General features: G+C 42.6%; 1 protein-coding gene across 1 annotated transcript; it reads left to right on the top strand.

Moving 5' to 3' along the window:
• Nucleotides 1-24,127: 24,127 nt before the first annotated feature.
• TNFSF8 (TNF superfamily member 8) lies at nt 24,128-48,282 on the top strand (the record flags this gene model as incomplete). Its single annotated transcript, XM_084239050.1, has 4 exons — nt 24,128-24,322; nt 34,083-34,125; nt 46,155-46,226; nt 47,888-48,282. 4 exons carry the CDS (start codon nt 24,128-24,130, stop codon nt 48,280-48,282), a joined length of 705 nt encoding a protein of 234 aa, XP_084095176.1.
• Between the last annotated feature and the right edge of the window lie 23,807 nt (nt 48,283-72,089).

The raw sequence follows: 72,089 nt of genomic DNA, 5'->3' as shown, positions 1-72,089 counted from the left end.
AGGAGATGGCATTCAAATTCAAGATTCACGCATTCTCACTAGATGACACATTTTATCACATGAAATCAAAGAGGCCATATGGGTAGGAGAGAAGGCGCGGAGATGCCCTTAGCTGAAAACAAAAACCTAGGATTAAGGGTCCCTTTTGAAGGAGAGGACCAGGCCACTCCACCCTGGCTTTGTAACCTGGGTTCAGCACTTACATGCTGACACTTCCTATGATTCAGCTCTGCCGTCTTACTCGGCTCTTCACGAAATTAAACCACATTTTAGAAAAGGAAACAATATCAGACTGATAATAATTTCTGTTTAAAATCTGATAATTTAAAACAAAGGTGGAAACCAATGGAATGACATAGATTTCTATCTCGCCTTCTAGTCACAGAAATGTTGACTGTGAAAAACTTTGAATTCCAAATTCCAGAAACAAAACTTTCTTTTCTGGTTCTGGAGGTTTTTCATATTGTTTCACAACCTACACACCCCACACCCCCACTCTCAAGGCGTCTGCTTCCTCTTCCTCCCTCAGCCCATGCCATGAACCCAAAGGCATGCAAGAGAGAGGGGGCGCTACAGAGAAGACCTCAGGGGTCCTTCCCCACCTGTGGTACTTCTGAAAATCTCTAAATGCCATCTCACCATGCTTGTCTCGGGCTGCTCTGGGCCGAGTTCGAGGGAGGAGCAAACAGGCAGGATGTCAGCTCAATTCTGAGAATCGCAACTTGGCCAGTCTTCTCTGACTGTGAACCATCGCTGCAGGCAGAGTAGAAAGTGCAAAAAAAGAAAGTACAGCTGATGTTCTTGGGGAAGTCAGAGTGAAAGCAGGTGGGGTCTGTGGGAGACCTCAGCTCTGGCCAAGGCCAAGTTGGCCTGTTGAAGCGGCCAGGCCCCATGAGAGCATCCAGGTCTTGGCTGTGCCCAGACACTGAGGGGTTGTATAGGCAGCATTCTTCTCTCACCTCATTACTTTCTTTCTTAAAAAATTAATTGGTTTATTTTCTTATATCATTTTTTGTTTTTGGACAGTATTTGAGTTCTCCCTCAGGTGTGGTCACCACAGCCCTCCCGTACCATAGCCCCTGTGCTTTCCCCTCCCCTGTCCTGACCCCTTCCCCTCCCCCTCCCTGCTGTATGCCTCAGGTCTATGGTCAGCTGGCAGGTTGTGTCTTTTTCTTGACCTTTTGTTTGGTTTTTCTATACTCTACCTATTAGTGAAACTACCCCACATTTACATTTTTTCACCTCATTCCTTTCTATTGCATTTTGCATCTGCAGTCTCAAGAAGTCACAGTTCTTAACTCTCTCCCCAAAGCCAATCCTAAGCCTCGGCTCTTGTGGGCTGCATCTCAACAGTGTTTTACAGCTAGTACACACTTGCAGCTGAACGCAGCCTACGACTCGAGACAGATCTGACTTTAAATTGACACCTATGAAACTTTGAGCAAGTAACAATCTTTCTTCATGTCATTTTCTCTTTTGACTTCTGTGAGAACAACTCCTTAATCTGTGTCTTCGTCCCCTACCTCTCATACAGCCAACTGCTTGCTAAATATTTCTGCTCAAATGTTCCTTTATTGCCTAAAATATGGCAAACAAAAATCCATTATCTAGTCTTCTGGTTCTCCCCAAATTTTCTGTACTGTTCTTGCATTCTGCTAAGGGAACCACCAGTCATTGAGATTCACTCTTAATTCCACATATTGAATAAGAACATAAATTCTATGGCTTATTTCTCCACAAGCTCTCTGCAGTCCACCTCCTCTTTCTCACAGCTTCTTGTCACTTTATGACTTTATGGAAAAGTCAGAAAAAGTCCTACTGAAATAACCTTGACCAAAACACTCTTCTACCACCACCCTCCACTGGCACGGAAAAGCCATCAATTCTTTAAGTACTCCCTTTGCCCTAGGCCTGGAGGCACATCATAACCTGGGCTCAGCTGCTCGCAGAGCCCTCTTCCAAAGCTCCCACCCAAGACCTCTGCTCCCATCAAACCATTCACTCAACACATATTCATTCCATTCACTAAATATTTGTGAAATACTCACCTTGAGTCATAAATAAGGGACACAGTGGTTGAATAAACAGTCTCCCCTGAGAGGAGCAGACAGGCTTTAGACAAGTAACGTATGTATAACGACAGATTGTGAGGTCCTGGTTAAATGTGCCTGATTGGCTATAGTGTTCATATCCTTTTCTCTCTCAAAGAAATGAAAATTTCCAAGGTTTAATTGGGCAAAAATTATTGTGAAGTTTCGCAAGATGGGTATATAGGTAGACAAAGAAATATACTCAGTAGAGTGGAGAAAGCTTCAATTTAAAGGGCAGAACATGATCAATATGATACCCTGAGGAACACCTGCAGGCAAGACTGTGGGAGACCAAGGATCCCACAGAAGCAAGGGGAAGGCATGACACTGCACAGCTGGACCCAGGAAGACTTCAACCCCTAGCTTCACCTTGGCCCCACAGAGTCACCCTGAGGAGACTTGGCATCTGGAGAAATTGGGGGTAACTCCAAATTCATGTACAAACAGGTACTGAGCAAGAGAGAGATGAAACATGGAACTGACAATGGACATACCAGGACACATCACCACGACATGCCAGAACTTTAGGGATAAAGAGAATATCCCCAGACCTCTTAGATGTTGGGGATGGAAGGGTGTGGAGGAAGAAGATGATATACAAACAACAGGAATCAGAATCGCAAACAGTCCTCTTCTAGAAATGCCAAAATTTAGAACGTAACTGGAGAAAGCTTTCAAAGTTTTGAGGAAATTATTCATGTTATTTTTTTATTTAGCTACATGCTTAGCATGTACATGTTACTATTATTATTATTATTATTATTATTTAGCTACATGCTTAGCAAACACAGAGGAACATATAGACATTCTCAGACATATGGAGACTCAGGAAATTTACTTCCCATGCACACACCCTTTCTTAGGAGGTTACTTGAGAATGTCCTCTAGTTAAACAAAGGAGTAAAACCAGAAAAAGGAAGATAAAGAGACCAAAAATACAAAGGATCCAAAACAGGAAAGCCATCAAGGGAAATTCCAGGATGCCAGCTAGGCAGGACTCAAAGGGGACAAGCAGTGCAGGCAGCTGCAGGGCACAGGGCTCAAGAACAAGGACTCACAGGAAAACAAAAAGTAATGCCCATTAATATCATTTAGAACAGGGGTTGGCTAACTTGTGTCCATAAACCAAATCCTGCCTGCCACTTGTTTTGTTAATAAAGTTTTATTAGAACACAGGCACACCCATTATTTACATATTGTCTGTCTCTCATCCCTTATGTGGCTCATGTCTGCCCTCCCCCTCCAACAGCCAAGCTGAGTGTGACAGACTGTCACAACTGAAAAGTGTAAATGTTTATTATATGATCCTTTGTAGAAAGTTTGTCAACCTTTGATTTAAAAGGGAGAAAAATTACTGATCTAATGAAATGGATGAAAAAAGATCAGAATAAGCAAGGGTTTGAGAAAGCACTCCAACTCACAGTAAAGAGACAACTGCTAAATCAGGAAATACAATGTGGTACAAGAAATGAGCATAGGATATTCCTTGGACTCCTCAGTGAGCAATATGTACATGATCATAAAAACATAAAAGCTAAATCTACTTAATAAAAATGTGTGATATAAATATTAAGGGAGGAGGAGAGAAGAAATGTAACGTATAGAAGGTCTACTTTTCATCTCCTAAAACAAAAAGTCAGAAGCCTACTATTGATAAATCAATAGATAATGATATAAGCATATTTGCTCAATATGTAGAGGCACATGCCGTTAAAAAAAAAAAAAAACAGCTAAAAAGAGTTTTAAAGTAATTTGCCTAGTAGCAGGACCAAATGATGTAGAGATGGGATGCAACTGCTTTCATTATAAACCTTTCGGTGATGTTTTTAAAACTGTTTATACACATTATTTGATCATGGCAATTAATTTAGAAAAATACACAATCTCAAAAATGATCAAATAGATATTATAAAGCCCCAAAACAAGATGCCTTCAGAAAGAAGAATGGAGGTGGATAAACTAAATCTTTGTCTTCAGAAGAAGAGGGCTCTAAAGAGTTGACTTCTTTTTTTTAAGATATATTTATTTATTATTGAGTAGCAGAACTGAGGTGCAGGCCAGAGATGTGGGGGGGTGAGAGGATTCACCAGAGACAGAGTGGGAGCAGAACAGGAGGATCCACTGAAATACACTGCTGAGGAGAGCAGCAGGAGAGATAGGACAGGTCTGCTGTACCATGTGGGTTAGCTCCCTGGCCAGGAATCGAACTCAGGCCATAGTGGTGATAGCACTGAGACTTAACCCCTAGGCCTCCAGGGAGGCCTCTAGAGAGTTGTCATATAAATGCAGAACCTGAAATCTTGTCAGCCAGCCAGTTGAGGGAAGGGGCCTCTGGACAAAAGGGTTAGCAAGTACAAAGGTGTGGATTGAGATCAAGTATGAGGACTAGAAAGACTTGAAGTGATGGGACTGGCTGAAGGGAAGTGTCTGATACAAAAGGGGTTTAGAAGCAAAGAAAGAAAGGAGCCAGATGCCACTATGAAATATTCCTACCCTCCCCCAAAGGCACTGCTGAATCACTGGATGATATCATGAATGGATTCACAAGAACGTGTTGCAAGCTGTGACTAACACTTGGAGCATGTTACTCCTTTTGTGATTTTGGCATAAAAACAGATCTAACTAAAGAAGTTACTAAATCTAACTAAAGAAATTACTGTATTTAGGAAGATGAGCCAGATCTGCTTCCTTCAAGATACTGTGCCAAACTCATCCATGTTGGCAAGGACACTTTCCAACATCCCTGGCAGTTGCTGAAGCTTTCTCAAACTCTTGCTCCCACGTGTCTCTGTTCCACCCACTTAATCCCTCTTGGAATTTCGCATTCAGGATTCCCTCCCTTCTGTTCCTGAGCTTGCACTTGCCTCTCTTTAACCACATCTGTTCTTGATCTCTGTCATCACTTGAATGATTTCCTAGCTATTCCATTATTTATTCTCTTATTGTTCTCTCCCTACCCCGTGAAGCAAATGGACACTGGAGAAAGAAGTAGCTTCTTCCTCCAACTTCAGGCAGCAGGTTGATGGCAGAAACAGGGTCATAATTGTATCACCTTTGGTTTGTAAAGCACTCTTCAAAACTCAGAGAAGAAAAAAATTACTACACATCTGTGTGCAGGAACCTGAGATTATGAAATTTCAAGAGGTGGGTTTTCTCCTTATTGTTTCACTCTACTAATAGAATATTTTTCCTCTATTAAAGAAACTGTGATTAATATTTTAGAAAACGTGTTCTTGTTATATTTCATAATTCATGCCCTTGGGTTAAGCCTACTCAGATGTAATTATTTTGGCGAAACAGTACATAAGTCTCTGCATACTAACTCCTGTTTTCTTTGGAAGTAGTAGGAAACCACCACATTACTGCTGCTGGCATTTTCTTGGAGGAATTACCAAGGATTAATTATAAATTATTTTCATTTTACTGAGACTGGGCAGCATTGAATTGATAATGTGACCTAAACATTAAAAACAATGGTTCTCAGTCATTTGAACATCAAAGACCTAAAGACAAAAGAAAACAAAACTTGTGCTTATATGGTTTTTCAATAAATATTATTAAAATTAAAACTGAAAACCTTTACAGTCTTTACTAATTAATTCACCTATTTCATGTTAACATTTTTATTATGACATTTTTTGGAATACTGAGTGGCACTGGTTTTGCATTTTTGTAGGTGTCCTGTATGCTGGACTTAACAAGAGCTGGTTTTTTACATCTGCTTCTTTATCCAGTCTGGCAAATGCATATCATGCTGCTTTCTGGAAAACTCCACTAACACTCATAAAACAATGAGACTAACAAAGTCCAAGAACAATTTGTATTATCTAGAAAATAGCTTTGACCTTGCGTATCTGAAAAGGGTTCCTAGGATCCTCATGGGCCCTTGAGCCATATTTTGACCACTGTGGGCTTAATATAAAATAAGAAAGCAAAATTCATTGATTTGTTGAAACATTAGTGTTTTCGTGAGCAGTTTAATTTAATCTTCCCAACCAATCAGGGAGGAGATATGTTTACATCCAATTGCAGGTAAGAACGTGTTCATGAGGACACTGGAGAATTTGTCTTTGAACAGTAGGATGCAAAAGCCATGACTCAGGGCCTGTGGACCTCTGGGTGGACACCCATGATCAAAGTGAAGTCACTCAAAGGTGGTGAACTTAAAAGTAGTTTGCTCTGTCCCTGAATATTCATTGTGGGTGATTCATTTGGGTTCTACCTTCAATAGCTTATCTCAGCTATCTCATCTATCTAGATTGCCATTTCAGGAAGCATGGTATCTAATTTTGGGTGCCTCCTGTTTTCTAATTTGTACCACTTTCGGGTTAGAGGAGGGAAGGCAGTGCCCTAAACCTGTCCTCTGCGGAGCAAAACAGTAACAGTAATCAGTCGAGCAAATACCGATGTGTACTTTGCCAGAGTTGAGGAAGAAGAAGAGGGCTGTGGTAAGAAGCAGTGTGCAAGGTATAAGAACTGAGGTAATGCAGTGAGATGGAAAAGTTTCTAAATCCTTTCTGCCACTTACTAACTGTATGTCATGGGTACATTCCATAGGTTAGCCTTAAGGCCGTCCTATGGGATTCTGTGAACCTCAGTGTATTCATTGGTAAAACAGAGGTAGCAATGCCAGTAAGCCAGGGTTGCTGGAAGTTCCTATAGAAAAATGTAAGGCAAGTGCCTTCCTCTGAAGCTGGTATATGGTGAGCGCTCCATAAATGGTGCTGTGATGGTGTGGACCATGGTGACGATGATGCAGCCACATCCCGGGTACTGGCAAGGCCAATGCACTCAAGCACCCACAGAGGAGTTTGATCCAGAACCTTGAGTCTCCCTTCCCCTCTCTGGCAGTATTACATCACTTAGTGGCGGGGATACACTCTGAGAATTGTGTAGCTGGGCCATTTTGTCATTGTGTGGGCATCACAGAGCACACAGATTTTTTTCATTCTGGTCACGATTATCTGAGGTGGTGCTGAGAGGAACATACTTCTGTGTTTGGTTTTCAATCCAGGGCGTTAGAAGTTGCCCCTTAGCTGATAGAGGCCCTGCTTGAATGTTTGTTGCTTTCACTGAAGCAGATCCTTTAAGAGCTTCCATCACTTTACTTTGTTCTTAAGTTCGCAGCTATGGTGGCATGGGATGCACCTGCCTATGAAGCAGCCTATGAAGCTGTCCGCAGCCACTGCAGCACAAGTTCAATCCCCAGCCAGCGAGCTACCCATATGGCACAGTAGTGGTGATCGCTGATCTTCCACTTCTGTCGTCCTTAATCACTTTCAAGTTCCTTTCCAGGTCCATAAAACATGGCTTCTTCCTGCAATAATATTAGCCATGGATTTTGTACACTCCAGGGCCATGATGAATAGAACACGACAAGATTAAAGCAAGAACAAGGGAGAATGATGCTATCAAGGGTCTTGGTAAGGGAACCATCATTACAGACACTGCTAACCAAAATGTCCTTACACAGCTCATGACTGCACTCCAGCCACAAGAGTCATCTTTCAGATCCCCCATTATGTCAGGTTCCTCCCAACTTCAGGGCTTTCCTAAGTGCTGCTCTCCACCTGGAAACACACTGAATTCCTCCATACTCAGTCTCCTAGCTATTTATCCTTCTGAGCTCACAAAAAGTCACCACCTCTGGGGCCTCCCTGGTGGTGCAAGGGGTTAAGAAGCAGCCTATGAAGCTGTCCACAGCTACTGCAGCACGAGTTTGATCCCCGGCCAGGGAGCTCCCCATGTGGCACAGCAGGCCTCTTCTGACTCATCTGCTGCTCCCCTCAGCAGTGTATTCCAGTCGGTCTGCCTGTTCTGTTCCCCACTCTGTTTCTGGTGAATCCTCTCACCCCCAACACCTCTGGCCTGTACCCCAGTTACTGTATGCATAAATAGATCCCTTATTAAAGATTTATTTATTTATACAAGAACTTGGGTACAGTCAGAGGGCGCAGGAGGGTGAGAGAATTCACCAGAGACAGAGCAGAAGCAGAACAGGCAGACAGGCCGAAGACACTGCTGAGGGGAGCAGTGGGCAAGGCAGGAGAGGTCTGCCATGCCATGAGGGTTTCCTCCTGGCTGGCTGGGAATCGAACCAGCTGCAGCCTCTACAGTATGGGGCTCAACCCACTGTGCCACCGGGGAGGCCCATAAATAAACAAATCTTTAAAAAAAAAAAAAAAAGCTACCACCTCTGGGAAGCCTTCCTAGACCACTAAGACTAGTCACACCCCCTCACTCTCAACAGGTTTAGAGAAGCCAGCATATCATAATATTATCAATTCATGAAGCAATTGTATAATCATTTGTTTAATGTCTGCTCATTTCTCTCTACCTTCTCTCAAGCTACAAAGGAAAAACATGTGGTCATAGCACCTGAGGCTGTTCCCTCTACTTCCTGCCACATAGAATAACTTTCTCTTTTGGATTTGCTGAACCCATAGGTGTAAAAATCTCCAGGTGTAAAGTTTTAAAAGAACTGGTAGCCAGGTATCTTTCAGGGATACTAATGATGATGATGGCTTCTGTGTATTGAGATGTACCTCTGTGTCAAGCACCACATACACATGATGTTTAGTTTTCCCTGGAACCCTAATTTGCAGGTGGTGTAACAGTTTCAGAGGTGAAGAAACTCCCCTAAAGTCAAAGTCAGCAAAGAATAGAGCCAAAATTCAAATTCAGGTCAAGTGGACTCCAAAATCTGTTTTCCTTCCATTCTGTCAAGAATCACTACCCAGATACTTCCTATTTCTGACCTTCTATAATATCATTTCATTATTTATCCTGTTTATTATGTTAGGGGCCGTGTGTGGATTCCCTCATTTAATCCCAACAAAAATGTTGTAAGTTGGTTAGTGTTTAAAACTCCGTTTTATAGATGGGGAAACTGACTCTTTGGAGGTTAAAGAAAAAAATTCAAAGCACACACAGCTAGCAATTACTTTAATGTCTGTTTTTATATAAGACAGTCTTTGGCTTATACTTTTAATCCATAAGGAAGACTCGGAGATGAAACACTACTCCACTTCCTCTGGCATGGTCATTGCCAAAGGCAAAGTTCTTTCCCCTCACTGTTCATATCTCATTTCAATCCCCCCTTTCTTCACAGTCCCTGCTGGGATGTGGACAGTGCCATGCCTCTGTGTCTGTCTACACCCAGTTCTGAGCCCTGGATTGCTCTTTTCTCACCTTCATCTGGTCTTTACAACTTCGACCTCTTAGACTTCCTGCTCTGTTATCAAGTGTTTCCAGTCCCAAGAATCCAGAGAAAAGGTTTCGCTGCAAGCACTACCAGCCTCAAGCAGCTTCTTAGAGGCATATCTGACTCAACAGTCCTTTGCACATTTTTATTCTCATTCTTCCACGCGGCCACTGTGCATTCATCTGATTCCTGACCCTGTAGCACAATCAGACCTGAGCTCCTGCCTCACCTGGTACATGCAGAGCTGAGAACAGAGCCTGGCAAAGACAGCCAACCCTAATGAAATGGAGTCACACAACCCAGATGGCAACCACTCCTTATAGGTGGCACTGAGCACTGAAAACAACTAGTCCAAACTAAGATGTGCTGGTAGAACAGTACACACAGCAGATTTCAAAGACTGAGTACAAATAAGGAGAATGAAAAATATCTCAATCATTGTGTATCTTATGTTCATGCTAAAATAATATTTTGATATACTACTTAAACACTATGGACTACTATTAAGTATTTACATTTGTTTCTTTTTGCTTTTATAACCTCCCAAAAAAATTTGAAATTACATAATAGGTCACATTGGTGGCTCATGTCATAAATCTGTTGGACAGTCTTGGCTTTGATTAGGTTTTGGCTCCCGAGTAGGGTGGTCAAGCATGCTGATTTGCCAGGATTCTGGAAGGGCTATACCTCTATATCTGCCTCCCTCTCCCCCCATACTCTATAAAGGACATGGCACACAGTATCCATTCATGACCCCAAACAAACACACAGGTGAATCAATCAAATCTCACCACGAGACTCTCCTGCTTAAAACTCCTTCAGTGGCTTCCACTGCACTGAAATTCAACTCTGACTCCCTGTTGGCCAGGTGTGATTGCCCCTGTTCATCTCCCTAGCCTCCTGTGGCACCACCTGTCCTTTGACCTTTGACTCTACAGCTATGTCTCCCCCCATACACATGTCACTCCCCTATGTGTATGTCTCTCCCCACTATATGTTTATGTCTCCCCTCTATGTGCATTTATGTCACTTGAATACAAAAAATTATTTCTGGCCTTGGGGTCTTTACACATGCTCTTCTTTCTCAAACCTACTTCCTCCCATTAATTTCCGAGTCCACAATTTCTGACACTTCAGAACTTAAAAACCATATCCTAAAAAAGACCCTCTTGGATATATATCATTCAAGGTTCTGGCAGGAAACAGGTGTTGCATGCCAAGTGGGGTAAAATGCTCACACAGGGCCTATGACAGTTCTAGTGCCCCACGGCCAGCTATAACAGGCTAGAAAAGCAAGAAACAGTGGACCATGTACCAGAACCTAGAGACAACAGGTATGAGAAAAAAAAGACTACTTTAAAAGAAAACATCCTGTTTTGGAGAGTTACAACTAAACAGGGAGGTCTGATAGGGTAGGAACTAGGGAAATACAGAGCCAGGGTCCTTCTCCTCCCACTTTTCCAATGGACAATCTCCAACTAGCACCAGTGGGGCCCGGAAAGGCAGTTCCTGAGGCCAGCCCCCAGGAGGGGTGAAGCAAAGTAGGAAGAAGGATGAATGACAGGGCCAACAGAAGCCATCCAGCACACCGTCCACTCTTAAGCAGACCCTCTGGTTCCCTGCCTCATGGCAGCCTGCATATTCTCTTCTTGGTATTCAACACAGTTTTAACTTTTGGATCTTTTAGCTGAATGCCTCTAAGCATCTTTAAGTTATAGATTCTGTAGCCACGAAGATACAAGTCCTGTTTGATGTGCACACACTGGGGAATATGTGAGCACATGGATCAGAGACATCATAGCAGATATAAGTACACACATGTGCACACCTCAGTTTCAAAGGGAGACACCTCCTCTACAAAATTAAGAAATGCCAGGAAATTTCACATCAAAGAAATGCAATGAAAACAAACCGCTGCCTAGCATAGAAATCAAACTCTAACTTCAAGAAGAGATGATCATTTTCTAAGAAGAGAAAGAAAAAAAAAAAAGACTTTCCTCTTAACCTACTGTGCAAACACGCTGAACTTGGCTAGATAAGCAAGCTCTACATCACACAAAGTGGTCACCTTCCCCAACCCACAGTGCAGACTTCAGTATGGTCAAGTGGAAGTATTCCTCCTTGAAATCTTCATTCCCTACAAAACCTCAGAAGTTCCTCTCCCTGTATTTATTGCTTCAAAATAACGAAAGTGCCAGCCCACCTTAAATCTCTGCCTCCTGGTCTTGAGATTTTTTGTATCTTCTTAGAGAGTATATCTCTCTGAGCTCTTGTGTTAACATGAGGAATTCAGACATAAAACTTGTTATTTAGTTCTCCAAAAGTTCATATAACAAGATATGTGCATTCTATAGACAGCTGTATTTGACAACCAACCACAAACTCCCATATCTGTTTCTCTCTCCTGTCCCCCAGCACACACACTTTGACATGCACTTCTAGCATTTTACACGGTATGATTCCCAATATTTCATCTTTTTTCAGTCCTCAAATACATCATATGCATTTGTCTCTAACCATAGGGATTTTGCACCTGCTGCTCACTTTTGCTGTAAGTAGCACCCTCTAAGCTCCACCTAGTTCTGTGGAAATGAACTAGTGTGAAAAACTTCAATCATAGAGTGGTTCTGAGGAAGAATCGAGAGAATGTCATTGAGGTTGTACATATAAGGCACATAAAACAGCGCCTGGCACATAAGAACTTTCAGTGTTACCTCACTGATGATTATTTTACTTCCAAAGTATCCTTTAGGTCTCTAATCAAATATTATACTTGCTCCACCAGATTTTGTTTCCCAGGTTAGACTGGAGGCCCCAGTCAGAGCTTTTCATATGACTGGATGCTTTTCTTCACAACATGAATTACAATCCATACTTAGGTATATTTCAAATCATCATAAAAATAATATACATGCTCTTGACTCAACAAAAAAAAAATCCTTGAGGATTGGTGGAGCAAGTAAATTTGTAATTGGCCATCACCATAGCTGTAGTTTCTAGGAAAATATTTTATACTTAGAGCTAATACACATAGATGAAAAGATGAACAGAGAGCCCCCCTCACCTCCACTGGGGTACAATATTCACACATTTCCATACATTTGCTTCATGTTTGCTATTTCAAGGGTTCGAAAAGTACATATTTGAGGAAATTGAGGAAAAAGAAGTCTTGTGCACTATTTGCAGGAATACAAAGTGGCATAGTCATCATAGAAAAAGTATAAAGTCCTCAAAAAATTAAAAATAAAATTTTTGTATGATCCAGAAATCCCACTTCTGGTATCTATCTGAAGTAGATTCTGCCCACTGAGATCAGTATTCTTAGAAGAAGAGATCAGAGAACTTGCTCTCTTTTCTCTCCAACATGGAAATCACAGCAAGAAGGCAGCCATCTGCAGCCCAGGAGGAGAGCTCTCACCATCACCCAATCAAGGTGGCACCAAACCCCAGAGCTTAAGAAATAAATGTCTGCTATTGAGGCCTCCTAAGTTATGTTTTTTGTAGAGGCTCAAGGATACTAACAGTGTCCTATGAAGAAAGGAGTGGAGAAAGCGATACTCTACTGTACTCATGAGGCCTTCCATCTTATTTACATGGTTACCTAGACAACTGGAAATGCCAACTGATAAAGTGTAATTCTGAGAGAGCATATGAAGAAAATGCTCTATGTTCTCCTTACTACTTCTTCTTTTTGGACACACAAAAAAGACTACATTTCCCAGCTCCCCCTGTATTACAGTTGAGTCATGTGACTGAGTTTTGGCTAACAGAATACAGGCAGCAGCAATAGGTGCCACTCTCAGGCTTGAGCACAATATTCCACACTGTCTACCTTTCTCCATGGTAACCTTAAGGCCACCAGAGCTACCCATTACCCATTAGACTTCAAACAAGATGGGAAATACAATTTAATGTATTAAGTCCCTGATATAAAGGGGTAGCTTGTTACTACTGCATAACCTAGTGGTATTCTGACTAATAAAAAAAAGGCAAAGTCAAACATCAAAAAAAGAAATCAAGAGACCAAGAATGTGGATTCAACTCTGTCATCAACTTGTGATGTGATGTCAGAAAGTCATTTCTCTGTCTCTGAATTTTCTCATCCATGTTAGTCAAATATGAATAGATCATCATGATGGTTTCTTATTTTTTTGCCCCATTCAATACCTGGAAACTGTACTCTGCTTCATTATATCCTTCCTCCACACACATACACAGCTCTTAAAGTAATAATAAACCACATTGCTTTCATTTACGAATTTGTTGGCTGGTAACAAAATGAATTACATCTAGAGCAAAGAAAAGTTTTATGGTTTGTCTAAGACAGTCCCCTTCTATACCGATTGTCCCAAGTGATTCAGTATAATTATTAATATCAAAGTTCCCTTTGCCTCCTGGGTGCCCTGGCTTAAATAATACATTACAGGACAAGCTAGTAAGTCACACGCAACATGGAAAAACTCTTACCAGACATCTCTGTCCATATGTTGTTCTTTCTCCACCTTGAGGCTCTACCAGCCCCCATGGGTCTTCCATGGAGTCCTTTACTGGATCCCCCACACCCAGGCTGTGGAACTCAGAGAAATATGCCAAGTCACAGGGCCTCATCTTCGCATTGCTTCCAGCGAGCCAAGAGGCTCCCCCCTAACAGCAAGGGAGAGAGATTACTGTTACCTTCCTGGTGGTCTTGAGCACCCAGAAACAAGCAAACGGCGGAGTATGAGAACAGATTTAACTAAATGCCTTCCCTTCCTATAGGACTATAGGGTTAATGTGAACAACCTGACCCCCAGAAACTATTCCCTGATAAAGGTGGCATAACAGTGATAATGGGAAAATAACCACTAACTGCTGCAGGCAGCGCTACCCATGCTGTCACTTGACAAGGTCCGGGCATTGGGGGAGACTTCCAAGAAGAGGGGAGTTCCTGCACTTCCCAGAAGATCTGAACTAGGGAGTCTCCATGGCAATGCCTGCTATTGCTCTCCTGTTTGTTCTCGGTTAATACATAAGTAAGTTAGTTATAAATTGGCTTGTGAAAACCTAATTCGGACCCAGGTGACAATTGGCTTATTGTTCTTACACATGAACTATCACAAAAGAAGTAAAAATTGTTAAAGACATAGTCAGGATAGAAATGTCCTGGCCCTGAGAACTAGGGAGAACAAGCTGCCTGAACCAACTGTGCTTGGAAACCATAGCCTAACCTGGGCGGGTACGTGTTTGTGGCAATAGTACATCTCCTGGTATGTGCGAAAGGTCAACAGTTTGCAGGTTGTGTGGAGGTTAGGTATTTCTAGTTAAAAGTTAGACTTCTGTAGAATTAAAACAGTATTGATGAGTTACTTTAGACCACTTTGAAGTAATGGATAAATAGGCTAGATGAATTGAGTGCTAGGGAATGGGTTGATTTTAGTAATAAAGCATAACAGTGGACTTTCATGTCCACTCGAAATTAGGAAAGCTTGACAGGATGATTGATTGTTACTGAACATTGTACTGTCTTAGACAATTGATTATGCTAGAAAATGAGTTGCACTAAGGAGAGTAATTGTCCCTGTTGTTATTCTTAATTAGATTAAAGAAGTGCCCTTATGTAGTATGAAATCTAGAGGGTCTCTGTATGTTCATGAGAAAATATGTAAGCTTTGATGCTTATGTTGATGTAATAAGCTTTGATGCTTATGTTGATGTAATCTCACTGCTCGCCTTAAGGTATAAAGACCCCCTGAAACCCTCAGGAGGAGATACTTGCACCAGAGAGAGTGTCAGTGTCTCCTCACTACCTCATCTACTTCAATCCATTTCCCCTCAGTCCCCCAAGTTTTGCTGACACCATCCTGTACTTTCGGGGACTCCTGACACGATAATCAGCTGGAGCGGGTTTCCAGCAACTAACTGCTAAAACTGCTTCAAGACTGGACAACTGAGAATGAAATAGGAGGACATGGTAGAAAGTCACAGATTGGGGCTTCTCCCTGTGTGGGGCCTGTGAGCTGTGAAAACAGATAATGTTTCCTAGAGACCTCAGGGCTTTCAAATCAGTGTCCCCTTTACCCGACTGTGTAGTATCATTAAGGACAATAACTGAGTTCTTCTGGGGAAGGGGACAAAGCTGAACTGCCCCAAAAGATGAACATTTTAAAAAGATCCTTAGGCAATTCCTATGCACAGGTAGAGTTTGAGGCAGTGGCATAGGCAAACTCAGGACCAGAACCTGTGTTTACAGAGAAGGTGCAGCAGTGGACACTAGCCAATTCCTGTCACTCTTAACAAACTCTCTCTCATTCCACAGCAAATCAGGTATCTTTTCCTCCTATTGCTTCCAGCTCTTACCTGTAACTCATTAATCCCAACATGACTGACACTCTCCAGAGGACTCTGTAAGAAAGACTAGGTCCTTTCATTTTAACCTACAATTAATTAATCAAGTAGCCTTCCATCCCAAAGCATTATGAGCAATAACTTCCACAAAGCCTTATATGTATTTACTTTTAGGCTTTCTTTTCTCAAAGGCAAGGTCATGAGCCTCAGGGATGGGGGTTCCCTGGCCCCATGAATTTCAGGAGAGCTGGCACAGTTTTGTTCAGTATGGACTCTTCCAGAAGGCTTCCCTGGGAAATGAAAAGGACTTTCTGGGCACGACTGGGCACCAAGAGAGCCTTGCCAAGCTGTGGGTTCCAGTCCTCCAAGGACAGAGGAATCATCTTCCAAGGCTTTGCAAACTGACAAACAATCTCCTTGAACTGATACCTTTTTCCTCTCTCCATTGCCATGGTGAGTTTTCAGCCTGCTCAAACCATCACTGACAATAACATTTTGTAGCACTAAGGACAAAGTGGGATACCCCAGAAATCAAAGTTTCACAGCAAGAAGAAAAGGGCACACAGGGCTGGGTCAACCACTCTGTGGGCTGGGCAGAAACTGAATTTTATTTCTTGCATATTCCACATTCTTTGGAAAGAGGTAGTGAAAGGTATACGTCGTTTTCAGGCAAAGAAATAATAGATTTTCCTATGATCTATAGGAAACTACATGTTGCTGAAGAAAACATGGCTTGTTCTTATGAAACATATATTGCTATAATGCAATGTTAATTCAAAGAAAAACTCAAAGAAAAAACAGTACAACCTATATTCAGCATGATTCCTAGATATAACTAGATATAATTACAGGTTGATTCCAGTATCTTCTTTATAAAAAGCAATACATGATCATCACAAAAAAAATTGGAAAAATAAAAAATGCATATAACACAAAAATAAAAGAGATAAATACAGTTGGTAAAATTTTAGCTCAAAGTCAGCAGAAAGGACTAGAAGGGCAAAGGAAGGAAAAAAGACAAAGAGAAAGGGAAAGAGCTTGAAAAGAGGAGAAAACAGGGAAAAAGGAAAAGAATGGACATCCTTAGTGATCTGACCACAGACAGTGGACCCAGTTGTTTATTTAAGTAGGTTCATGTCTAACACTCCTAGTCAACAAAGAAAGATGGGTTCTGTCAACAAGTGTCCCCCCACATGCCCACTCTGGACCAGGAGGTGCTCTTAGGGGTTAAAAGCACAATTATGAACTCTGTAGCCACCCTAAAAGTGAAAACAGTTGTCAAGTTACTAGTGAAAACAACGGAGACTTGAGGCGACTAAGTGAACCCTTTCCCCAAGGTTATGAGCAGCAACCTTACTGCAAGTGATGAACACATATTTGTTCTGACTAAAAAGAGGGACTTGAAGTCATGTCTCTACATCCAGGACATTTCTCTAAATGCTTCTCCAAACACCCACACTCTTCTAAGTTTCACTGAGGATGAATTTCCAGAGGGCTGCTCCTCTGAAAGTTTTCCATTAACACTTTTCGTGTTCGCCCTCATCAGTCACCCCTCTGCAGGCACACACTTTTCAGCATTCTCAATCTGCCAATCCCCCCTTCTTGCCTCTGCACAGCTGAAAGTCTGATGTTAGGAAAGAAAAGTTAGGTTGGGACTTTTTGGTTCTCTTTCCCAGTAAAAATAACAAGTGCCCCAAAAAATGAATTGGTGCATTCTGATGTGGTTCTATGTTTTCTCCTCTGTTTGTCCCTTCACGGTGGAAAATGTCGCATTGCACAGCTAAGTACCTGTTCACTTTCAAATAGTCTATTCCAGACATAAGACAATTTTTGCCTCAAAATCAAGACACATTAAGCATCATATTTTATAGAAATTAAAAAATAAATTTAGTCCAATTTAAAGAGAAAAGATGATTTCCTGATTTTGCTAAATTTAGGACATCTTTTGGGGTTCACCTCATACCCAGTAAGTCTCAGAATCCAGCAAACCAGAGGACAAAGGCTGGATTCCACATGAGAAAAGTTCAAGAAACTCAGAAAGGAGCCATTCTTTTTTTAAACACAAGAGATCCTAAACTTTGTGTTATTTTAATTCTCTCTCTGTCTCTCTCTCTCTGTCTCTGTCTCTCTCTCTCTCTCTCTCTCTCTCTCTGTTTCTCTCTCCCCTCCCCCAATAACATATGTTCATCTAATTTTCATCCAACCAATATGTCCCAGCATCCCAAGATATCAATTTCCTTACACATCTATGTGACACAGTGTCCACTTCTATTTCAAGGTGTATGCGCTAATATTTTAAGACAAAGACTGGAGTAGGGAGAGATAGGAATTAGGAGGCTGGAAGGCAGCAAGAGGAAAGGTTGAGTAAGCAGACCAGGCCTGGACCTCTTTTCTGGAACAGGCTTATGTTTAAGCCTCATTAATAAAAATGTTTTTAAGAAGTATAAAACAAATGGTGCTTTCCCCAATATTTTGGATTTAAAATGGATTTATCATGGAATTAAAATATATAAGCATTTATTGCTCAGTGGAGACTCATGCCAAGTCACTTTCTCCAGGGACATGCTGAATTCTCAAGGTGCTCAGGGAGCTGTTGGGACACAGAACACTAGCCAATACCAAGAAAACATAAAATATCGCATAGCAACCCCACCAACTTGCTCTGTAGTTAGGTGGCCCTCTGTCACTGAATAACAAACAGTAGGACCTTGGAAAAGCCATCTGGCAACTCTAATATTCAATTTCCTTCCCTACCAAACAGGAATATTAGCACTCACAGAATCATTATAAAAAGCAAGTGAATTACAAATGCACTGGGTGTGGCACACAAACTTGATGGCTGTTGTAATCATAAAATAATTATTATTACTCTTTTCACTATTTACTGGAGGTAGAAGTGTGCTATGGAACCTGAGAAAAGACTAGATTTCTTACTGGAAATTAGGGGGTGGTAGCTCAGAAAAGAGACAATATTTGAATAGCAACTTTAAAAAAAATGTGCTGAATTGCCAAAGCAAGAGATTTAAAAAAAGGCATTTGATATTTGGTGAGGATGTTACCCGCACATAAACAGGGCTGGGGACAGGCTTAGCAGGCTAGGCTGCTCAGAACAGAAGCGCACCTGGAGTGGAGGTGGGTTTTAGTGTCATCAGAAGCTGAAAACAAAGCTTAGGAGGAGACCTTTTAAAGAGACCTGACAACCATTCCACAGGCAATGAAAAAATCCAACAGATTTTAAACTCAAAGAGGAAGGATGTAAAATGACGCAGTAAAGGGGATGGATTTTTGCTCATTCACTGGTGTAAAGAGTTCACATCAAGGAAGCCCCTTAGGGAATGACAGATCAGCCTCAGTTTTCCCACTGTATACATATCACACCTGAATCTCAGTCATGTTGTATTGACACTGCTTACTGAATTGCCCATCTCACTCACCTGATTATAGGTTTCATGAAGCAGGAGGAAGCTGGCCATGTACACAGCCATATTGGCAGTGTCTAGCACAAGGAAGCTCTCAAAGACCCAACGGATGATCCATCTTAGAACAGGTCACCCTTTCCTTCCCATATCTATTTTTTTTTATTGATATAGAAGGACACATCAAAAAGTGCAGACTTACCTCTCTTCTTTGACAACAGAGCTTCTCAAGGACCATCCAACTTAAGAGCTATACTGGAGGTCCCCAGAGGGCAGGAAAGGGATGCTCTTTTAGTTCTTAAATCTGCCACTTTTGTATTACTTGTTTATTATTACTTCTGTACCACTGAAAATCAAGATATTACATTTCTTTGAAAATATTCCTGGGTTTACTTGTTAAGACTGGCTCTTATTCTAATTCTTTGGCTCTTATTCTAAATTCATACATTATTATCATCTATGATTTCAGAATGCTATATATTTCAAAGCACCTATATAGCCAGCAAATGATCCTTTTATCCTCTTGACCCAACAGCTTTTTACAATCAAGGACAATTCTTGCTCTGGCCACCAGGAAGCTCAGAGATACACATGTGCTCAACTGCTGAAAATGTCATCAGTCAGGGTTTCTTAATCCATTCACTTTAGTCTCTACGTGTGAGTGTGTGTGTGTATGTGTGTGTGTCTGTAAGAACAAAAGCCAGTAGAAGAAGACAGAAGGTAGGAGCCAAGATATAAAAGTACCTCCTAGGGATCATCTGGTCCAGTCTCTGGTCTTTGGGCAGTGAACTCCTCCCTGCATGTGCAGATGAGAAAACTGAGACAACAGAGAAGTTATTGTCCAAGGTCAGGTAGTTGGGAAATGTTGGCATGGAGCCTGGTATTTCTGCCCCTTGATTGATTCCTCATTCTAACTTCAAATATGATGAGTAATAATTTCAGGTAAATATTATAAATGTATCTTTACCTGCATATACCTGAAATAGTATTTATGTAGCTAAAAGCCAGATTTAAGGGGTTAATCAAGGGACAGAAAGGCCAGGCTTCATGCCAACCTTCTCCAACTATCTGACCCTGGACAATAACCTCTCTGTGCCTCATCTTCACAATGGGGGCAGAAGTTCACCTGCCCTAAGGCCAGAGGTTGGACCACATGATCCACAGAAGTTTCTTTCTGAAAGCTCGGCTATTTTCTTAAGCCAGTGATTTCCAAATGGCTTCAGGAATCAGTCTTCCTGGGGTGCTTATTAAGTCACAGCCTATTGGACCCCTGCCTGAGTTTCTGATGCAGTAGATCTAAGGTGAAGCCCAAGAATTTGCACCTAGTTCTGCTGCCACTGGTCCATAGCCCATATTTTGAGAACCACTGTCTACAGGACAGCAATCTCATATGCCTTATATAGGGAAGCAATGGCAGCATGGGGGGAGGGTGTGTGTGCTATAACTGGTTCGTCAATTATTATAAATGAAGATCCCTTTCAAAGTGATGAGAGACTAGTTCTGCTGCCCACCAAGTCTCAGATGCTGCAGTTACAGCTCAGCAACTAATCACACACTGAGAGTGGCTGGTGGCCACTCTCATGGGGGCCATGGAACACAAAAGTGAATCAGGTGAACCACCAGGAGAACATGCGGGAAGCAGGGGAGAGACAAACATGCTTCATACAATTTACTTCAACAGACCAGCCTAGAATTTTCTCTGGCCATAACAAGAGTCAGTAAAAAGCCTTGATTAAGGGTAGATCAAAAAAAAAAATTGAAAAATTTGAAAAATAAAAAAGTACCTCCCTTGGTGGCATAGCGGTTAAGCGCTGGGCTGCGAAGCTGCCCACAGCCTCCGCAGCACCGCTTGGATCCCCGGCCACCGGAGAGGGTCCACATGGCGCGACAGACCTCTCCTGCCTCCCGCTGCTCCCCTCAGCAGTGTATTTCGTCTGTCTGCCTGTTCTGCTCCCTGCTCTGGCTCTGGTGAATTCTCTCACCCTCCCGTGCTTCTGACTGTACCCAGTGCTTGTATAAACAAACAAATAAATAAATAAATAAATCTTTTTTTTTTTTTAAAAAGTAGATCATACATAGGCCCGCCACTAAATAGTGCAGGATAGATGGAAAGAATCAGAAGGAGACTGGGAAAGTGCAAACTGCCCAAGGAACTCACAATCTTATGAGGAAGGCAAATTCCATACATGTGTACACACCCCACATAGTACGTCAAGACAAGGAGATAATCAGATGCCGTGTTCTGTGGTATGGAGATAGAGGGTTCTAGACAGGAGGCAAGGGGGGTCAGGCTTTTCTGGAGGTGGCGAGGCAGGCTGGCAGGGGTCTGGAGGAACAGGCAGGGCCTGAAGTCATGGAAGGATGGGGGAGGCATGGAAAGCGGCCAGGTGGATCTGCTATGTTAGCAGAGAGGGGATGAGAGTGAGCATGGAGGACTTCTTAGTCTTTCTCCACCTTTCCATGTGCATGCCCTCATTTTTTGGTCTCAGTTTCCTCACTTGAGGAATGAGGGTGTTGGGCTGCACTCCAAGTTTTCAGATTCTGTTCCATCTTGGAGAGAACCCAGGCCAGGCATAGGACAATGACCAGGCTGGGCTCAGGTCTCCTGCCTATGCTTCAGCCAGAGAAACTCCACTTTCTTACACTTTCCCTCCCTGGACAGTTTCACTTCCAGAAAGGGTCCCCCAAAAGCACTCAACAAAAAGTCCGTGAGGCTTTTTTCACCAGTATATTGGTGATTGCATAAAAAAGAGAAAGAAGCCAGTTAGCACAGAGGATGGAATCACTGGGTTGGCCAGGCAGCTTCTGGAACAGCCTGACCACAGAGAGTTTAGTCTGATGGGGGATGAGAACCAGGGAAGCCTTGAAGGTTTGTGAGGGAGGGACAACACGAGAAGAGCAAAATCGTGCTACAAACTGCTGGAGAAACAAATTGATCTGAAAATCTCAACCACTCAGAGGGTTGTGAGGAAGAACAAAGGGTGATTTTCCCCCTTGTCAGCCTCCCCAACCCCCACCCCAGGACACTGTACTGTATGCAAAACTGGTAACTGTGAGACAAACATTTCTTTCCACCTCCCTTCGCAGCCCCACGGGCCTTCAGGAAGACCTGCACTTCAAGCAAAGTCTTTTTATTTTTCGACACCCACAGCTTCCATTCAACAATCACAAGTTTTCCATTTTCATCAAAGAGACCAAAGAGAGCAGCCGAGGGAGCAGCCTGTTCTCAGCAGCCCTGGGCAGATGACAGAGTCCCCTGCCACCCACTCCCTGCCCAGGCCCACCACAGGACACAGCTTTCTCCCCACATCAGTCGGGGCACATACCCCCAAAACACTGGCTTGCTTCATTCCCACATCAATTACCGGACCAAATGAATGTGTGCAGCCGTTTCTCCTAAAACCAAGCCCAATTTGGGATTAAGGTGACTCGGCTTCTTTGACTGTGAAATGGGTAGGCTGCCCAAGAAGACAATTTATCTCTCGATGTTTCTTCCACCCCCAAGATCTGTGATTTTATAGATTCACTGGGAAGGTCTATCCCAGTCAAGACTCAGTGTGTCCACCTGGGATGGAGCTCAGCAGTCTGGGAGCTAACCAAGGAGGAGTGGTAACAATCCAAACTTAGTTTTGGACATTGCACATTTTCTGAGGAGCTTTGAGACTTCTGCCAGCTCCCAGACATTTGCTGCAGTCAGAAAGTGAGCAGAAAAGGGAGGAGGCTATAAAGATCTGGCTACTTGCAGATGAAGTTTTCTAAGAGCTACATCCGGAGGCAGCAGCTAGGCAGTGATTCACATTTCAAGTGGTGTTTTGAAAAGGAGATTATTAGCAACCACAGATGTGACCAAATCTGTCCCCCGATAATCTATCTATCACATTTATCTAAATCCCACACTCAGCCCCCTGGGACTATTTGCAACATTTAACCGGAATGATCCCAGGCCATGGCCAAGTCTATTCCCACTCATGAAGTGCTCTTACATCACTGTCTCATTTGCTCTTCTCCGTGGCTGTCAATGAAGATGAAGAAAATTCAGTCTAAGCCCAGTTCTATTCCCTCTGGGCCTCAGTTTTCCCATCTGTAAAAATCAAATACCTGCCTCAGGGGATGGAGGTGAAAGCAGAGTGAGGCCAACTATAAAGAAAGCACCTAGCACTACTCCTGAGACCACAGAGGCTCAACTGTCACATACACACATCACAGCACAGAATACCCAGCAGATACAACATGTACACCACACCTCACACCACAAATGCACACCACCACACACACGCACCCGCATACATTCTGCACCACACTATTTCTCCACGCCCACATCCCTGCAGACACTTCCCCTTTTTCTCTGTTATGGCAAACCCAAGGCTATCTATGATTTTAACAGATCCCAATATATGTGCAGGAATTCCTAACTCAAAAGATCAGTGTTTCCAGATTCCTGCTCTCACCAGTGTCTTTGAACCTGACTCCAAATTTCACACTGCTGTGAGCTGGTCCCCCTTTCGATAATCTCCATATTTATGGGCTCTTTCTTCTCATATATCTGGAAGTCCTTCCAGTTTTTCAGCAGGAGCCGATATTATTAAACGCTGGGGTTACTCTCCTGCAGTGCACGGAATCCAGCCTCTCTGAGGCCCGGGAAAGAAACGTTACCCAACGGGATCTTCTGAGCCACAGGCCTCGCTAAAGAGATTGTGCAGCTTCTGAGCAGGAAGGAGTTTTGTGGCTGCGTCTAAACGAAACAGAAGTTGCTTTGTGCGCGCACACACACACACACACACACACACTCACAGATTAGGGAAACCGTCATTTTCCTACTCGCCCTCTGACATCAGCCACCTTCTCTGTAGCTGGTTTCTCTGCAGTCAAATTAATCCCTGGCGATGAAAAATGAACCTCTCCCCCACCCCTGCTGCTGCCTTTTGCCTCACGCCCCCAGAGAAGAACTTCTTCGCAAGGCAGCGGGTGAAGGTTTTTTTCCAAGTCACATGATTCAGGATGCAGGGGGAAGAATCCTTCTTGGAACCGAGATGGGCCCAGAACCGAGTCAGATGAGGAGAGATAAGGTGTGATGTGGGGAAGACTATATAAGAATGGACTCAAGTCTGCAGCAGGCACTCAACGGAGTGGCCCCCTCTCAAGACACAGCCATGCATGTGCCGGCAGGCTCCGTCACCAGCCACTTGGGGACCACTGGCCGCAGTTATTTCTATTTAACCACAGTCTCACTGGCTGTGTGTCTCATCTTTGCTGTGGCAACCATTATGGTGTTGGTAGTTCAGAGGACGGTAAGTGGATTCCTCGCGCTCACTTTCCTTTCTGATTTGTGTTCAGTTTTCCCCCAGACAGACATCTTTGGGAATAAACTAATAAATTTGTGGAGAGAAAGAGAGAGGGAGGGAGGCTATGCATCATGTAGAGAAAGGGAGAAAAGAAACAGGAACTTACTGCTTTCAAACAATTTGACTTTTTGAGAGAAAAAATTTCTTGGGCCATTATCTTAAAACTTTCCAGACTCCCATGAGCCAAGAGAATGAAGCCGGGCTGTTAGCCTTGAGAAATTCAGATTTAAATTGTGCTGAGCTTCTCACTAGTGTTAAGGAAGGAAGAAATAAGGAAACCTGATAACGTATTTGCACAACTTGTTGTCAGGTCTTCAAGGCCTTCAGACCCGATTCTGAGGTTCTATATTCTCACTCCAAATGTTCCTGAGATTTCTGAGGCCTCATCCACTGCCAAGAGCATTTTTAACTAGTCTGTTTCAGAGGCCAAGGTCTGTAAGGCAAGGAGGAGAAAGAGAAGACCTAGGCTGCTTAGCACTTTGAGCATTTTGGCGTTACTGCCCAGAAGACAAACTGAAAGCTTCCTCCCAAGACACCACTTTGAAGAACTTCGGGTATCACAACAAACAACACAGAGGCAGAAAGTAGACATGTTTGTAACACCTGATCCCTCAAAGACAGCTCAGAAAAGTAAAACTATGAGCAATTATGGGCACACACTGTGTAATCAAACTGTCTAAGATGTATTTTGTTTGAAGTAAAGGGTAAGATTTATTATGAAAATAGCATCAAGGAGGAAGCTTCTTCATACCTTAGAAAATGGGTGTTTACAGAGAGTCTACGGGGACTTATTTTATAGAAAATACTGTACAGATAGATCTTGCTCAGGAATTTTTTAATGAAGTCAAGCTTTTGTCAATTTTGATCTTTTAAAACTGTAACCTCCATATCCTGCCAAAGTCAGAAAACTTCTGTTTATTCCTTCATAGTTCCCTTTTTTCAGGGTATTGCAATCTTGCAGGACTTGCTCTGGTTTTCTTTCAGTTGTCTTAGGCCTAATACTCTGTTACTTATAGACTGTTAAAAAGAACCAGGTTTTCAAAGGCTTTGGATTCTCTTTCTCAAGTGTCATCAAGCTTTGAAATTTAAATGAAGCTCAGAGATTCTTATCAACACAAAAGTGAAAGAAAACTGCTCAGAATTGCTAACAATTCGATTTAGACAGAATTTATAAAAGAGCTCATCTACATCTACTGAGAATACTACTCTTGCAAACATTTTAGGGGTACTTTTTTTTTCAGTAGAGGCTCTACAGTTTTGGAAATTCTAGTTAGAAATAAACAAGAGGGGTCTCATATTATAGTGAAGGTCACTGAAAATAAATTCAAGTGACCTTTAAAAGTTATAATTAGAACAACTAAGAAGGGCAGGAGAGAACAGAGGAGGGCAGGAGAGAGGGAAGGAAGGATGGAGTAGGGAAGAGAAGACATGGAGGAGGGAAAATAAATGGAAAGAAAAGAGACTATGGGGGAGGGAGGCACTGGTGGTATGTAAACCTAGAGAGAAGTCCAGAATGGTCTGTATTTAAATCTCCATTTTAGTTCCATGATGGAACCAAAAAGTATGGATCTTTCTTCCTTGTTATTGTAAGTATGGAGAACATGAAACAGAAAGGGGATTGTGTTTGAGTTGTCCTCATGAGAAAACAGTGTCATCAAGACTGATTGTTTAATTAGAATAGAGTTCTCTTTGCCAATACAGTCACAGAAGCAATAAGAAACTTTGTTCCTACTCTTTTCTGGGGTCTGTAACTTTTTATGCATCCATTTCCTTGACTTACCCTTCAGATTGGGTATGAAAAGATTTACTTCGTAATCTGAGTGCATGGTTGAGTGTGCTGTGATTTCTTAACCTGAGAAATATCACTTACTTGCTCAAAAGCATTGTGACATTAAGTGTTAAGTGTTCTACGCAGATCATTTCAAATAATTTGTTCAGATATTAATTAGTTCCAAAAGCTAAATAGAAATAGTTCCCTGGAGCTTATAAGTGAAGGCTTCCTGAGGAAGAAGGAAAGATTCTGGACAGGTAGAACTCAGATAGATGAAGAAACTATGGACTCAAACAGAAGTTCTGGTAAAGAAATCAGTGGAAAAGACCCAAAAGACTTAAACTCATACCACAGTCATTAAAAATGAAATGGATTGATGACCACACAGCACTGTGTGTGAGGCTAAATAAGGGCAAGAGTGGTGAGCTATGGAAGTTGTTTTACTGGTCTAAGAAGTCACAGTTCTAAGTGAAAAAGCATGTGTGTAGAGAACATTTAAAACAAGATGATATAAAATATGGTAAATTATGGAAGACAGATGAGTAGGGCTACTATGGGGCTACAAATTAAAGAGACAAGAGTTTTTTCCCCAGACAGATTTAAGAAAAATTTCACTGGAAATAGGAGCTTCCAGTTGAATTGATAAATATGTATATTTCAAACAGATAAAGAAGGGAAATCAGAGGACCAGCCACTCTTGACCAGTGAGACAGCAAGAACATCAGATCCTTCCCTGTCATTAGAAAATCTGTGCATCCACAAATATAAACACACCACATTAACTGCTTAATCTTAAACCTTATGTTATTGACTTGATAGTATATCTTAGAGACTCTTCTGTGCCAATATGTGGAAGTCCAGCTCATTCTTTTGAAGAGTCTCCAAGTATTCTTTTATGTGAATACTTTATAATTCCTCTTATCCATGCCTAGTGGACACGCAAAAGTTTTTCTACATTGCCCTCTGTGCATCTCTGCAAGTATCAGTGGGATAAATTCCTAGTGACAGCGAGAGAATATGTAGTTTTCATTTCAGTATATATTGTCCATCTGCCTCCCTTATGTTCTTGAGACATTAAAAGTCCTATAAACAAAAAGATACTCCATCATGACATTATAGAAAGAAATCTGACTTATATTGGGTAAACACAACATACTACATGCGTATAAGTCAGAAGGAAATTTCACATAATTTATGTAGCAGAGCAAAAAGAAAAGTAATAAAATTTCTCTCATCTCCTCCAGAGACAAAGATTTATATAAGGAAATAGCTAGTAAGTTAACACCAGAAGTGTTTACATTTTAAGAGGTCCTGAGGTCTTCAATCTCAGTTATAAATCCAGACATTGGGTTTATCCAGCAACTGGAAAGATCCATTTATGTCCCAAAAGTTTGGAGCAAGGGTTCCAAATCATTAGGTGTTCAAGAAGCACCCTTTCTAGAAAGAAGAGAAAGAAGTTACCTCCTTTCCCTTCATACACAAAGAAAAATTTCCTTTTTCTTTATCTTTACAGCACGACTCTATACTTCCTCAGCAGTTGAGGCAGGGTATCTCATTAGGGGTGGTGATTTTTCTTGTCAGTGAGGTTTTCCAGTCTGCTTTAAAGCTCAGGAAAGGGGCATCGCTGGTGGTGCAAGGGGTTAAGTCTCAGCACTATGAAGCTATCAGCAGCCACTGCAGCAGGAGTTCCATCCCCAGCCAGGGAGCTACCCTCATGGTGCAGCAGACCTCTCCTTTCTCGCCCGCTGCTCCCCTCAGCAGTGTATTTCAGTAGATCTGCCTGTTCTGCTCCCCATTCTGTCTCTGGTGAATCCTCTCACACCTCTGGCCCACACCCCAGCTCTTGTATACATAAATAAATAAAAATAAATAAATCTCTCAGGCTCAGATAAGATCTAAGGGTGAGTTGAAATGGCCTAAGATATTTCTTTCTACCTGATGTCCAACGCATTCAATTAATCAGAGAAAAACTCAGGGGCAAGTCCTGTGCTGGACTATCAGGGGAGGACCCAAGTGGACAGGGAAGTATCTCTGTATGCTGGGAATTCTTTACATTGGGAAAATAAGGCTTAAACACCCAAGAGCTTGAGTTTGGGGCAGAATAGCACAAAATTCTAACAGGCCAGAGGGGAGGGGACAATCTCCACTTAGGATGTCGGGAGGGTTTACAGAAGAGCTGGAACAGAAACCTGCCTCCTCCAAGAATCTGGAGGAGGGTCACACCTTAAGTCCAAATCTTTCTTTGAAAAATTTCAAACCTAGAGAAAAATAGAATTGTAAACACCCATATAATATTTAACATAAATTGTGTTAATATCTTGTCATATTTGAGGGCTTTCTACATATAAAATAGTTACAGTCAGCATGACCTTTTCCAATATATATTTCAGTATCTATCTTCCACTTACCCCAGTGCTATGAGCGGAGCCAAGGAAGTTCATGTTAATTCCCTAATATCATCTAATAACAATATATATGCATGTGTGTATACACATATACACACACCTGTTTTTTTTAATTTCCCTATTTGTCCAAAGATATCTCTTATAGTTGTGCCATGTTATTATTTGGGGATCCAGAATCCAATTTTAGGTCAAACACAATTTTTTTTAATCTCTATTTTAGTCTAGAATGTTGCTACTTAAAGGGTGGAACACCTTAGAAATGCAGAATCTCAGGCCCCATTCCAGACCTACTGAATCAAAATTTGCACTTTAACGAGTTCCCCAGGTGACCTGTATGTGAGTTAAAGTTTGAGAAGCCATGACCTATAATCTCCCCTGCCATTTTTGTTTGCTTTTCATGACTTTCTTGGGCCAACTCTCCTATGGGACAGTCACATTTTGGGCTTGTGTTAGTGTTTCCATGTGATTCTGTTGAGAGGAAACATTTTTGGCACATATAGTACATAGTTAATGCTGTGAACGATGATGTTTAGTCACTTGGTTAAGTTGGCTCTCTCTTCTCCAAATGAAAACAACAAACTTTTTTTTTTTTCTTAGTAATAAGTAATCTATTGGGGCAATACTCTCTGCTCAGCAACTTTGGCATTTCTTGACAATCCTTGTCTGCTTCAGCTCATGCAGACAGGGTGGAAGAATAAGGATTGCCTTTTTCTATCATCCCTCCCATGTTCATGGTCTGGCGTTATTCTGTAGGGAACTCTCCCTGGGAAGGCTGGTGGCAAGCAGATGGAGAGGGGCATTCCAGGTGAGGCAAAAGAGACAGTCCAGATTAAGGCAAGTCCATGGGAGGCCAGCGGTGGTGGGGCCAGAACAGAGGTCAGTTCAGACCGCATATGTGAGTAGCAGGAATTAGAGCTGGGGCAAGACAAGCTTATAGAAGAAAAGGAAGAAGCCAGGATGCACCCCCATCTTCAGACTAGCTCCTAAACATTTTATCTGAGCTCAGCTTCACATTCAGCCTTCTGTAGCCATTTCTTATGGCAGGAAGACCTCCAGTGATCTGACTGCCTGTTAAATGATGTTTTTAAGCCCCTTCAAAGTGTGGTCCAGGGCCCAGTGCACTGGCATCATTAGGAAGTTCGAGAGAAATGCAAAGCCTATAGGTTCATCTTAGAATTGCTGAATGAGAATCAGCATTTTAACAAGATCCCCAGTAGGAGAAGCTCTGCTTTGAGCCACTCTGATCCAATTCCATTTTTGCTAACCATATCAACCAAAGGCTGCCAGTAAAAATAATCTTTTCCTGGTGACTTTGTATTACTGCCATTCACTTTGCTGTCAAGTCTCAGGAGAGAATTTTCAGACCCAACTTCACCATGCTCCCCCTAAAGAGGCAGAGGAGCATGAGTTGAAGAACCTTGCCTTCCAAGTCAACAAAACTGAGCTTGAATTCTTCCCCTGCTATTCACCATCTGTAGGACCTTCTGTAGTCATTACAGAATGTCTTACTCAATCACTAACTTGAGTAAAGACGAAATAACACAACACAGCTAAAAAATTTTTTTAAGATTTATTTATTTATTTATACAAGCACTGGGTACAGTCAGAAGCACGGGAGGTTGAGAGAATTCACCAGAGACAGAGTGGGGAACAGAACAGGCAGACCGATGAAATACACTGCTGAGGGGAGCAGCGGGCAAGACAGGAGAGGTCTGTCAAGTCATGTGGGACCCTCGCCAGCAGCCAGGGATCAAACTGGTGCTGCAGAGGCTGCAGGCAGCTTCACAGCCCAGCGCTCAACCGCTGCGCCACCAGGGGAGGCCCAAGCTAAATTTTTAACCTCAGAGGATTAAGCACCCTCATTAAGTGCTCAGTCATGTTAAGTTGAAAATAAGAAAGGTATTCCTAGATATTCAGAGCCTCCACCTTCCACGACAATGAAGGTCCACAATGAAGGGGCTAGGAAATGCCCTGGGCATATTCCAAACTTTGGTTGCCTTTGATCATTTAGAGTCAGAGAGGACATCTTTTGTTAAAACCAAACTTGGAACCTGATTACCCCTGCACATCAGTGCTCTGTAAAAAGAAACAAGTCTTTCAAGATATTGGGGGAAATTAAGCACATTATTAGAATCAAGAGAGAAACCAAAATGCTACCATTTTCAAGCACTTGCTAACAATTTAAATGCAATATTTTATTATGTCTGCAATATCCCAGTGAAGGGAAGGATTATTACATTTCTAATCACAATGATTAAAGAAGATGAATAAACAAAGGTTAACGATTGGGATTGGGTTGTTCATTTCACTGGGGATAAGCCAGTTAAACATGAGAATTCCTCCCTTAATTAAAGAAAAATTATTGGGGGATAGCCATCTGATATCTGGAGTCTGAAACAAAAGCAGTATACTTAAGAAAGTGTAGCTGGTTGGTTACCATGGAGATGAAGTTTCCTGAACCAGTCAATGGAGCTGAGAATGACAACCTGGGAGGGTCCATAGCTAGCGTCTGTGTCTAGCCTATGTACTATGTACAGGAAAGCCAAGTTGCTGAGCAAGAGGGTTCACATTTCCCCAGCCATGTCCCAGATGCCTGGGTAAGATCTGGAAGAGAATTCTAGAGCTAGAAGAGAATTCAATAAGGATTTGAAGGGCAGCACTTAGCATAGTACCTAAGACAAATTTTAAAATCATCATCTCTTTATATCCTGCTTCTCCCAAATGCAAGGATTGTTAATGAGAGTGCAGAGAAGGAAAAGATGAGCTTTTCTATTCTTGACTTCTGCAGATAGCATCTCTCCAAGAGCAGTGAAAAGGGCACTAGAGAATTTCAGTCCAGGATCTGCGACTGACTCATGAGTATCTCTGTTTCCTCTTATGTAAAATTAGTTTCATGGACTAAAAGGTGTCTCAGTTCACCTCTGGCTCTGATTCTCTGATCTTGTCTCACAGGCAGCCAGGGGACACTATGGAGAACTCATCCCAGGAACTCTTCAAAATAGAAATAGTCTTGGATGCCCTGGGTCCTGGGTAAAATTTTAAGCAACAGGTTTCATTTCATACTAAGGTGCTTTGTTTTGACATCCTCTTATCTTGAATTAGAAAAGCAGAAAGCCTTTCAATGACACACAGAGGTCTCCCTTGACCCCTCAGTAAGACTTAGGTCCTCCACCCAGATATTATCTCTTACAATTTTTGCTACTCAAAGTGTGTCCTGGGCCAGGAGCACTGACATCATCTGGGAGCTTATCAGAAATACTCACAGGCTCCACCCTAAAGTTCAAATACTCTCTTGAAATACTCTCTTTTCCTTCATAACTCTTATCACACCTTGCCATTCTACTTGTATATTCATTTGTCTATTTTAAATACAAATGCTTAAATGACTAAGCCATAATATCCACAGCACATCTTGCAGTGACGAAGGCAGCGGTTGCCCCACTGCAGGTACTCACTCAGCAAGTGCAGAATGGAGGGTTCTCTGTATTTCCCCACTGCTAGCAGCCTCTGGGGTAGTTCCACTGGTTTAGCTGTCTACCTCCTCTCATTTTCCCCGAATACTTTCCAGAAAAGCTGACACTTCCACTGTCTTTACAACATACTTAAATGTCGATGTTTTTCTTATGCATTTGCACATCACAGGAATGTCTGGTAGTACTTTGGAAGAAAATTAGGTATCAAATTTTGAAATGCTGTGTGTTGCCTTACAAAGGCAATACAGAGGGGATTTTTGTGATGTCAGGTTTTCCAACGAACTGCGTGCGTAACTAAGAGACCACAGCATAGTTAGGTCAAGAGCTTTCAGCAAAAACTCTAAAATTATAAAATATTAGACCAGAGAGGAAAGGACCTGCCAGGCCAAGTTCACTGTTCTCTGAAAAGCTGAAGCCCAAAAGATTATATGACTTCACCCATCTCCAGAGCAGTGTTTTGCCAGGGCTTGGCCTTCAGGAGACTTCTTGACTTACTCCCACTCCCTTGGCCTGCAACGGCGATCCATTTATCAGAAAAGGAGATGTCAGAGGAAGGCAAAGGACAGAGGCCCTGGGAAATGGTAGAACAAGATGGCAGATAGTCCTAGGTATTCATATAGAACACTCAGAGAATAAGATGTGGGAAAGGGTAACTTCTTGATCTGGCAAAGGTTTCTAAATACTCATATTTCATTATTCATACTTCAGTCTAATGCATTATAGAAGATCCCACCCTGAGCTGGTCAAAATATGAGTAAGAGACTTCAATGCTTATTGGCAGGACATCAGAAAGGTGTCTCCATGACTGAGTGGGGGAGAAGGGGGAAGGGATATCAGGATCAGGGGAGTCATTAGGAGTGACCAACCATGCCCATCTGCTTCTGTTGCCTCCTTCCTCAGAACAGGTCAAGATTTCCTTTACATCTCTTCTAATATCCCAGTCTGGAGATGCCCCCTTCAGAAGATAATGTTTCTATTCTACCAACCTCTTACTTATTTGTATACATACTTATGTATATGCCTATGTTTATTACATTTGTTTTTATTACATTTGTATTTATTACATTATATATATATATATATATACACTGTTTACTATGGTAAATGAACAGTGTGAATATAGAACTATCTAACATAACTGAGTATACTTATGTTACATATTTAAAAACATGTCTCTATCAATTCAAAAATAAACTTATAAAAAATTCACAAGGACCGGGACCCAATTTAATTACCTGTCATATCTTCACAATGTTTGGCAAATACACATTCAGTCAATTCAGAATTTCCAACCACAAAAGAGATATAAATATACTGTCCCCAGGTATGTTTAACATACACCTTCACGTTTGATGAGTCAAATAGGGGGAAAAAAAACATATATTTATATACTACACATGACTGTTCTTATGTTGATGGAAAGGGAGAAAAATAATACATGCAGAAGTGAAAAACAAAGCACTGGACTGGGAGTCAAGAGTTCCACATTTGGACTATCAAGCTACTCCTAAATTCATTCTCCTCTCTCAGTCGCTGGTTCCTCCCCCGACAATGGATAATAATCTTTGTCTTGTGTTTCTGATAAACAGACTGTCAGGCAAATGGATCAGAAAGTCCACTGCGAACTATGTCAGCGAATTAACTAATTAAGATTTAAGAATCAGTGCCTCCCAGGTGGCACAGCAGGATGAGCGCAGCACTGTGAAGCTGTCCACAGCCTCTGCAGTGCGGGTTCAATTCCTGGCCGGCCAGGGAGATACCCACATGACGTGGCAGAACTCTCCTGTCTTGCCCACTGCTCCCCTCAGCAGTGTTTTTGGTCGTCTGCCTGTTCTGTTCCCCACTCTGTCTCTGGGGAATTCTCTGCCCTCTGGCGCCTCTGGCCTGTACCCCAGTTCTTGTATAAATAAACAAATCTTTAAAAAAAAAAGATTTGAGACTCAAATGGAAAGCAAATTCTAAATTTTTCAGTGTGTTGATGACAAAGGGGGAAAGAAAAGTGGTTTCAACTGGATGTCATCCTCACGCTGCTCTTTTCCTTTTTTTTTTTCTTCTAGGGCTCCATTCCCAACCCACCGGACAACTTTCCCCTTAAAGGAGGTAAGACCTTAGCATTGGGAGTAAGTGCATATTGAATCATTCCTAGCACATCATAACTAATTATGACCAACACAGCATGACGGTGCCCAAGAGAGGAGTGGGTGGAGGTGGGACCAATTGGGGCTGAGCAGAGGCATCTTGATTCATCTCAGCAGCTTCTGACTACCACTCTGGTGCCCACAAGTCTCCAACCAGCCCTCAGTGACCCCATGAATGAAAACTCTACCTCAGGCACAGGCTGTAGCAAGGGCAAAGACAGGAACACAAAGCTTTGTGTTAAAAGCTTAAAATCTGGAGCCTGACAAATGTAGGTATGAAGCTTAGCTCCACATTCCACCTGGGAGCCTCAGTCCCTTATTGATGAAAAGGGAATAATAATATCTACCTCATTAAGGTATTGGAGAAGTGAATCAAATCTCATCCATACACTGCTTAGCATGGCGACCAGCACACAGTAGTCATTAAAGAATCGGTAAGAGCCAAAATGCATAGTGAAAATAGACCTCATCACCTTGCCAGTCACTGAAGTCACTAGTTAATTCACTAGCCCCAGAGGGGTCATATGCAGAGTTAGGTTAGTACTGAGGATGAAACACTTTGAGATCATTTGATGAAAGTTTTCATTGCACCGAGGAAGAAAAGCAAAACCCAATGTCAAGGCCAAAGGTCATATGAAGCCCGACCTAGAATCCAGATGTACTTGTCTCTAATCCTGTGTTCCTTCTGCCCAAGGACATAAATCCCATCCAGTCCTATAATATTTAGAAACTAGATAGCAAGTACAACTGGAAACCTTGCAAGCTGGAAGTGAAAGAGAAAGGGCAGGTCATCATAGGCACCCAGGTATGGTACCTGGGCACCCTTCTCAGACCAACAGCATCACCCTTGCAGCGTCCTCAGACACCTGTAGTCATTATTTTCCTGCTGTCTTGCAGAGACTTTGAAAATAAGGGCCAAAGGCCCCAAACATACAAGGCTTCTGGATCTTTCAAGGAGGGTGAATAATCACAGCTTTGTCAACAATGTTAACCCTGGCTAGAATTACTTACCATGTGACCGCATTTTCCATAATGTCTCTGTAGACAGTTGCATTAATATAAAAAGCAACATGTTATAATGCAGAAGTCAGCAATTTTTTTCCGTGAAACCCAGACAGTAAACATTTTAGATTTTGCAGGCTTGAGGTCTCTCTGCAAGCCAACTCTGTTGTTGTGCAGAAGCAGCCACGGATTCTGTGAAAAGAGTGGGCATAGGCATGGGTCTATAAAACTTTATGAAAAGAATGAGGTGGTGGCTGGATCTGACCCACAGACCAGAGCTTGCTGACCTCTGTCATGGCAATGACACAGCTGTGGAGTCAGGACATGTAACACAGATTCTTACTGAGTCTTGCAAATAATCAAATATGCTGGTAAATGTCATATTTTCTCCCCATTCCTACCATGCCACCACCACCTCCCTCCAGATTTTCAAAATGAGACCAGAACTTTTCATATCGGGGTGGGGGGGCAACCTTTAACACGAACATGATCTCAAAGATGAGGACAGTGCCAGGCAATGTGACCTCAGGCATTCTGGAACTCAGGCTCCACATCTGAGAGCACTTTTCCTGAGAGTAAGTCCTTTCCTACGTTTTTGGTGTTAATGCATCCTTCCTTTTACAACATGACACTCACATCGATGGAAGTTAATTTGGTTTTCGCTAAATTATTTTGTTTAAATGGTCACAATAGGCAAAATAAAAAGGTGCCCACTCTATATATCAGTCACTGAATTTTCTTTATGGGCTAAGTTTCTTTGGTCCACGAAATCCAACATCTTGGGGTCTAGGACTAAATCCCTTGTCAGATCCCTTTTTTATCTGAGTCATCAATATGAAGACCAGAACACAAGCAAATACAAACCCAAGCTTAGTTCACAAGTCAATGTTTCTGCAGCCACTTAAAAAATTACTAAGAATTATTCCCACTAGAGACTATGAAACATGATAAAGACCTTTACACACCCCACTGGGTTGATATTAGCCTCCATTCTGTGAGCAGCAACTGAGGCTCACTGGTCCCATGGTACAGCTGAGGAGCTGAGGCCTAAGAAGCAAGGTGATTTGCCCAAGGTCACCCCAGGAGTTGATGGCAGAGCAGGGGTCAGAATGCAGGATTCTTTTCTTTCTCTCTGCCTAATGTGCTTTAGCCTGATGTGCTTTGATCCCTGTCTTTCTCCAGCTTTTAATGCAAATCTGCATCCCTTTTTGGGGGATCCCACTAGGTGACACTATTTATTGAAAGATAATCTTGCTTTACCCAAGAATTTACTCACATGGAAGTAGCTGCAGTAAGAATGTTTCTTCCCCATGACAAAGCAAAGCAATCAACTATACCCAAGAGCAGAAAGCCAGCAGTTAAGCCTGTTGTCATTTTTAATTTACGCTTCTCTTAACTTGGCAAACAGTAGCAGAGCATAGTAGAAAGAATATTGCCTTGGAACAAGAACTAGGCTTTCAGAAATAACCCTTGTACCAGCAGGCTATGTGTCTCCAGGAGAATCTTTCCTCCTCCATGGGCCTCATCTAGAACCCAACAGCAAGGTGTTAAATGAACTGGAACCTTTGACACTTTACCAGACCATAATTCCTTCCATATAAGTGTAGAAAAGTCTAATAATGATCTTGAGTCTGAAGCCACAGCAACTTCCCACAACAAGCCCTGATTAAATAGGCACAGACAGAAAATCATCCCTTCTGAAAAACACTGCAAGACATCATAGGCAGAGGGCAGCCATCCTCCAGCAACTGCTGGAGAAGTGGCAGCACGTGGTTGTCACTGGGGCAACAAAGGCAGACACAGCAGCTCTGCCACCAGCTAAGGGACTTCCTCCACCAGCAGCTGGAAACCAACAGCAGCCCGAGCTGAGAAGAGGACCACATGCTTACACTAAAGTAACAAGGCAGGATGACACTTAGCTGCAGGCAAACCACACCTTTTTCACAATGAAAGGATTTTCATTCCCAAAAAGCCCCCTCTTCCTGGTCCACAGCACATGGCTACCTTACATCTATCCCACTGAATTCAGAACTCAGCATCCCCTTCCACAGGGGTTCAGCCAGGACTGTGAGCAGGAAGAGCACTGGGGACTAGTGGGGAGAACCAATCACCACATGTCCTTCCACCTAGAAAGTGGAGATCATGAGGCTTTCACATAGAGTCCTACAGGGTGAAATAGGACAGCAAATACCACCCTTGTCTTTCACTCAGCTGAGCCTTATGCTACAAGTTCACTCTGTTCTTTCCCATCCAAATAAAAGGGCTCCATCTACATACTTGGAGAAACCAAGGATGGCTGCATGGAAAAGGAGGCTACATTTCTTCTTGTCTCTGCTTGTTCCAGTCTTCTCCTTCTATCACTTTCTGAATTTCACATATGCTCATGTTCTGTGGTTTATTTGTCCAAATCATAGACATCTTTGCCTTGATTTCCCCAAGTACCAACAGCACTCCACCTATGTGTAGCACAGTGACAGAGGGATGTCACTGGTAAGTGAAGCTGGTAAGGCAGCATTCCAGAGTGAGCTCAGCAGGTGATGCAGAACTGAGAATCTGACCTCTCTGTCACTCCAGTTACTAGGGATTTCTCAAGGGATGGCTCTCTACTGCAGGGTTCAGTCCTCAGCCATACGTACTGACCTAAGGCTACGTCCTTTCCCCCACCATACATACAGTCCCTCACAAATCCTGCAGAAATTAAAATTCTACTGACTTTACTTTGCAGAATGATATTTGTTGCCTTGGTCTCACCCTTAGGCCTTCCCAACATCCCAACAACCAAATGACAGTTCTTACCAGCATTGGAGGAATTCTCTAGACAATGTTTACATCCACGCTTCATTTATTCTCTCACTACATAGGCACAAAGATCCGGCAGAGTGAAATAAGGAACATAACAGGCCGTTCCCTCCGTGCTGAGCATGGAGCTTTGTGATGCACTCATGCCATCCTCACAATAAGCTATTCCTACTTAGAGGCAAAAAACTGGAACACACAGAAGTTTATGGACTTGCCTAAGTTTGAACAGTAAAGAGTGGGGCAAGTTCTCAAAATCCAGGCTGACCTTTTTGCTTAACCAGTATTACACTGTCAGATGTGCAGTGAAACTCGGGACCATACGTCTTTCCCAGCCCTACCTGTTCTCCAAGGCTGGGAATCCTTCCAATGCTTTTTATCACTCCTTTGGCACCTGCTCCCACAGCTGCTTGTTTTCTCATTTCTGCAGCATGTTCCCTGCTGTCAAGTTCTGGATAGAGAGGCCCATTGAGCGACCACACATGTGGGTTTGCATTGGTGGCGGAGGGTAGGAGGCATCAGCAGCCTGTAGCACTGAACTGGAGGCTACATTTAAGCCCTAGTTTTGCAGCTATAGGGTCATGAGACCTGAGATGATTCCTTCCCTCCCCTAGCCTGCCAGGTAGAACACACCTGTCTTCCCTGTGAATGTCATGTGGTCCTTAAAATCCAGAGGTTACTGGAGCCCTGGGGAAGTGCAAACAGTGGGTCTACCGTGTATGGGTCCTGAAGCCCATTGAGCACAGCCCCTTGCCCCCACCCCTGCCTGAAGTCAGTCTCCAACTAGAAATGAGGCACAGAAGGCAGAGAACTGGATGGAGTTTTGGAATACCTACATTCCAGTCCTGGGACTTGAAGCAACTCACCTTGCTTCAAGGGACTTGAGTCTCCTGCTTTCTCACACATCAGGAGGGGTGGAGGCAAGCCGAAGCTAACCTCGGGATGGCACTTGCTCTTAGTATGACATTTCAGGAATCAGATATCTTTGGAGTCTTTGATGATTTTACCAATCTAACATTTTACAATTCTTGCATGACTTAGAAGATTGCTTTCCTCTCCACTTCCCTGCCCTCGCCCACTGCCACCTATATTAAAAGAGATCAAGCAGAGCTATCTCCCTGTGCAAAGTGAACCCCCAAAAAAAACAATAAAACTACCCATTTGAAGGCAAATTAAAATTAAGCCAAAGAGGCTGGCAACTCACTAAGCCCTGATGTCCCAGGACAGCGATCCAGATGGTGCAGCACCACGCGGATGCCAAGTTGGCAGCAGAACAGCCTCCCGTAGGCTGAAAAAACCAAGACCTCACTTCTATCAGAGGAACTGATCTGACTCTTGATTGCCCAATCCACCAAAAGCCTTTTATTTTTTTCACAGCCAGGGGGTACTTCTGCTCAGGAGATAAATTGCTTTTCAAGTATTCACAGACCTCAAAGAGTCTATTTGCTTCTCCATTTACTTTAAACACTCACTCAAACCCCCTCTTAAGCTGTCTTTACTTAAGGCAGACCTAATAGGAGTCAGGACTCGCTCCACAAGATATGAACTAGAAAATGGCCCGTTCAGAATCGAGTGGACTAGGTCCTGGGGACCAGAGTACTAAAGCAATGTAGATCTAACCCACCCCATCCCCAACTGTCACCAGGAGGAGAGAGGGCGGGGGACGAGAGGGTATGTGAAGGAGGGAGGGCTGGATGGAGAGAAGGTAGCCAAGGAGGAAAGTCTGGAAAGGGAAAAAAATCCAGGTCACTGAGATACAGATGGAAATTTGTACATGAATACCACAAGTCTCTGAATCCAGAGGAAATCCCTGTTGCCCTGGAGCAATGCAGTCTTTCACTTGGGGAAGGAAGAAGGAAAGAGAGGGAGGAAGTAAAGGAAAGACAGGGGGAGGGGAGGGAAAGCAGGTCTAGTCTTCATCTGGCATCATTCTCCATTTCATCTGAGGTCTCTGATGCCACATGTTGGCATCAATTCTAGAAGTCAAGCAGTGGAAGCGCAGCCCAGGGAATGGAAGTGCATCTTTGTTTAGTGTCCTTTGGGTGGTGGGCACCAAGCTCATTCTTGTGCATTAGCTCATTTAATTCTCCCAGCCACTCTACAAGGGAGGCTATTATTTGCACTTTGGCGAGAATTCAAAGAGGCTGAGTGACTTATGTAAAGTCACTTCATGAGTAGCAGAGGTGGAATTTGAACCCATGTCTGCTAGATCTCAAGCCAAACTTTCTAAGTGTGCTGTCATACTTTTGCCTCTCTAAATAGCTAGGAAGTGTTGGGTTGTTTTTTTGTTTTTTTTAAGTTATAAAAAAGGTTAGTAAATTTGACCAGACAACTCCAGACTTGCTTTACCTTTTAAAGTGTATACCTTGGGCCTCCCCGGTGGCGCAGCGGTTGAGCGCTGGGTTGCGAGGCTGCCCGCGGCCTCTGCGGCACCGGTTCGATCCCCGGCTGTTCCCCGGCCACCGGCAGAGGGTCCCGCATGGCGCGCGGACCTCTCCTGCCGCCCGCTGCTCCCCTCAGCAGTGTACTTCGGTCCTTCTGCTCTGCTCCCTGCTCTGGCTCTGGTGAATTCTCTCGCCCTCCAATTCTCTCGCCCTCCCGCGCTTCTGACTGTACCCAGTGCATGTATAAACAAAACAAATAAATAAAGCATGCCTCTATAAAAAATAAATAAATAAATAAAGTGTATACCTTAAAGGTGCTTCTTAAATACTCCCCAATAATAACAATTCAACCTGCATTAGTAAATGAATTCCAAGGAAATATCTATAGAGTTAACTTATATACTCAAGATAGGATAACTTGCATACTCAACAGGTCAGGATTAAAAAGACTCCCAAATCCCAAGGAGTCTTTCAGAGAGTCAAAGGAAGTCCAGCTTGACCTCAATTTCTATTTATTGATCCTCTCTATGTGCTTAACACTGAACATACTGGGATGGGTGCTCCCAAATGGTGCTTGTTAGCTGCTCTTGTCTAACGAATGGCCCACACTGGAGTTCATTTCTCCATCGCCAGTTGGCCTAGTGGCAGCAAGGAAAGAGTCAAGTTGAAGTCACCTGAAATGACCCTTCGGTTAAGGATTCACTTTGATTCCAATGCTACTGGTCGGTGGAAAGACTCTCCCCTAGATGTCACTGTTGGGATCTCCTGGACATTCTGCCAGAGGATGGAGCAAAGCAGCCAGCACATGGTAAATTAGTGATTAGGAAATTCCTCCCTTACAGGAAGAATTAAAATATCTTCAACAGATGGAAAGAGTACCCTGCACACTTTCCTGGAAGCATTGGATGGCCTCAAATGTTTACGTGCATGATTGAGAAACTCCCATCTGTCAGATAATGCCATGAGCCTTGTTTTAATGAGCATTTCATCAGTCAGACCACTCTGCTAATGGGCATTACCAAGCTGGAACAACTAGGAAAAGAGAGGCAGGGGGGGCCCCTCTAAGCCCCATGCACACTGGCCCCTTGGCATCTGCAATCTCATTGCAACCTCACAATATCCATGCATTTAGAGATGTGGGAACTGAGCAACAGTTAGGGGCAGTGACAGGTTTAAAGCCAAAAGACTTGACTAGAGCCCAGGTACAGTTATTGATGTGCACTCTGTCTTGTCCTGTTATCAATGTTGCTCTGGAGATGGGAGGTGCTTGGCACTCAGACCACATACCATCTGGCCAGAATGCCTGATGTGGCTTATATTGCCACCATAGAGCCACCTTGGGTGGTGCTGCATCTTTCCAGAAGCTCACTTGCCCCTGACTGGTGACTTGGCAGGGCTCAGCACACAGGCCTGAAGTGGCCTGCTAGTAGTCTCCCCAACAAGAGGGCATCCAGGAGGCTCATTAGTGCTCTATTTCCCAGCCCCTCCAGCTTTCTCATCCATTTTCAGCCCACTATCTATGGAGGTTACAAACCCACATTTTCCTGCACTTTATCTTCCCTACTCCATGGAAAGTCTAGAAGACAGGGGTGAGAGTCCTGCATGAGGAGTCAGGAGCCCTGTGTCTGAATCCATCTGCCACTAACCTACTATGGGCTCTTGGGCCAGACTTAGTCTCTCTGGGTTAGCTCTCCCTCCCTCAAAGACCCTACCCGTAAAGATGCTAGTTTAACTTAGCATCTAATAGCCTTTTCAGGTCTAACATTGTAAGATCTCAAGGTGGAGTCTTGTCTCAGGTTGCCATTATTTTAGTCACCTTCAGCAACCTCTTCCCCTACTCCCCCTGTCTCTTGTCCAACTAGCTAGGAGGGTTTCATTAACACGTATTTCTCCCCAAGTTTCAAAAATAAAGTCCACAAATGCTCCACAATCCTTGTAGAGGTGGCTGAAGTTTGGGAAAATAGCTGAAAATCTTGCCCATCTGGAGGCCTTAGTTCTCAGAAGAATTCATGAATAACTTGAGATGTGTGAAGGACGGAGTGTCCCAATGAGGAGTAAGGCATCCAATGATCTGGTCCTGCCTCTGCCAGGAACTCACTGGTTGACTTAGGATAAGTCTGTCATGGGCATAATGTCAGGGAATACATGTGAAATGTGGCTGACAAGCCTAAATCAGGTTAGCTCTCGGGAAAGTTCCATTTCTGCAAACCATGCAAATGCTTATGGAAATAAGCTGTTCATAACTTAGATGATCTCTGGAGCTAAAATGTTCTATTTGACCACTTTGGGTATCTGGAAATCTGAATGTGTGGAGACAGTCTCCTACCTGAGGTAGAGTAACATGTCCACAGGAAAAGACAACTGGGGCTGGGACTGACTTTCCCCCACTGTAACAGATCTAGCAGTGTATGTAGCTGTCTAGACAGCCTGCTAAAATAAACCAGAAGGCCACTTCTAGATCATCAGATCCACACACTTCTTTAGACAAGCAGGGCTCAAAGAGGGGGAATTCCTACATTCTAATCCAGGCTGTCAATTCAGCCATGACTTGCAGATAGTTCTTACTTACTCCCCCCAACTGTTCAGCTTACCTAACTAAACCCCTCCAGGCATCACAATCCGTTGGGAAATGAATCAAACAGGAGTGTGCTTTGGCCCTATGTTCCCAGCCTTCAAGAGCCCAGGGACATTATGGATTGCACGTAACAATGTTTTTTTATAACTCACTCCTTCCTGTCTTCACAACTGAACAAGAAAATCCTACCATGGATTTATAGGGTAATAGGGAGATTCAGGTCATTGGTCTCATGCCCCATGGAATGTTTATCTAGCTTTTGGCAAGCATTTCCTGCCCCTGAAAGCAACCCAACCCATCTCTGAACAGCAATGACTGGTCAACATTTTGAGTGGCCAGCACTGACTTTGTGTGAATTGTGTGTCCTTAGTGGAGGCCTTGCCATGGCCTCATCTGACAACTGTGGATGCGAGCAGTGTTAGGCAATAGCTGAGTGCTTCTCCGCCTTCACACAGACTTAGCGGAACAGCCTTATTGTTTGGGCCTCACAGAGCAGGCCGCTCTGTCTTCCTGCTCTCGACCTTGTCCAATGTTAAAAGCCAATGAAATGTGCCCTCCTCTGGCTTCATCTTCAAGTTCAACAGCCCCGTTCCATCAACTCTTCCCCTGTCCTGACTCCCAGTTCCTTTCTCTTAGCCAGCTCTTCCTAAAGGGGATTGATTACCTGTGTTTCTCCTTTCACTTGAAATATCTGAAAGATTCTTTAAGAAAAACTACAATACACCATACCATTTGACTTCAGGAAATGCAAATGCTTCAAAACAAGGCTGTTTTTTTTTTTTTTTTTCCATCCTTGGGTTTCTCAGAATTACAACTGAGGTCAACCCACCAAACATGCAAAGACCAAAGGGAAAGGAGAAAAAGAAGGTGCATGTGTGAGAGGCAAGCCCTGGCTTGTCCTTGTACAGCTACCTGTTTACAGAAGCTCACCTGATAGATGCCACCCCAAGTTGTATTGATCGTATGAGGGGTCCCCAGCCAATGAGCAGTGCCTGTCTTGGCATGATGTACTGGCCTCAGCCTAGGCATCAGTCTTATCTCCCATCGAATCTAACCTAACCAACAGAAGCATGGGGAAGGGAGGCCAGGTGTTATTCCAGCCCCAAGGGGAAAGGCCCGCCCAGCATCCCCGTTCACCTCACTCAAGTCTTAAGAACTTACCCAACATCCAAAGGGAAATAAGAGAGATGGACGGGGTGATTCAATTCAACAAACATTCACAGGGCATCTTCTGGGCTGGGCAGTGAAGAAGGATAAACAGTGTCTCTGCCCTGAGGGTTCACAAACAGGCAAACAGAAGCAAAGGTCAGAGGACGTTTCGCAGACATGATTGCCCAATTGTGCTTTGAACAAAGAATAAGCAGCTCGGTGAAAGGGGCAACTGCAAGCAGAGAGAAGAGCAGGCACCAAAGTGAAATGGCAAATCAACCCGGTGTGTTTGAGGGTACCACAGGGTCACAAACTCCAGTAGAGGGGTCGGCAGTCTACTAGGGCAACAGAGTCAAGCAGCCTCAGTTTGAATTTCCACTCTTCCCCTGACTAGCTGTTTAAAGCCTTGGTTTCCTTCCCTACCAGATGGAAATTGTTATAGCAGCCTTCTCCTGGGGTGGCTGGTGAAAGAGTGCAGGTAACATGGTTAGCAGAGTTCCTAGAAAGGAGCTATCCCTCAATATTAGTTATTATCACTATTATTACCTCCAGTACTACTGCCACTCCTAGGACTAGAGGAAGGTAGAGGGTAAGACTGGAGAGTTCAGTGAAGACCAGAACACAAGGGAATATGAATTCCAGGTAAAGGAGCTTGGCCCTGGTCTGCAAGTACAGTCAAGTCAGAAAGGGATCCCCAGAGATAAGGGAACCCAGATGTGCTTCCATTGTGACTCCTTCTGAGCCCATGTTCCACAGCTTTCAGTTCCTAAGTTCATCAGCTTTCATCACCAGAGATCTTTGCACTGGAATTTCTTTATGGACTGGAAGCAGATACAAGTGAAAACTGCCCCCTGTGTCTGCTTGGGGTACCTCCAGTAGTGGACTTGTTCAGACAGTAGAGGGGACTCTTCATTTAATTTTCAAGCACTACACAGCCTCATGGAGTTGTCAGGAAGGCCAGGAGGCCTGACTTTCTCCAACCTGGGAAAAGAGGGTTGAGAGCTTCACAGATGCTACTAAGAGATCCAGTGAGGGTGGATCACTGGATCACTACACCAAGGGTGTAGCTGCTTCATCTGAAGGAGTCTGTAGCTTTCTAGTTTCTGGCTGAATGATCATCCCAGGTGACATCATCAAAAAGATGTGTCAGGTCATAGATTTCTCAGTCTTACAGATAGGGATACCAAGGTCCAAAGAGAAGGGATTTGCCCTGCAGACTCGGAATTCACGATGCATTGCCACGCAAGAAATGTATAACCTGATTATTTGCATCTAAACTATCTATCATTCTAAGAAAAAGTTAAGCCACCATCATTAGAAAATAATATTGAAAATATTTTTGTTCCTAAATATTATGTTTCCTCTGCTAAGGAAGGCCCAGGTACCAGGCTCCCTGCTTAGATCTTTTTAACCTTCTATCCTCTTAAAATTGAGTACACACATGTTCATTTCTATCGATTAGCAAAATGGACTCAAGGAGGAACCCTGGTCTCTGGAATCAGACAGTCATGGGAGTGAATCTGAGTGTTCCCAGCCAGTCCCTAGCTTGTATCATAGACCATTTCCAGGCGTAAGGTCTATCCTTGCAGAGTTACTCTGAGAATTAATCAGCTAAACATTTGTCAAAATACCTAGACGAGAAAGAACGCAATATACTAATGTTGTCCTTCTGACTATGGCTGCTTGGCTGAGTGTCATGGAGCCACACACTTAATCTATCTGGTTCCCAAGATTTTTCCATCCATAAGGGGACTTAATAACACTGCTGTCACAGACTTGCTGTGAAGATGAAGTGGGGTGAAATATGTAAAGGCACAGACTAGCTCCTCACACATATAGGAATCAATCATGTTTTCCATCCCCCAAATTCCACAGGCTTCTGTAAAAGTCCAAGTGGAAGCAACCAATTTCCAAAAATCCTGAAAGGACTTGATGGCAAATGAGAAATAAACACATTTTCTTTTTGCCTCCCAAATGGAAACAGAATAATCACTATCTACAACACAAGGTCATGGAAAAAAGAGCTGGTGTTTTCCAGGTTCCAGAGCAGATAAAGTTATTTAATGATGATCTCCTTATTTTTAGGAAATTGTTCAGAGGACATCTTATGTATCCTGAAAAGGGCTCCGCTGAATAAGTCATGGGCCTACCTCCAAGGTCAGTAACCAAATCCTGGGATCCTAACCTCCTGTGGTCCTTCTGAAACCTCTGACTCAGAGGTGGCAGAAGAGGTCTGTGGTCAAATAGAACCTGTGAATGTCTTCTCCGTGGCCCACGTGCTACTCTTCATAACTGGAGTTTATGTGCCTCAAGGGGAACAGGGCAAAGTGTCACTCTCTAGCTACACTGTCTCAGCACCGGAGATGCTTTTATATTGCCTGCCTGGCCTGTGAATGTACTGGTCTCCCATCCCAACCGCCTTCTCCATTCAACCACCTACCAGTTGCAACCAAGTCCACAGTACTTTTCCCTGACACAGGGGAAATTCTTCATTTCGCCTCTACCAAGTTATTTATTCACCAGGGAACCACAAAATTGCCTTGACCCCAGATTGACAGCTTAATGAACATGTGGGCACAGGGCCTATTTGCATATTGCAGCAAACCTCAGGTAAGAGGTCCCTTATAAATGAAATAAGCAATGCTGACACTGACAAAGAATAAGATACTGGGGAGATGGTCGACATTCTTTGAATAGCCATTCTGTTTCTTTTAAAAATTCAGTTTTGCAATTAGATTAGTTCTCACTCCTACACTGAATTGCAAAGAGGCTAAAAGGGAAAGCACAGGGACAATTAAAACTAAAGTACCAGCTTTCCAGTTCTGACCAGTTGCATTGATTTCTACTTGTTGGGACTTGGCTTCTGACATGAGCCTATGCGCTTAGTGGTCCTGCTAATTCTCTGCTTTTCCATGAATCCCAGGCGGGAAGAGGCCCTTAAAGTGTATGTGAGAACCCTGCACGATTGTTTGACCATGCTCTTTAAGAAAGGAAGACATCCGGGCCTCCCTGGTGGCGCAGCAGTTGAGTGCGGGGTTGCGAAGCTGCCCGCAGCCTTGCAGCGCCGGTTCGATCCCCGGCTGCTCCCCGGCCACTGGAGGAGGGTCCCGCGTGGCGCGCGGACCTCTCCTGGCTCCCTCTGCTCCCCTCAGCAGTGTACTTCGGTCCTTCTGCCTGCTCTGCTCCCCGCTCTGGCTCTGGTGAACTCTCTCACCCTCCCGCGCTTCTGACTGTACCCAGTGCTTGTATAAATAAATAAATAAATCTTAAAAAAAAAAAAAAAAGGAAGACATTCAAAACTTCAGACAATGACTGTTTAAAAGGATGCACCTTAATGTGAAAATCCTGATACCCAATAGGTTGCTAATTGAACAAAATTAAATATCACATCTCTGATATTTTGCACAAGACATACCAAAAAGGATTCCTTCATTGACCAAATGCTCACTGATTGAATAAATGAATTTGTGGGCGATATGGCACAGGAGCTTACAGTCTGCAAAGGGGTAGATAATGCTATAATAATAGCAGAATAATATAATAATTAAGTGAAAAACAATTCTATAGGAATTGCCTTGGTGTGTGTTGACCCTCCAGCTTGGAGTAATAAAGAAAAGGAAAGGCGGTAGCTTTTACCTGTGTTGTGAATAATAAGTTGTCTCTAGAAGGAGGGAAATGGAAGCTGTTCCACATGGTTGGAAGAGCAGATAATATTGTAGAAAACAAGGATCTTGAATGGGGAACCTTGAATAACGATTTTAAATTTTCTAATTTTCATCAGAAATTTACTCACAATTTTTTTCTCCTTCTATTCTCAGTATCAAAGTATATAAACCAAACCAAGTTGTCCTGGAACAAAGATGGCATCATCCATGGAGTCAGGTATCAGGATGAGGATCTAGTGATCCAGGTCCCCGGATTGTACTTCATCATCTGCCAACTGCAATTTCTTGTGAAATGCCCAGAACATTCTGTTGACCTGAAGCTGGAGCTTCTCATCAACGCAGAGGTCAAAAAGCAGACACTGGTGACTGTGTGTGAGTCTGGAACGCAAACGAAAGCCATATACAAGAATCTCTCTCAATTCCTGCTGGTCCAGCTCCAGGTCAATGCCACTGTATCAGTCAGGGTGGATAAATTCCAGTATGTGGACACAGACACCTTTCCTCTTGAGAATGTGCTGTCCATCTTCTTATACAGTAGCTCAGACTGAATCACTTCTCCTGCTCTTCAGGAAGAAAGCGCTCTCTACTGTATAGGACTCCATCCATCCCAATGCTTGGGTAAAAAAACACATTAGACCACAAAGAGACTGAAACCACAAAGGGTATTAAGTAGTGCATGTCTCCGTCTCCTCTGTCTCTTAGGAAGATACAGTTCCAGGGTTAAAAGCGTTTTGAGTGAAGTATCTTTCAGATAAAAGGCAGGGAGTATCAAGGTGTGGTGCACAGAGCTCCACATGGGAATAAGAAGGGATGGGTTTAGATCCCAGCCCAACTACTAAGTCACTGAATGACTTAGACTTATTTCTTTGCTTTTCCTGGAACTCTGGACATACACCTAAAAAATAAAGAAACTGGATTTGAATCTTTTCGAAGTCTCTTCCATCTCAGAAAACCAGGCTATCTTCACAAAACTGGGAGCCACATCCCAGGTAGTGTTCTGGAAACCCTCATGATAGTATAAAACAGACGATAGGATGGCATCTGGCTGCCTGTCACCACAGCAGAGTCCGAATTTGGGGACAAGGTACCTTGCAATAGTGTGAATTGTAGGATCGAAAAATGTGTAAAAGATGGGACTGCCAAGCTGACCGTCCCAAATCTTAGAGGCTTTCTGGGTATTTGGAAAACCACCTGACTAGGCCTGAGTCCAGTGCGGTTAAGAGTGACAATACATCAACAACCGACGACTTTTGGTTTTTTTATCAGGAGAAGACTGCACATTCAGCAAACATTCAACCAGCATGCCCTGGTGAATGTGGTGCAGCCATTTGGCCAGGAAACAGCTGCTGCCATCACCCATATGACCCCTGTTCCCTGCTTCAAACACTCTCAGGACACCATTTTTGTGGAGCATTTTTAAGGCCCTACAGAGTTGTTGACCCACATGCTTACCCTGACAATGCAAAGAAGGACTTCTGACCAATGGCCGCCTACTCTCCTGATCCGGGCACCAGGAGAATTCTCCAGTCACAGAAGCCTCTACTTCTGTCCATCACCTCCAAAAGAGCAACTCATTTCCTTGGAAAAAAGGATGCTCTATCTTGAAGAGTAAACCCCCGAGATTATGCTTTGGCGAGAAAGGGCCCTTCACTGCTATGCCAACAAATAAGGAATTGGAGCAGAATTTCATTTTTTCTCAAGAAAAGGGAGAGTAAAAAAAGGAGAAAGAATTCAGGAATGTTTGTTAGAGAAAGACAAGAAACAATTTTAAAGGGAAAAATCCCTGGTGTGTATGAGAGGAACTTGGGAGAGTAAAAACGGTTAAGGGAAAAGATTAAGTCACTAGGTGAGCAATGTGCAGTGCCAGCCTCCTGCTAGGTCTCCTCTTTGGAGTACTCAGTAAAGTCTACATTTTCTACATTTCTGTTTAATACTTTCCATGAGTAGATTCTTTGCAGGGGAGATGGGGACTTTGGAAGAAGTGTTGAATTCAGCAACCCAAGGGGTATGTGCTAAAAGCAGGTTTGAGGACCCAAAGTGAGTGAACAGGGCCATCTGGCATTAGTTATAACCCAGCCTAGGACAAATGAACCATGTTTGAAACAGCTCAATATTTGTTTGAGAAGAGAGCTGAATCTAAGTATGGATAAACTAAACAAATGTCTACCATCTCATATTCTAACTTGAGAAGGATGCTATTTTCACTTTCCCCTACCCTCTGTGAGTGAGGTGCCTGCCTCACATTGCTCCTAATCTGTCTCTATTCAGCAGTGCTCTCAAAGTCAAGGCAGAAGACACAAGGCAGCATAGCTTTCAAAGGAATCTGGTAGTGAGACAAAGAAAGGATAAGAGGATAATCATTTAATAGCTCAACTGATAACACACAGGTAGTGAACAACTTGGGAAGTTTGAAGTTAAATTCTGTTACTCCCTGAGTGTTAACCTGCCCCTGGGAATGTTACAAGTATATAATACCATCTGCACAAGGCAAGCAAATAAATAAATATTGTACCTGCAAACTGTAGGCTGAAAATATAAAATTTATATGCCTGAAACATATACCTCTGTTAATAATTCAAGTGGAACTCACACACTCTGCCCTCCCATGCCACCTCCAACACACACACACACACACACACACACATGCACGCACACCCCTTTGTTAAAACACACACACAAAGAGAACTTGTAAAACATACAGGAGGATGATGGGTGAGTTGGAAAATAAGCAAATGTAGACTCAATATATTCCTGTCCTTGGGAAAATTCATATGACTTCTTTTACCACATTTGGGACTGATGCCTCCTGTAACCCCCTTATGCAATTCCTTCTTGGAATCACCAGTTGACAAAGGTTGACTCAGAGAAGGGACCAGCTCTCCCAGGAGGGTTGATAACGGCAGGCTATGAAGAGAAGACATACTGTGTTAACAGAAGCTGGGCAGAATTTACCAAGCAAGGGAAGCTTCCAGAATCCCTGGAATACCACATTGATTATTCTGACATGAAAGGACAAAACCCTTACGTGGATAGAGAAGTCAGTCAGTGTTACCTCCAGAAAGATGCTGAGCAATAGCTAAGCCAGTGTTGGAGCAGAAGCCCAACGTAAGGCAAGGACTTGTCACATGTGGTTAGAGCCCAGCCTCCTGGCTCCTAGCACCATCATTTCCCGCCAGACTTTACTAGCCTTACCATTCCTGTAGCCTTACCATTCCCAGGGTCCCATCTTTCTGGGGACTGGAGCAGTCCCCAGCATTGAGGAATAGCCTCTGTTCTTCCTGGCCACACTCTAGTCACCCCAGGATCATCATTCTAAAATGAGATATAGATGGCCCCTCCCCTTTTGTAGATGTAGTACATGGTCAAATGACAGAAAAGGGCTAGGGTACCACAATATCAAAGCTCTCTCTCTAAAAACTGAAGGAATATTTGGTAAGGTCAATATTTTTTCCCATAGAAAAAATTAAAAGCTTGCTGTTTTCATCTAAAGTTACACATAAATGTATGTATATATGTAGACTGAGTGGATATGTGTATAAGTATGTGTGTGCCAATGTGTATGTGTATACAGATATGTCCATCTGTGTGTACATGTGTGTGTATATATGCTTTCCCCTAGTAATTGCATTTCAGTTATATCCTGATGAAGCTTGATTCTTGCTCTGGAAACTGCAACATGAATATACACTTGTATTTATTTTTAATTATGAAAAGAACAGATAATATTTCTCTCATGCCTTACTAGCTAATTTAATAATTACTAATATTTTGCAATATTGGCTTCTGCTTCTTTTTAAAAATTAAGGATGCAAGTCAAACTCCAGCCTCACTCCTCAGTGCATTTTCCTATAACCTCCCAGAGAGAACCGATGCCTGGACACCTGTGTCCCCTTCACTTGCATGATTTTGTACTTGTTTTCCAATAAGAATATGTAGTGTACTTTGTGTGGTTTTAAAATTTTCAATAAATGATACTGTACTTTATTTTTTTTAAGATTTATCTATTTATTTTTACAAGCACTGGGTACAGTCAGAAGTGCGGGAGGGTGAGAGAATTCACCAGAACCAGAGCAGGGAACAGAACAGGTGGACCGACGAAGTGCACTGCTGAGGGGAGCAGCGGCGGCAGGAGAGGTCTGCGTGCCATGTGGGACCCTCGCCAGGAGCTGGGGATCGAACCGGCGCTGCAGAGGCTGCGGGAAGCTTCGCAGCCCAGTGCTCAACTGCTGTGCCACCAGGAAAGGCCCAATGATACTGTACTTTATATATCATTTTGTGATTTGAAATTTTTTTCACCTAACATTAAGGTTTGGAAATGTTTCCAGACAGATACGTGTAGATAATAGCTCATTCATTTCACTGATAAAATAATTCACTGAACATTTCACCATGTGTCCATTCTCCCATGGGTGGACATTTTCATTTACCACCCAATTTTGCTGCACCCCTTCCTGCCCACTCCATACCCCTTGTTGCCATTTGTCTATCCAGCACAAAAACCATAAAAAATCATAAATGATGTCTGAGAGCCCCTGAGTCACTAGTGAGGGACTCCACAGCAGTCACATCTCCAGCTGGAGGTCTGGAATCTGAACACTTTCCATCATTTCTGAGAACATCTGTGCTCCATACACCCCTCCCTGAATGCCATGGTGGTGCCCAGCCCAGGCCAGGTGCCAGTTAATGATGTGGCACGTGAGCTGTGGCTGCAGGTGCTGCACAAGCAGGTCTAGGGGTGTGGCTGGCAACACATCTCTGCAGGGCACTCTGAGGCTTCAATGGATCCAAGCACCCCTCTGGGAAAGTAAATGACAGATGGCCTGGTGCGAGGACAAGCAAAACAACAAAAGACAATTTCTCCGGCCAGATCAAAAATCTGCATTCCCTGGGGTCTATGCCAGACCCCTTCTTCTTCGCACCCCACACTGAAGGGGCTTGATCAATTCTCCTTGGCTTCAAATGGCACTGCTGTCAACAACTGCACAGTCTCTGTCCCCAGTTGTGATTTCTCCTCAAATCCTATCCCATACATTCGGTAGCCACTGGACTCTGCCCACGGGCTCCTCTGAGATCTCACCATGGAAAACAGGCACTCAAACCAAACTGCACTGACTTCAGAGATTTTTTATTTTTTTTTTAACCATGACCCAGAAGAAAAATGTTTTAATTTTACAAACAAGGATGTGTACACACTCATATACACATAACCCTAAGCCAAAAGTTTCATTATGTCATCTGTACATTTACTAACTGTGACTAAAAAAGAAAATCTTGCTGTGACCCCCTAAATTGATTTTATGATGTTCTTGTGAGTCACAGCCTTCCCCCGCTCTGGAAGATAGAAAGCTAAAAATAGACCGGTTATTCCCTTGCAGTATGAACTCTAGAAGAGTTTAGGGTGAGATTAACACAATCTTGGTGTATCTGTCCACTCTGCAGCAGGTCCAGCTGTGAAGGGGCTTGTGCCAAGTCCCTGTGTCCAGATACTAGCTCAGAAGTTGTGGATAACGTATGTATAGGAGAAAGGGCACGTTCTGCAGACAGGGTTGGTCTGTCAAAGATTCATCCAGGTTCTAAGAAGCAGCAGCAGTAGAGATTTCCTGATTAGTGGTTTCCTGCTTGAAACAGGTATTGTGGCCCTGGAGAAGGCAGCTTCCTCATGGCCAGAGACAGCGGAGACAGCAGCTCCCGTGCAACCCGGCTCCTGATTGTGGCCCTGGAGGTTTCTCCTGAAAGCTCCTGAATGCCACCTAGATTCTGTGTCCTCCATCCTCTTGACAATAGGAGCCATTTAATATCCTATGATAAATGGTCTGCCAAGCAAAGTAAAGACTGTTCTCTGCAATTACTCCTTGAACAATACCATCTCAACATGCAAAAAAATGGACTTCCTGATGTAACAGGGTGGTCCCTAGAAAAGAGAGAGGTTCCAGGTTTCCTTCCCACCAAGAGAGGGTAGAGCTGAGCAGGGAGGAGAAGCAGCTGGAGAGGAGACTGGAGAAGGAAGGAAGCAAGATGGAGAGCCAAAAGGAGACCTGGAGGAGGCACATGGAGCAGAGAGATATGTGAAGAAGCTGCACTTGCTTCTTGGTCCTGAACTGGTTGAAAAAGATGCAGGTGAGAGACCCATGGGGAGGTTCACAGTGGCAGCTTTTATCTTGATTTTGCTCTTTTCCTCCCAGACTTGTCTGGCTGTTTCTGACCCTTTTCTTTGGGTCCCTGCCAAAAGGTGCCATAGACTTGTGGCAGGCTCTTGGGCCTTGCTTTAGACCAATCCTGTTTGACTGGACATTTGCCACCGAGGGGATGGGTAGTCGACTTTAGGTGCTTGATTCAGAAGTTATATTGTCTTTTCTGTATTTCATACTAATTGTATTAATGTTCCTTTCTATTAAAGGTCTTATATGTTTTGTCTTGATGCAGCAGATGGCAGAACCTATTTAGAACAGGCAGGTTTAGGGGTTCTGGGGTGCCCCTCTCCCTGCCCTGTAACACTGATACCCCAAACCTGTCACTAGACCTGTATTCCACATATCAAGGACTATCTAAATCCCTTAGGAACTTTCTTTCCTATCTCCCACCCAGCCAACATCTGTCCAGTTCCTCTAATTTGCTAGGCCCAGCCACTCTGTCACTGCCATGACTCTCATTACCGTGTAACTCACATCCTTGCTTCTGCCTTGCTTATTATGAATCCCATCTCCACACAGCAATAACAGCTCTCATTGTTCTTGGGGTCAAGGGTAATTAATAATGGTCATCGGTCAAGGTGTTAACTGTTATGTGCGTTTCATATATTCACTCATTTAATACTCAAAATGACCCTGTGAGGAGCAGCTCACACTGCAGATTAAGACAGTGAGGCACTGAGACACTAAGTGAAGGATCATTTGCACGCAGCCTGGGGGCCCAAAACTGGGGGGCCAGCCCTGGTTTGTGAGCATCCACTTTCCAAAATGTCATGCTCCAAGCACTTGAATACAGTCTTCCAAAAATCTAAGCTCTCAGGCCTCCCTGGTGGTGCAAGGGGTTAAGACACAAGCTATGAAGCTGTCAGCAGCCACTGCAGCACAAGTTCGATCCCCAACGAGGGAGCAACCCACATGGCACAGCAGATCTCTCCTTACTCGCGTGCTGCTCCCTTCAGTAGTGTATTTCAGTCAATCTGCCTGTTCTGCTCCCCACTCTGTCTCTAGTGAATCCTCTCACTCCCCGCAGCTCTGGTCTACACCCCAGTTACTGTATGCATTAATAAAATAAATCTTTAAAAAAAAAATTCTAAGCTCTCTAAACCAGCTCCCTCTCCATCCCAATCCTGACTTTTCCTCTGATTCAGTCCACTTCTGACCTGCCTGTGCTCTGTGATCAAATCACACAGAACTTCTCCCAATTCCTCACCATCGTCACCAGATGTTTGCACATGTTCCTTTTTCTGCCTGCAAGTTTCCTTTCACTCTCTTTTTCCTATCACTGTTCTTGTCTCAAAGAAGTCTGGATCTTCTGACTGCACCCAGTGCCCTGCTGTCTTCTTGCACACTTGCCCCATTCTTGGTAGGATGGCGCTTCACTGGCCACCCTTGGACTCTTTAAATCATCCAACATCCAAACTCCTTGCACGCCCGAGCTCTATCAATCTTATTCAGTCCTGAATTCCCACAGTGCAGCACAGTTCCTGGCACATAATAGGCAGTCATTTAATAACTACTTCTGCAATGAATATTCAAAAGAATACTCTTTAAACATGGGCCCCACTCCATGGAAAAGATTTGATTAAGCAATCAAAAAAAAAGGAATAAAAACTCTTTACAAAATATGGAAAAGTGAAAGCGACTTATTTCTTAGAAATGTTTTTCAGTACTCAGGAAAGTAAAAATGCTGATTAAAGAAAAGTGAAATGTTCAGAAAACAGAATGTACCTATGCCAGCTGAGAATCTGACAAACTTTCTCTTCATTTATTGAGTTTATTCTGTGTGCTAGAAGTAGTATACTCACTCTATAATCCTCTCTCTTCCTGCCCCTGTGAGTTACCTATGTGCTATTTCAGTCGATTCAACTCTTGGTGGGCAGACTAGACTCACCCTAGGGAGATAAAGTAAAATTTTACAGAACTTTAGAATCAAGAAAGAGTTTTTCATGGCCTGATACTCAGCTCACATCCCAGACTAATTAAATTAGAATCTCCAGGGTTAGATCCCAGGCACCAGGGTTATTTTAAACTCCCACACTTTCAGGTAAGTTTGAGAGTCAATAGTGTAAGCCCCTCCTTTCTATACTGTACTTAGGTACAGAATTAGGTACCAAAGTTCACCCCCACCCAGAAACAGAATCTATTTTTGGTAAGATCTGTAAGAAATTCATGGGCAACTAACAAATTGAGGGATTCTGGTTTCCAGGACTCCCTAGCAGTGGGGAAGAGATTGCTCTGAAACTATTTGCTTCTTTTCCCCCCTCCCACAAGCTGACTTTGGAAATGGATTCTCCCTCCCCTTGCACTGCTTATGGAAATGTGAGGGTCTAGACATTAGGAAAAGGAATCTTTAAAACCACCATTATATTAATCATTTGTAATTAGCATTGCTAAGTTTTTAAATATTGCTTGTGGTACCCTGGGCAGGCACTGGGACAAAGGTCTAGCCAATATGTTGAAGGTTTGGGATAGAGTGCAGAGAGGGGCAGAGGGCAGGGGTGGCTTCCCGATGGCCAAGCAGAGAGCGAAAGCAAGTCTGGGAAAGGATAGTTTGGAAATTCCTGCTTGAATCCTAGAGCTCAGGCAACTAACTTCAGGCTCTTGATGAGTCTCAGCTACTCTCTAAACTGAAATGTCCTCAGCTATAAAATGAGATGCATAATCCTTCCAAAAGCTGCGGGAAAGGATAAACAGAGTAAGCTTGAAAAGTGTACAAATGTGAGCTATTTTTGCTGTATTCAGTAGCCATGAAGGGATTTGTGGACACAGAAGCAGGTGGGGAACATCCACGGCAAGTTTGAGAGGAATAGAATTCCTCAAATTCACTGAACCCAGTGCCCATCTGCATCGGAAAAGTCAGCCACTAGACCAGCAAATGTGTCTGTGAGGCAGATTCCAGGGGATGCTTTTGTAACCTAGGGGATAGCTGCCTTGGATGAGCCAACTGAGTATTTGGGAGCTGGAGTATCTGGGCTCCCCTCCACCGCATGGAAGTCTTGGCATCTGCATCATTTTTACCACTTTTACCACTTAGAATGGAGCCGCCTCTGAGTCCAGCACCTGTGTCAGTATCTGCACAAAGTTAGCACAGGGCAAAAGCGTAGATTTCATTGGCAGGGAGATGGAGAAAGACCAGCTGAGGATATCAGCACATGTAGAATCCTCAACCCTTCTTAATCTCAGGAATAGTGCCTTGGTGCCTAGAGTTCCTGCTTGTCAGCTACGTGTAGGGTCACGCGGCCTCTCACAGAGGGCAAAGGTCCTGGCATGAGGAACATACTGGGAAATCAGTGCCTTCTGACAATAGCAAACAGGTATTAGAATAGAGATAACATGCATAGACTGGCAGGGATAATGGAGCCCCCCAGGCAACAGCCCCTGCTCACTCCACCCTGGCTTACATCCCATTAACTGGCATGGACACTCCCTATCTACTTGCCCCACCTTTGTACTCAGTGCTAATAAATACTATCCTGCCTTTGGATGAGGCTGCGCATGACTTCCAGTGGAGCCGCTCGAGGCTTCTCAATGTTCCACATGGACTTTTGAGTCAACTTTCCCTCTCCCCATGCAGCCTCCAACACTGATGCCCCACGAGGCGGCAAACACCGCTGGCTAAGAATGTGCTGAATTGCGGTCTGATCCACGTTCACCCCCGTATGGTTCCAAGTGAAAACCACTGAGGGTTGCCTTACTTCATTTCCACTGGCAAGGCATGGATGACATAATTGCCATGACCTTCCGGCGTTGCCTTCTACTCTCACTACCAGTTTCATTTTACCAGCTGCGCAATGCTCTCAGCATCGGGTGCAGAAGGGGTCAAGGGAAGAAAGGCCACAAACCATCAAGGAATTGACACATCAAGACAAGGAAAAGCAAAGACTCACTTAAGGAGGCTTAACTAACTCCTACTGCCCAAGTTACCCCTCACTCAAATACACAGTCCTCAACTGGACCTGATCTTTTCATGTTCCTCTTTCATTAGCAATGCTGTTTATTCAAATAGTTTCACTTTATGAAAGTACATGTCACTGCTAATGCTTATTGGATGCTTGTTCACCAGGTTCCAGGCACCATCTAGAAGCCTTCGAACACAATTTTCTACGTCATTCCCATAACACCTTATGAGTCAGATATTGCCACACCTGTGTAACAGATGAGGCTTGAAGAAAGGCATATACACATCCAAGTTCAAGCAGCTTAGGAACCAGGATGTAAATGTTCAAAATTTGGTTTCAGAGCCACAACCCCACGGACACTACGCTGCTTTCCTAGAAACCTTCTGTCTTCACACGTGCTGATTCCTTTGTCTACAAAGTCATTGTTCAGTTGAGGAAATTCATAAAATTCCAACCCAGACATTACTTCTCAAGAATCATTTCCAGGCTAAATGACGCATCCAACCTGTGCCTTTATATCCTTACCTCTGTCTAGACACTTGTTACCCCGTGCTCTGTGCCACAACTGAAAGGGTATGTTTGCTTCCCTTGCTGGACTGTGGACTTTCTGGGATGAGCAATGTTTACATGTAGTCACTTCTCCTTCCAGTACTATGCCACCAGTGACTAAGTGATTCCTGCTTCTCGTTATGTTGCCATGACCCCCCCCCAACATTCACATCCTATTCTGGGCTCTGGGAGGACACTGCTACCTTAGGGCAGTGGCCCCACCACCCTACACTTCAAGCTGGCTGCTCCTCCTCTTGGTCACTGTCACTGCTAAGTGGGAATCGTGAATTTGATGATACCGTTCACATAAGACCTAACTCCACATACCCAGGAGACATCTCGTGTCCCACAACTAGAATTCACTAGGTCTTCCCATGACTTAGGATTTTTGTCCAACTCTTCCTGGTCCCAGGGAGTGAAAAAAGTGTGACCATCCCCAACCTGAATTGCCCACTCATTTCCTGTTGAGAATTAACCACTTCCCAAATTGAGTGACTATGAGAACATCAGTTCTTTTCAGGGGAAAACCCCACCCCCACCTGTGAGACTGTCATCTTACCCTATGACCTCAACCTGACAATCACCCGACAGCCTGCTACTGTACCCTTCTCAAAGTTTCTGTGATTCATTCACCACCCCAACCTTGCTGATCTACGACAGTTCTTGACACTTCATGGGCATGAAGTATGTATTTGTTGAATATATAAAACATATAATATCATCTGAGTTTTTTGCATAGTACATTACAGATTTTACAAATCATTCTTTCAAGTTGCAGATGAACTAAACTGTGCACTCTGTTGGGAAGGAGCTGAATTGAGAGCTACTACACTGACTTCATGTCCAGACTATACCAGATTCTGGGAGCAGCAAACTATCACCATGTTTTTATGATTAAAGTTTAATTAGAACACAGCTGCATTCATTCACTTACAATTAGTCCATGATCATTTTTATGGTCCAATGACTACAAATGTAGCTGAATGCAAAGTCTAAAATTGCTGCTCTATAGTCCTTTATAGAAAATGCTTGCCAACTCTGCTATATTTTACTGGCGACCCCAACTATGTTGAAATATACATGATTATATCACACACACACACACCCCTTAGATTCATCCACAAAGAGAATCCTTAGACAGTGCTTCTATCTGAAAGTCTCAATATTGTCAGCTGTGAGAGGTGAGTATTATATGTGGATTCATGTACAGACTATGTCTATGAGTGCTGAGTAAGAAGGCCTAAGGAGAAATGCATGAGCTTTGACCATGGTAGTATCTATCCTAAAAAACTGAAAGAAGAAAATTCTTCAAATGCAAGTCCATCAAAAGTAGTAAAAGGGATAACTTCCAATACAAGGAGACAAGACCATGAAAAATAGGTTAATTATAAAATCAACACTTGGACCCCTTGAACTCATGGGGAAAAGCACTCTATACTCTTATAAATGACACAGTTCAATTCAGTTATAATATGGTGGCTGACACAAAAACACATTTCTTGCATCATCATAATCATCATCATCATCAACGACAACAATTAATCAATTGCTTTTCATGACTTGAGTTAAGAGCAAAAGTTGCCAGGGGCTTTCTAATATCAGAAGTCTAAATTAACTTTTAAGGACAAAAAGGATTTTTTTGTATTTGGAAAACCACATTAATAGGCTTTTGATAGTCTAAATAAGTTTGAGATGTGAGAATCTGAACTTTTTGATAATAATGAAAAGGGTGTAGTGGAATGTCTCTTTCAGAATCTGGTTTCACAATGTACTGCTCCAGGAAAATTATTATTTTCTCTTTAGATATGTGTGGCTTTTGTCAATCCATTAAACAATCAGGGGAGTTAGAAGCAGAGCGCAGATAGTGACTGGAGGGATACGAGACGTGTTTTCCATTTACACTAGTGAACTTTATGAACTCTATGTGAATCATGAAACTATACATATAACCATTTTCTAGACTGAATTATCCACACTTCCAGAAATATATTATCAGACATGGGAGTCCTACTCAAACAGGGGGTGAAACCCAATACTGGGTGGTAGAATATTGTAGGTGTCCAATAAAGAAAAGAGTTCATTTGAATTACATGGTAGGTACTTCTGATATATTTATTGGCTTGAATAGAGGCTGAAATCACCTTTTAAAAAAAAAATCCTGCTGAATATTTTCCTCCTAATTCAATCGTCTTTCTAACTAAAAATGTTCTATTCAAATGCTCACTAAATAAAGTTATAGAGGCATATACTTTATAAAAATTAAAGTTCCTTTCAAGTAAAGTATGAGCTAAAATAGCATTTTACTTGAGAAAACATGATTTTTAGGGGAAAGCAGTAAAACTGAAATTCTGTGAGAACACTGTCTACCTCATGAATTCAGTTATTTCACTTTTTTGTTGTCTTCAGGATTTTTACTACTGAAATTGTAGAAAATTGATAATAATGCAAATAATTTTTATCCATGAAAATGCAAACTGTGCTCCATGCAATACAATTGATTTAATTCTATCTGCAAGTTTTTCATCTAACTGTAGCTCCCGCCCCCCACCCAGGAGCATATATTATTAGCATCTTCAAAAAAACTTCCTTGGTTAACACTGCTGTACACTCTTCTCTGCAACTATTAACTCGATGATGCCATATATTTGTATATCATATATTATTGTAGCACATATATACATATATATATCTATAACTATAATATTCTGGCATTATCACACACATACACACACACACTTGACTACCATAAAGATTTATAGTATTCTGTTGGCCTGGCTATTTGTAAATAGTGTTTTTGTTGATGAAACATGGTCATTTGGTATTTTTAATATGAATATATTTAAATATAGGAGAAGACTAAATGATAAATTAAAAAGGAGACATTTTATCCTCACTTTAGTGATTTAGAGAAACTGAGAATTAGAAATGAAAATCACCAGCTAATAAATAAATGAAATAATCAGGACTCCAACCCAAATTTTCAGGGACCAAATTAGTTTCTATTCTATTTAAGAGAAGTTTTCCTTATCTCTCTCTTTGAATCCTTAAAGTAAAATGCCCACATAATAAAGACACATCTGGTATCCTCAAAATATCACCACATTAAAAAGAATCTGATTGGTGGTATTTCAGAAATACAGGTTTAAAAAACTACTGCAATTCCAATGTGATCATTTTGCTATTATAAGTAGTAAATTTAAACCAATGCAAAAGGAAATGCAAGAAAATTAATGCAAGAAAATTATAAGATTCAGATATGTTTTTATAGAGCTTAAAAACTATTTTGTAAACTAAATTACACAGACCCAAAGCATCCTAACAAAAAGATTAGTGATATGTTTAAAAGCCGAACCATGCAATAATATCAGCTAATAATAATATCTATTATTGTCTGACTATGAGGCAGACATTAGTCTAAGTGATTTTATTCAAACGATTTTTTTTTTTACATTCCAGGTCTCCTATGAGGCTGGTCCTACTATTTTGTGCAACTTAAAGATATGGAAAGGAGAGCCAGAGAGGTTAACTTACTTAGGGTCTGTCAGGAAATGTCTACATGAGTTCTTGTGAGAACTACAGGATTGGCTTTGGAGGACCCACCAGGGAAAGTGGGAGATCCCTAGAGGAAATTTGCTGTGCAGACACAGGGTGACAGCATCCAGGTGCTCAAGGAGAAAAGGGCATTGGGAAGTTTCCACTGGGGTGTTGAAGCCTGATTAAGAGTCAGCAGGAAGAACACAGAAGAAAGGGTAATGGGAAGAGGGCCAGCGCAAGCAGACTAAGGAAGAATGCTTGAATGGCTCCTGAAGATCATTCTTTGAAATTATGTTTGCCTTGACAGATTTTTTTTTTAATTATTTCTGACATGTTTGTTTCACTCAGCAATCAAAAAAGATAAACTCACACCATTTGTGGCAACATGGATGGAGCTGGTAGGGAAAATGCTGAATGAATAAATTATTAATATGTGGAATATAGGGCCTCCTTGGTGGCACAAGGAGTTAAGTCCCAGCACTATGAAGCAATCTGATCCCTGGCCAGAGAGCTACCCACATGGCATAGCAGACATCTCCTGTCTCACCTGCTGCTCCCCTCAGCCATGTATTTCAGTCAGTCTGCCTGTTCTGTTCCCCACTCTGTCTCTGGTGAATCCTCTCACCCTCCTACACATATGGCCTACACCCCAGCTCTTTTATGCATAACTAAATAAATCCTTAAAAAAAAGGAATAAGGACATTTAAAAATATATATATGTTGAATATAGAGTGATTAAACTAAGAGTTAGACAAAGACAAGCTTACAAACTCACTCTTGAAAGATGACTACAGAACTGAAGCATCCAGAGGGGGTAGGAGGGAGTAAGGACAAAGAGAGAAGGACACACAGTGGACAATGGTGATGGACTATGGGTGAACTGGTGGTGGGTGCAGTATGGTGGCACTGATGGGGGATTCCTAATATTACCTCAATTAAAAATAAACTAAAAACTATAAATACTGTTACATAACAGTAAAAGCAAAACTGATACCATAATTGTAGTTTTGGGGTAGGAGACAGTAAATAGTAATCTCTTCCTTTCTACATTCAATTTTTCTCTGGAAAAATTGAAAATTAAAACAAAAACAGAGTCAGATGGAGAATTAAAATATCATCTTTGTGATGGTGAAAAGCCAAGTTGGAAGATTGAGCATGGGTTGAGAGCCAAATGGGCCACCCTGCTAGCCAAATCCTAGATCGAGACAGTTGCTGTCATAATATCACTGCTTCCTGGACAAGAACAGGGCTCCCCCACTCCAAAGAGGGAGACAAAAGGGGGAGTTGAGAAGAACATGCTCATTGTATTCTTTCCAGATATACCATTCACTTTGCCATCCTTATGAACGAAAGAGCAGAAAGGCAGGGAGGTATTTGGAATTTCCATCATATGAAAGAAAACGTGGAAAAAAGAAGTCATCCTCACTAACAGCCATCATTTTTTTAAATATTTCATACCAACAAGCAAAAGAATTATATTTCTAAAAGCTTATAACTTAAATCCTCTTCAGTGGTGAAATACTGAACATTTGTTTGTTGGTCACAAGTCAAGGATTATCACCACATCAAATGACAGCCAGAGCAAACACATGTTAGCAAGCATCCGAGGGATACCCAGAGGCTCCCAGATTTGTGTGCTCTAAAGGGGTCCGGCCATCTGTGCATGCAAAGGCAAAGCAGACTCTTAATGTGAAAGAACTGGAATGGAATTAGTGTGCATAGAGAAAGAAGAGATGGAAGAATAACAGTATCCCAATAAAACACCAAAGTTACCCATCCTCTCTCAAGGGCAAATGCCCGGCCAAACAAGGTCAGCCCAACTAGGGCCAGTGAGGCCTGAAAGTTTGTCACAGTCTAAGGCACCTTCCAGCAGGGAACCATAGGAAACAGATTCTGAAGCAAGTTCTAGGGCACTGGGACAAAAGGAGATACCACATCAAGAAAATAGCTGCCATTGTCAGCCTCTCCAGGTCTCACGCACCCATGTGTCTCTACACATCTCTCCTCCACAAGTCTCCTTCCACGTCCCCTTCCCCAGAGTGCCAGGTGCAGGTCGGACTGCAGAAGTCAGGGCTCCCTTTTCTATATCAGCTAGCTTTACCTGCCACTCAGCCCCACTCCTACTTTCCTGAAACCAGTCCAAGGCAGTGGTGGGGAAAGAGCCCCCCACCAAAACAACAAGGTACAAAGATCAAAAAAGAAGTGAAACACCCTATTAATAGATAATACATATAATTTAAAAATTGCAAACAGTCTACAGACAAATGAAATTTCTCAAGATTACTGGCTACAAAATCATTATATAGAAATCAATTATATTTCTACATATTATCACCAAACAGAAAACAAAATTCAAAAAATTATACGATGTAAAGTAGTACCCCCAAAATATTATGTACATGGGAATAAATCTAATAAAAGATATAAAGGACTTCTAGACTGAAAATTATAAAATATTGCTATTAAAGTTAAAGACCTAAACAGAGAGAGGTTTTAGGTACATAACTAGGAAGACTCAATCTATTACGATGTAAGTTCCCCCCAAATCGACCTATAAAACAAATGCTGTTCTAATTAAAATCCCTGTAGGTATTTTGTGTGTGGAAATTGGCAAACTGATTGTGACAGCTATTTGGAAATGCAAATAACCTAGAATAGACAAGCTAGCCTTGAAGAAAATGAACAAGCTGTAAGTCTTACCCTATCAGACTCCAAATTGCTATAAAGTTAAGATCATCAAAGCAGTGTGATCCAACAATAGAGCCACACATACATGAGCATTTGAATAGCAACAAAACTCTCAGTGGAAAAGCAACGTTATTTTTCAAAAATGATGCTCTGTATGAAACAACTGTATGAAAAATGAACTTTTACTCCCTATCTTGCACCATACATAAAAATTCATTTGAGATGGGCCATCCACCTAAATGTGAATAATAAAGCAATAAAGCTCCTGCAATAAAATATAGGAGATTATCTTCCTGATCTTGAGGTAGGCAAAAATATCATCTATAGGAAATGAAAGACACACACATGAAGGATGATACATTGTATTCATTTAAATCAAGAACCTCTGTTCATCAAAATACACCATTAAGAAAGTCAATAGAAAAGCCACAGCTATATGGGGAGATATTTGCTCTAATATATAAAGAATTCATATCTGCAATATATAAAAACACCAATAAATCACTAGAAAAGACAAGTCAATCTAATTTTATATGGGGAAATGAATTAAATAGGACTTCAAAAAAGAGAGAGCAAGAGACTATCTGTATCACCAACAAGGATAGTAAAAGATGTTTGGAATCGCTGGTAGTGAGGGAAATGAAAATTAAAACCATAATCAGATAGCACTACACATACACCAGGATGGCTAAAATTAAGATGAGTGACAATATCAAGTGTCAGTGAAGGTGCAAAACAACCAGAAATCTCAAAAAATGCTGGGGGAGGTGAAAATAGCACAATCACTTTGGAAAACTGCTTGACAATATCTACTCAAGCTAAACATACTCTTGACTTATGAAGCAATCACTCTACTTCTGGGCACAGTCCTAAAAGAATCAGGGTCATATATTGACAAAAGACAAGCAAAGAATATAGCAACTTCATTCACAATAGTCCCAACTAGTCAAAACAATTCAAATATCCATCTACAGGGTAGATAAATAATGGTCCAGTCATGCCCTACTGTCATACTAGGCCACAGCCACATTGATGTGAATGAATCGCCAAGACATTTTGTTAACCAGCAGAAACCAGAGTCTCTGTCACTTGGTTTCACTAGATGAATGGAGTGCACTCAAGTGTGACTGCATTTATACAATGTTCAGGATGTAGGAAACAATCTGTGATGATAGATGTCAGAATAGAGTTGGGGCAAGGGAAATATTGACTGAGGATGATGGATACCAGGGTGATGGAAATCACCTAAATCTGTGTTGAGTGATAGTTACATAGGTGGTAGACATCCATGAAAACTCACTGAATTGTTCACTTAAGATTTGAAATTTTTTACCTTAATAAAAGAATTAAGAAATACTTTAAAGATTAAAAAAAAATCCATTCATTTCAAGCCCTCCCCAAAGACAACCCCTAGTAACTATTTGATGGGAACCTTTTTTCCTATGCACCTACGTTTTTACCATTCCCTCCACAAACCTACTTGTCTATCATATTTTATCATATCTAAGGCTCTGTTGATTATAAAATGCACCATTTATTTCAGGACCAAGAAATTAAGGAAAAAACTTTTAAATTAAACTGTAACATACATAATCTCATGTTACATATGCACCCTAACTTCAGAGCTGAAGATGTATGCCCTAGCGGCAATGAGGTATCGCACATACATACATACTTTCTTTTACTAATAATGCAGTGCAATCACACTAAATGTATTGGTCTACAGTTTACTTTTTTTGCTTCAGAATCTATCTTTGCTGTTGTTTTCCTTCTCTAAAATGACAGTCTAGGGTTTCTTTGCAAAGGGGTAATTTTCAAACCATTTCTCCATTGATGAACAGATTGCGGTTTTTTACTATTTCAAAATTACTGCAATCAACATCCCTGAAAATACATCTTTATGCACCTAAAATACAGTAAGAATTTTTTTATAGATTAGATTTCTGAAAGTGGAATTGGCTATATTATGAATATGGACATTAAGATTTCAACAGATATCGTAAACTAACCTCCACAAATTCTGACTCCACTTACTATCTATCCAGTAGTGTACAGTGGAGCTCCTCCCCCATACTTTCCCCAGCCAGGGACACTACCAATCTTTACTACTTTTGCTAATCTAAGGGTGATTAGATGTCACTGTGCAAACATTTTATTTGGCCTTTAAAACCATTTTATTTGGCCAGAAACTGCCAACACTGATATGAAGTAAACTCTAGATATAAGGTAGCTTTAATTAACCATGTTTAAACATAGTTACTCACCACACTACAAAGAGACTTCTGTTTTGAAGAGAGGTTGGGTGTGATCACAGTTCTGCACAAGAAGCCATTGACCTAAGAGTGCCTGTGCCCTGTCCCCAGTTTCCTCTAAAAAATGGTTCTATGTAGCCTGCTAAGCAAAGGAAGCCACATTCTGTACACTATGTGCCTTTAGGAGTCAACACTATGTGCCTTTAGGAGATTTGACAAGGGATAAGTTACCCCTGAGCAAAACATGAGAAAGGTCAGTTACCTGTGAATTTACCTGTTTGCAAACTCAACTCTACAGGGACCAGCAGGGGCAAGAGAGGCTACATACAGCTCACGCTGCTTTGTGTACACTCAGTCAAACCCCATCCCTCCCCAACAAATGTTTCCAATGTCACCCCCTAGGAATCCCACTTTGCCTACTCTGGGGTCAACATAAGTCATTTACTTTTGTTGGAAACTCCCTTTGACCTTCATGCCTAAGTGGAAATCTGGCTGTTCCCTAGAGGCCACTTACTTCATCCACAGCCCTCTCAAGTTCTTTGTTCGCTCACACCCCACATTATCAGTCTTGAGATGGGGGTCCTCATTTCTGCTTCCTCTCTCTTTTTCCCTCTGACTCTTATAAAACACATCCAGGCTCCTGTGAACTCACACCTTTGCTTGTTGCTGTTAGCAACTATTCTCCTGCCAACTCCCTGATCCTTTAAGACTTGAGCTCCTGGCTCCATTTTCACCCTAATTCCTCTGTCATTCTCATGGATCTCAAAGTCAACACAATGAACTAGCCATCACCCCTGTCTCTCAGCTCCTGTGCCTTTTCCTCCACTCCATCTGAATCTCACACCAACAGAACCTCTATCAACACACTGTGACCACTGCTCCCTCCTTCCAAGTCATATGCTCCAGAACTATCCCAACAGCTCCCCCCACCATTTCCTCACCATCCCTTGGTCTCTCCTAACCCCACATCCCTTCCTGCTCATCCTAGATTTCTTAAGCATTTATTTTAGTGATTTTCTGGCAAATCCTCCCAATTACTTACCCATAGTACCCTCCATTGAACCATCTGCATACACTAGCCATCTCTACTCTCTGAGGCTGTTCCCAAGTACCTATATGTTGCCAGAGAAAAGAATCACATAACTGAGCTGAGGAGGCTCATACTAATGGCGCAGTCCCAAGTAGGGTGGGCTCTCACTGCTATCCACAGCAATGACAGCTTCCTCTCGCAGGCTGCCTTCGCCACTCACCAGGAGGAATAAGCCTTCTCCCCACATCACCCCTACTTCCTCCCCCATGCAGTTTCAGCTGATGACCTTGCCTCATACCTAATTGAGAAAAATACAAGTCACTGGAACCAAATGCCTTCAACTTCTCACCACCCAGGCTCAAGCCCTTGATATATATATACTCATTTTCTCCTTTTAATCTGTTCTAATGGAGGAAGGAGGCTCAGATCTAATAAAGGACAGCCTTCCTTTTGGGTTCTAATCCTATCCCATGAACCCATCCTTGCCTTCTGAAGACTCCCTGCTTGATTGTTTCCTTCCCTGGAACTCAATCAGTCTCCCTCCTTCTTCACTAAATCATCCCCACTGTGAAACAAGCATGTTCCTGAACTGGCCCTTAAAAAAGGCAAGTCCTGACCTCTCCAGTGCCTGCACCATTTTTTTATCCCCCTTTCATAGCCAAACTTCCCAAAAGTTATACACAAACACAGTATTTGCAAGTTCTTACTTCCCTTATTTCTTCTTTATGCTCTATTTTTCTGGAAATTTTAAAAGAAAAAATTTGATATTTGTCCATTTGTATATTAAAAATCCAAGATAGAAGTTACCATCACGGTGGGTATAGTGGACTCAAACCAGAAGCAGGGGACCAAGCGGACTTTAGATTCACCCTTTTATGCTCTACACTCTCTCCTGGCTTTCAACGCCACCATTCCACAGCAAGGGCTCCTGTTAAGCTCATCAATCAATAATGTCCTTGTTTCTAAATCTTCATCCTCATCTTACATCCTCATCCTCATCTTACACGGACTCTCAGCTTGTCATAGTTGACCACTTCCTCCTTGACACATGCTTCCCTCTCCGTTTCCATCACCTCACAATCGCCTGGTTTTCCTCCCATCTCACTGGGATATCTTCCTACTGGTTCCTCCTCACTGCCCCAAACTGTAGGCTTTCTGGAAGCTCATTCTCCTCTCCCTCTTTACACCCCAATCTCTTTTCCATAACCACGGCTGCAAGTGCCATTGACACACGCCAACTACCAAATTCATATCTTCACTCCACATAACTCCTGAGGTCCACGCTTCCAAACTCAGCTATTTAACACTTTCTTCATGAGATTTCAAATTTTAAATGCACAAAACTTCTTATTTTAACAGTCTATTCCCTGCCAACCTCCCATTCTCTGGTTCTCTGGTCTTCCTCAGTGTGTTAACCCATCGACTGGATTCTCAAGCCAGCAATCACCCTCTCGCTAATACCTAACATCCAAGCAACCAGTAAGTGGTTTGTGCTGCCCTCTAATAAGCTTCCACCTTTTTCCTCTTAGGCACTCTATGATCAGCTTTATCATCCAAAGCATCATTCTCACCAGGATTACTGGAATAGGTTCCTGCCTTGTTTCACCTCTTCCTTGCAACTTCTTCCATGTTCTTGATGCATTTTCTACCCATGAAAAAGGATCATCTTAAAATAAAAATTGGATCGTGCTGGTTTATTAGTCCTTTCTCTCTCTCTCTCTTTCTCTCTCTCTTTCTCTCTCTCTCTCTCTCTTTCTCTCTCTTTCACACACACACACTCACACACACAAACACACACACACTCTTTAAGATTCTCTCATTAAAGTTGGAATCCCCAAATTAGCTTGAAAACTATTCTTATTTATCTTATTGTCCTCTTAAACATCACAACTACCTTCGATAGAAAGGGCAGAGACTGTCACTTATGGTGATTCTGCATGAGTCTAAGATGCTCTATTGCAGTCATGAATGTGCATTCGCTGGGATATTTCCAGAATAAACTAATTCAATGACAGGAAGGAGGGTCAGGTGAACATGCACTTAGCGGGGATAAGATGATTCCTGGAGTATTAAATCAATGCCTTCCCTCTGCTTTGATAAGCACAGACATACGGATTTTTTTATATTCAAAAAAAACTTACTATGAACTGTTAGGCAGGGGGGATTCAAAGTTGAATAAAAATTATCCTTGTTCTGTGGCCTGCACAGTACAGTTTAGTGGGTCTTAAATTTGACTGATAATCAAAACTGATAAGAAAAATACCTTTTAGTTATAGATTCCTTGATCCTCTTCCAGGTACACTTAGCACTCATAGAGCTAGAACCCCCAAACCTGTATGTTTTAAAGTTTCACAGTCCCAGATAGAGTTGACAACACAGAACACTGTAATGAAACAAGTACTGGCACTCTTAGCAGTTCCACAATATTTTTGCTGTATCATCTCAATTCGGTCTTGCAGCAACAGAGGAGGGAGGAGGGGATTCCATTCACTTTGTAAATGTGAAAATTGAGAAGTAAAGTGGTTTTCCAAATCCACAGCCAGTGACTGATGAACAGAATTGAAATTAATTTCTCCAAGTCCTATACTCTTCACCCACACTTCATGAGACCAAAGGAAAGTACATGAGGAGCAGAAGAGGAACGAGGGAGATTCCTATTCTTATTACTAAGAGCTTGGCCTAGAGCCTAGTAGTATCCAGCTTATAATAAGAGCTGAATTGAATTAAACTGAGCTGAATTGAATTGAATCTCTTGTGCCTATTACCAATAAGAAATGTCCAAGTTGGATTAATACTGCAACCCCCAGGCCGACAACCCAAGCTCTGAGGTGATGGTAACAGTCAGTCAGTTAATCTACACTCCACAAACACCCAGGATTATGTCAAATATGCAAATATAGAACACATTTATATAAATTCATATAGTGAGTTATACTTAGATAAATCTTTAGATATGTACGTATGCATTTATATGTATGTATGTTAGATTAAACACATTTATACACACCTGCACACACAAAATTAAATTTCATTCTCACGACAACTCTATAAGGCAGAACACATCACTAATTCCATTTTCTAGGTAGGAAAATGGAGGGAAAGAGAAGTTAATTTACCCAAGGTCACAAAGATAACAAGGGCTGGAGACAGGACTTGAAGGCTCCTAGTCTTGGCCCAGAGACCACGTTTTCAACCATTTCGCCACACAGCAATCGTGGTTGGAATTATAACAATTTGGAGTCAACAGTTTTTTTCAGTTCTACCATTTCTCCCCAGCCCCAGAATCCTCACTAGGACAATCACATTTGGCCATGCCCCACACTGATTTCAGTGCATGTCAGGCCTCTTCAAACCCATGGCCAGAGTCTCGCCATGGTGTCTCTCTGCTTTTCAGGGACTTCTCCCAAACCACGGAAGCCTGCCAAGACCTAATTCAAGTAGAGCCTTGTAATTTTGGGACATTCACTCTCCCAAGCAAAGCCCAAGGTGGAGGGGAATTGATTGCTAGATGCTGTAAGAGGGAGACTTCTAAGGCAGGTTTCTCTGCACTAGCATCACTGATATTTTGGACCAGATAATTCTTTGTTAGGGCGCCGGGCTGTCCTGTATGAGATACTGGGTGTTTAGCAGCACCCCTGGATGTCAGCAGAACTAGTCATGACAATCAAAAATGTCTCCATACATTGTTAAGTGTACTCAGGAGAGAAAAACCACTCTCAGCTGAGAATCACGGAACCACACAGATTGACAGAGGGTCCCCAAAGAAGGGTGCTCGACTGCCCACACAATGGCCAACTCACTGGCACCTACTTTATTGGCTTTTCTCCCTTACCTCCTATCTACTTCCTGGGTCACCTCCCAATAAACTTCTCACCCAAATCCTAGCTTTAAGGTTTATTTTCAGGAGAACCCAACCTCAAATATTAGATGAGCAAACCACTCTAATCACATACAAAAAATGCCAATCTATGGAAACTCATGTCATTACTTTCCTAAAAGTAAAATGAAAGGACTCACATTCAGTTCCATCTGAGACTTTCATGCAGAACCTCATGGCTCACTGGAGATCTACAGCTTCCAGTTCCAGAACCATAGCCTTGAACACAATCCTGTACAAGCAGCAGCTTGCTGCATTCTCTCACATGCCAGTGGGTGGGTGAGTCGTGCCACATGCCACAGATGGGAGACATTTACGATTTGATGTGCAGGTGACTA

This window comes from Talpa europaea, assembly GCF_964194135.1.
Source record: "Talpa europaea genome assembly, chromosome: 7".
Classification (NCBI taxonomy): domain Eukaryota; kingdom Metazoa; phylum Chordata; class Mammalia; order Eulipotyphla; family Talpidae; genus Talpa; species Talpa europaea.
Note: the sequence above shows the minus strand (reverse complement) of the source record. Positions and strands in the feature narration are given on the sequence as shown.